At 36.9% G+C, this 58,131-nt stretch overlaps 2 protein-coding genes across 3 annotated transcripts; one reads left to right on the forward strand and one right to left on the reverse strand.

Annotated features, from left to right (window-relative positions):
- Positions 1–346: 346 nt before the first annotated feature.
- Positions 347–52,302, reverse strand: plekhm1 (pleckstrin homology domain containing, family M (with RUN domain) member 1). 2 transcript variants are annotated; one of them, XM_079845416.1, is made up of 12 exons: positions 52,113–52,302; positions 48,671–48,759; positions 29,750–29,994; positions 25,737–26,369; positions 23,864–24,377; positions 22,512–22,680; positions 17,031–17,954; positions 13,326–13,471; positions 10,785–10,978; positions 10,179–10,242; positions 6,493–6,650; positions 347–1,810 (listed from the first exon to the last, which is right to left on the reverse strand). In XM_079845416.1, the coding sequence occupies exons 2-12, from the start codon at positions 48,722–48,724 to the stop codon at positions 1,702–1,704; spliced, it is 3,210 nt and encodes a 1,069-aa protein (XP_079701542.1). In that variant the 5' UTR covers positions 48,725–48,759; positions 52,113–52,302; the 3' UTR covers positions 347–1,701. The 2 variants fall into 2 exon arrangements, with proteins under 2 accessions (XP_079701542.1, XP_079701543.1); XM_079845417.1 differs by lacking the exon at positions 52,113–52,302 and adding an exon at positions 50,227–50,317.
- Positions 52,303–55,313: 3,011 nt separating this feature from the next.
- ifnphi4 (interferon phi 4) lies at positions 55,314–57,910 on the forward strand (the record flags this gene model as incomplete). Its single annotated transcript, XM_079846323.1, has 5 exons — positions 55,314–55,568; positions 57,262–57,339; positions 57,426–57,569; positions 57,660–57,737; positions 57,824–57,910. The coding sequence occupies 5 exons, from the start codon at positions 55,314–55,316 to the stop codon at positions 57,908–57,910; spliced, it is 642 nt and encodes a 213-aa protein (XP_079702449.1).
- Positions 57,911–58,131: the final 221 nt, after the last annotated feature.

The raw sequence follows: 58,131 nt of genomic DNA on the forward strand, positions 1-58,131 counted from the left end.
CTTTGTTCTGCTGAACACAAAATAAGATATTTTGAAGAATGTTTGTAACCAAGCAGATAGAGCAACCATTGACTACCATAGTAGGAGAAAAAATACTATGGTAGTCAATGGTTGCTCTATCTGCTTTGTAACAAACATTCTTCAAAATATCTTCTTTTGTGTTCAGCAGAACAAAGAAACTCATACAGGTTTGGGACAACTTGAGGGTGAGTAAATGACAGAATTTTCATTTTTGGTGAACTATCCCTTTAAAATGTGCCCAAGCACAGAACATTTCCAGGCAGTTTACATGTGTCCTGTAAATATTGTTAACTTTTATAAATACTTCAGGTAAAAGCGTCTGCTAAAGTACTAACTGCACATTTTTATGAGGATAAAAAACATTTAATTAAAACATTATGAGGATTTAAAACATTTAAGAATTATTATAAATAAAAGAAAAGAATGTAACATCATATTTAGATCAAAACAAAAGCTTCAGTATTCATGACTGTAAAAGGAGGAATCCATGTTGAGACTTTTGCTTAGGTGACACTGCCCCTAGTGGCAAAACACAGGATAAGAAAGACAGAAAGTCATCTGGGAGTTTTTCCATTGACAGGTGATGTAATGAACTTGTCATAAAAATATCAGGAAAACAGCATTGTTAAAAAAAGAAGTACAAAAAAAGAAAAGAAAATGTAATCTCTCTCATTCAGTTTCCAATATAAAACAAGTGCTAATGAAGCAGCAGGCAAACGTTCATATGCAAATCGACCAGAAATGATTAAGAATGGACATTCATTGACCCAAGAATCGAATATATAAAAGAGTTGATCCTTTTTATCATCGTCTGATTTTGTGGCATACATTAATCATTCACAATGGCTTATAATAGTTACATTTTCAAAAGAAATAAAACCATTTTGGTGATAATGAATGCTACAATGAACTTTAGGCACAGTATAGTACAAAATGACCCGTTAAAAGAGGTTGTAAGTGTTAGTACGTTTCATAATTTCATTAACCACCTTTCTTTAATAGGTGTGTACAATTCCTGCATATACAAGAATATGCTTATTAATGCACACAATGTTTTGTAAACTCGTAATGCTTCATATAAAACTTGGCACGTGACATTCAGATGTAAAACAACAGTACAAAAAAACCCCAAGATTTAAAAAAGAAAAAGTGTTATAAGATCCTTGGCATTTAATTTTATTAAGATTCATAAATAAGACTTCATTGGCTGGACAAAATCAATAATCACTACGCAAAAAAAACACTACGACTTATGATTCCAAACGCAAACCTGCAGAACAACAAGTGAAGGCCAGAGAATTGATTAACCGTTGAAAGTTGGTGCGTTTATAAAGTTGAAAAGCAAAAATCATAGCTTTAATAACAGTTCCTCCACCATTGTTTGTTTGGCATTGTTGACATTTCAGGAATGAACATACACGGGTGTTCTGATGTGAGTAAATATGTACATATGAATGTGTAAATAAGTGCACTTAAGGTTGAGTCCAATAAAACGCTTAGTGTGAAATACCCATCAAACACTTCCAGTTGGTCAGCAACCAAGTAAAATGAGATGACTTTTAGATGAAGTATTACGATAATATGGTACTAACCCTGTATTTTGAGCTCTGTAGATACGACAGCGACAGAGAACTTGGCACATGACCGTTTTCTTAGAAATGTTTGTAACTAACAGCTAAATCAATCCTCCAAGTCCCTCTCCAAATACTTCTGTATTCGAACGCAGCGTGGACAGACGGGACACTTGGCCTTACAGGAGGAATGAAACACCGTCTTGCAGACTTTACACCTGAGAGACAGAAAACACACAGTCATTCTCAAGATTTTTAACACATTACTGTGCTGCATGTTTTTCCCAGCACTTTAGCATTCACATGACTCCACTAGGGAGGAACGTGTCAGCACAGCAATCTGAAACAAATAGAGTAAAAGTGAAAGTAGATATGTGATGTTTTATATTCAGTGTTGCCAGGGCTGTGGTTTTCTAGCGCATTTGGGCTATTCTGAAAATTACAGAGCCCTAAAGGGCAAAAATAAATAAATACAGACTTTTTTTTCTCCAGATTTCTTTGCGTGCTCATGCGTTACAATTTCCGTTTTATGTCCACTGTCTATAACATATTTCCTTTGTGCGTCACTGCCAAGGGTATGGATGAGTATGAATTAACAAAGATCTATTTGCTCTAAATTTGGCTTTCGTTAGGGCAGTATATCTCTAATATCACAGCCTTATGTCCGCTTTAACACATTCTGTGACGGCCGAGAAACTGCGCTGTGAAATGGGCTGATGGCGCAATACGGCTGTGTGCATTTGCAAAGTTCAAGGGTCCATAAAGCCAAGTTCAAGGGTCCAGTATATCCAAAGACATATATATTGAAAATGTTCAAATTTTATGCACATTATATGCAACAGCAGTATTTGCACCGTAAACATTTTTTATTAATGCACAGTATATGCAACAACAGTATTTGCACTGTAAACCTTTTTTATTTATATAAAGTGTGGGTGAACTTAAACTGTATGGCATATGCTGTGGTTCCAGTCGGCTTTGCGTGCGTGTGTGTGTGTGTGTGTGTGTGTGGGGGGTGTTATTGGGGGGGCCTCCATGTCCATTTTGCTTGGGGCCCCCAAATTCCTTCAAACGGCCCTGCTTGCATGCCTGAGAGGCATTTCAAAAATGGCAGCCGAGTGAAATGACTTGTCCTAAAGGGACTTTAGTATACCTCTAATATCATGGTCTTATGTCCCCTTTAACACATCCTCTGTGACGGCTGAGAAACTGCGCCATGAAATGGGCTGATGGCGCAATACGACTGTGCATTATCATATTTGCCAAATTCAAATTCAAAAAAATGCTGATACAGTAAATCTTTTTTTGTTAGGGCAAGCCGTCATATTTCAAGGCCTTGTGTCCACTAACAAATGTAACTGTGGCGGCCGAGAAACCGTGCAGCGAAACGGGCTCAGTGTGCATTGTCATATGCCAAGTTTAATGGTTCATGAAAAAACATTGGTACAGTAAAAAATTATAATAAATTTGGATTTCATTAGGGCAGTATATTCATATTGTCTCATATAAAAATGATTGGAACAGTAAAATGTACTAAAATGTTGTATTACACAAGATCGAAACCCCCTTTATTAACCCACTTTGTTGGATTTAACCATAGACTGTAAAATAATATGGACGTAGTGTCCGTGACGTCACCCATAGGATTCTGAAGAGCAGTTTTGAAGCATAAAGTAGGGTCGAGCTGGCCATTGCCATCGCGCGTCACTCCCAGATAACAGAAAATGGGCAAAGAGGCGGGACGTGGGCGGAGCTGAAGTGACGCGATGACTAACAGACAGCAGATAAACGGCTATCCACCTGTCACTCAAAGTGACCACGCCCTTAATTATGCAGAACTTTAATGCTTTATATAATGTAAACGAATGAGATATAAAAAAATTCACCCCCCTCACAGTTGTCATGAAGCGCAAAATTAGCCGTATAGACCAAAACTACAATTTGTACCAGACTGTAAACATTAGGGCTGGGTATTGACTAGTGGTGTCAACAATAATCGATTCGGCAATGCATCGCAATGCGGGGCATGCACGATTCAGCATCGATGCGGCTAAGTGCCATAATCGATTATGTCATCGTTTATTTTCTGGCCTTGAGTTGGACAATAAAGTTGTGAAGTTTCAATTACTTCTGGGGTCATAACAACAACAATCAAGATGGCTGAGGCGGAGGGAGATTACTGATTAATTAAAACACTTATGTACACTGCTGGAAAAAGTTGGCTGTTATTATTGCTCTATTTAATTTCAAATGGTTCTAAAGCAGAGAAGAGAAAAATTTCTCATTCAAAGCACTGAAAGCAGTGATTTACGTTTTCTTTTTCAGGTTTGAAAATGCCATATCCAATACCCTGTACCATTCAATTACATTTTATTTAATGACATTTATGTCAAAGATACAGGAGAGTGATAATACACAAATAGCAGCCAATAAAATCTGTTGTTCAATATCTGCTTGTTTTGCCTCATGACTGATTAAAAATTTGCCTTGTTGTGTGCAGTAGAATTTTGATGCATCGCAATGCATCGTAGAATCGAATCGAATCGAATTGTGAGGGCAGTGCCAATGCACACCCCTAGTATTGACACAACTTTCACTCTTCGATTCGATTTCGATTCACAAGCTTTCGATTCGATTCAATTCAATATCGATTATTTTAGATATATATATCAGGGACAATCCATGGCCAATTTTCTCAAGGAAAACAAATCTCTGAACTAATGCTGTAAACTATGGGAGTCAGTTGGTACTACATCAGCCTACTAATATTGAAGGTAAAAAATTACTGATTTGTATACATACACTTCAATTACACTAAATTATTTTTTTTAATAATAATATTAACTTTACAATTACATAATCATATTTCTACTCCAATTCGTTTTTTAAAATATAAACAATTGGCTGTCATAAAAACTTATTCATAGGCTACATATGCATTAAATATTGAAGAACATTAAAAATGACAATAGCCTATGTAATGCGTATAATTAGCAAAATGCTCCTCTGTAGAGTTAATTTTTCTAGCTGAATAAAGCTGACTAACGTGTTTATGGACACTGGATATGGTTTTTCTGAGCTAAATGTGACGTTACATGACATTGTTTACAAGCCATTTTACTGACGTCTTTCTGTGGTTGAAACACTTGAGCTATTCTATGTGACATGATACGGATTTCAGTAAGTTGTCCTGTATCTTTTAACACACTTTCAGATGCTTATTATTCATGTTTATTTTGCGCTGTAACTGGTATAAAGGCCGAAGAGAAGATCCGTTCATATTTGCTCCGCGCTGCCGCTTCTCTTGAGCTGCGCCAGAGCGATTTCGCGCCACGGTATTTATGCTTTTGAATTTCGTAAAAAAAAAATAGACATAATTTGAAATTTGATATCAATAGTAATAAAGCACAAACATTATTGCGATTTATTGGATGGAAGGTGCGCTACAACTTTTTATTTCATTCATAAACTGAAAACAGGATGACTAATCGATTCATGGGATTTAAGAATCGATATTGTTTTGTAAAAGTGAGAATAGATTAATACCGAGAAATCTATATTTTTTACCCAGCCCTAGTAAACATGTTTTATTCTGCTGAAAAGTTTGGCATTTTAACATTGGGCTCAATAAGATTCTGTCTCTAGTGGCCAGTCAGTGAATTACAGTTAAAGTCACTTCCGTATTGTCTTCAAGAGAAACTGCGGGAGGTTGCCGCTTGGATTTAACACACTCTTACAGTTACTTTGGATTCAACAAGCACTCTTTATGCTTATTTTCTTCTTTCAATTCTAACTGCGCTCATTGCAAGCAGAGCTAGACATGAAGGATTTTAGATATAAAGGGAGGATCATGCTTCAAAAAAATAAAGCTGGATTCATCCATGTTACTAGATGAACTGCTCTAACGAAATCCACCACTGAGGGTGCGTTAAAGTGGACATACGCCTGTGATACTAGAGGCATACCGAACCCTTGAAAATAGCCCAATGCACACAGCCATATTGCGCCATCAGCCCATTTAAATGGCATGGTTTCTCGGCCATCACAAAGGATGCATTAAAGCGGACATAAAGCTGTGATATTAGAGATAGCCTATACTGAATTGAATGTACCAAAATACATATATAGAAAAGTATAACTTAAGAGGTACAACATACTGATTGAATAATCACATATATATAGGCCATGTACACACTGCAGCTAAATTCGGTTGTCAATTCACTTTTTAGTGCTTAATCCCTTTCTGTACACACACAGTTCAGTAATTTACAGGAGTGAGAACCGCATTCTACAATAAATGAACTCCTAGCATGTACAAACATTGTACAGTGTACAGATCCAAACTGACCAACTAGTAGTTAATGACGTTTTTAAACGCACATCAGATGCGTCTCTCTTCTGAATGTGAGTGATGCAAGAAATCACAGGGAAAGGGGCAGCCAACAAGCCTCGACTCATTCATGTTGCCAGATCTTACTAGAACAACAGCAAACAAGAAGAAACCAAAATAAATCCAACTGCTTTATGCTAAAAATAAGACCAAATATTGCGCCCTGCAACTGCCCACTTTAATAACTCCATGAGTTTGATCGGTTTATGAGTGAAGCTTAAACACAAAGCCCAAAAACGCTTATAATAAGTGGACATGGCAACACTGCAATCATCAGTTTCAGGGAGATTCACTCCCATATTTAAATGCGGTTATGACTCCTGAAAATGTATTGTATGCACATGGCCATAAACTACTCCAGCTAAAACCATCCAAATAAAAACTGATTGGATGAAGAAAAATTGGGCTAGTTTTCATTTATTTAGGGCACGTTTTGAGTCGGTTGGCCTGGACATTTTTCTGGGACCCCATTTATATATTTTAGGTATAATGTGTGTTATATGACAATACCTGGAGGTGGTGTCAAACTGAAAAGGGAAGATGATGTTGTCAGAGTTGCAGATCTGACATATAAAGCCCCTCTGGGTGCAAAGGTCACAGTTGTGCACATGCCTGGATCCAAACTCAATCAGAGACTGCAGGTAAGATTCGTAGTGCCCGTCTGCTATCTGTGTGCAAAAAACACAAGTCTGATCATTTCAAGTAATAGCACTCCAGTCTTCAAAATGGGTTAGGGGGTTGTTCAAATTAGGGGGTGTGATATTGACAAATATATCTCAATTATTATTGTTGAGTGTGTTTTTGTGCTGGTACCATGGCTGGTTTTAGCCTGTTGTGGACAGCTGACTCCCGAAGCTTTTCATATTCTGTGCTATGAGGCAATATCTGCCCCCTTAAACTGATGTAATTTTTTTCATAAAAATATGAAACTAAAACGTGAATCAGAGTCCTTCATTCAAAAGATTAATTCAGTCACTGAATCATTTCATTAAACTGATTTGTTAAAAACAGATTCGTTCAGTAATGAAGCACTGCTATGTGTTGCTCGGACACAAACAGCAGTTTTTAATGTGGTTTCATCTGGAAATCTTTGTTGACAAAACAGCAAATGGAAAATGATGACTATGACTCAAAATGTTAGCTTATGGTTTATTCAACTGTTCTATAAAATCAATATCACATTCACAATTATCATCATAAATGACTTGTTCCTCAGAGCGCGCAGATGAAACTAGGGATGCACCGATTGATCGGCCAGGGATCGGAATTGGCCGATTTTATGCATGCCATTTGTAAAAATTGTAAGGTTAAAATAAACCGCGGGGAACCACCAGGAAAGCGCACAACACGACAAACCTAATTAGACACTTAAAACTTAAAACATGCCCAGTTTGAAGAAGGTAGTAAAGGTCAAACGGCTAAAGCTGGCCAGAGCTCAGAGCCATCCACAGGTCAGCAGCCTCTCCTATCTTTCCTTGGTATACGCAGCGAAAAGACCAAAGCAATTACAAAGAAATTATGGACTTCATGGCACTGGACCAGCGCTGACCAGCCGAACGCATAAACCGCCACTTCATGAGAATTCATGAGAGTTTAATTTGAGAAAACTGTCATATCATGAACACAGACACTCAAAGGTCTTCACGACAACCCGTCAAAATAAAAGTTCAGTTTGAAAAAATTTTAATTGACAGAATATATTGGGCTACTGTTGTAGACTACAATAGATTTAGAGCCATCTCTATGTAATAATAATACGTCTCTACTAATAATAATAATTATGCCTAGATGGTTGATTATTTTTCACGTGATCTTTTTTTATAAACAATGTTTACTTTTAAACAGTATACAGCCTTTAAATGTTTATGTATTATTTACTTATAATGATTATCATCATAAATAATAAACTTAATACATTTAATAAAAATTTTTTAAAATGTATATAAAAAACATGTAACTGTGGTACCGAAATTAGTACAGAGTACAGTAAAATTGTTATGGTATTGGTACCGACTACTGGAATTTTGGTACCGTGACATCCCTAGCTGGCAACATTTATTACCCAATTATTGAACTATTATTTGGAGGAGTATTGTACACTTCAGGTTTGTTCATCCATAGGATCTTTTGTAACACAAGTAAAAAATGTCAATTTATAATGTTTTGTTTCATAAAGCAACTGATTTTCAGTTATTTGTTATTTCTACTTCTTTCCAGGCACAGAAAACTTATTTTTTGAGAGTTGTTTAAGTGAGAGAAGATCCTGTTGTAATGTTTAATATTTTATTTTATAATAAAAATAAAATTTTGCTTTGAAGAAAAAGTGGGTTTTTGTTTCTATATGCTGTCAATTATAAATCTTAGAAAGAAAATCGGAATTTGCAAAAATCGGTATCGGCCGATCTCATTAACAAAAAATCGTAATCGGCCAAGAAAATTGCAATCGGTGCATCTCTAAACATTATCCACCACAATTGAGCACACAAGTTTTTAATGCACTTGTTTAGAATTGATATGCATTTAGCTGAAGATGGGTCAAGGTGCATATACATTTCAAGCATTTTTTATGAGATATCCCAAAATTTGCATAAAGATTGGTGGATGGAGCCATAGCTAATGTCATTTTGCACAACATTAAAATAATAGATCATTTTAATATTATCATAGACTGTACATATCACACACCCCTAATTCAAATCCATGAAATTTACAGTTCAAAACTAGCAGCTGAAATGTACAGTAACAAATAATGTATTAACATTTTAGGTTTTCCAGATTTAACTTAAATTTACAGTAAAACTATTTCATTGACTCAATGTTAATATACCAACCAATACTAATATCTGTTTTGTACACAGAAAACCACCAAAAACAGGTGGTGGTGGGAAAGTCACATGATGAATCAAAGATCACACACAGCTTTTCCCCAAGTTGAGAAGGTAAATACTAATATATAAAAGCTGCACAGTGTCATTCACACAAATACTAAACACCATCATGGTAACACTCAATGTAATGCAATAGACATTCATTTAACAACATTAGATTAGAATCATGTTTTATTACATTAAAAGCCCCTGCCAGTGATACCAGTATTACCGGTGTATTCACACGTCGATTAACCGGTGGGAACATTTCCTCACGTCACATCCCTAGGAGGCACTGACAGTATCGGTTCGGTCTACTGTGTGGAATAATTTTGGATTTAGTGCTACATATGACGACGACAGTGGAAAAAGTGCTGGATAATGTCCCACATGTAAATGTAGGCACTGACAGTGACAAGAAAGCCTATTCTTTAAATGTTTTTGATCTCAGCTACAACTTAAAGCTACACTGTGTGATATTTTCCACCATCTAGCGGTTAAAAGGTATATGACCATCCAGTGAATATTAGTTTCTCTTCCTCTCAATTCCGATTTCGTTTTAACTCCTACGGTGGCCGATTTAGTCCAAGATTAATATGGCTTCCAGTTCGACCTCGTCCACATTCGACACGTTGCCATCGAGTGTTAAAACGCGAAAGGCGAAGTATTTACGGGTATGTCCCTCTTTGGCTGATGTACTTTCAAGATGGAGGGGCAACATGGCGACCCGCATTCGAACCCCTCACCCGTATGTATTTTCAATGGCATATTATAAACTTCCGAGAATACTTTATTACTTGAAAGAAGTAAATATACATTAATGAGCACATATATTTTTGAAAGAACTAAGTGTTTTTAGCTAAGAATAAACTAAAAAAGTTACACAGTGTAGCTTTAAGGCCAACAGTTGGTCTTACAAATAAATGAAAAGACTGTTGAAATTAACAACATCTTCCCTCTTGCCATATCAGAATCTCACAGATTTAATTTATGATCACAATAATGTGTCTATTACAAAGATCAAGCTGTTTCAGTTTTTTCATTACACGACCTTGAGAATAACTTATTTTTTTAAATACTGTAAATGGTAGATTATAAGGCTATATATGTTATGCTGATATAATGTATTTCTAAAGTGTTAAAAAGGGGGAAAAAAACAAACAATGTATACCGAATAGAAACCGAAAACCGTGACCACACAGCCGTGATACAAACCGAACCGAGGATTTTGTGAACCGTTCCACCGCTACTATCAACCAATTAACAGGTTTTTACTGTCGCATTTTTACAGTCTTTTAAAATCACAAAAAAAATGTGCAGAATAAATACCTGCTGCAAGTCCAATACACTGTATACATCACAGTTATCCAATAAATAAGTCCTCTGCTGAAGTCTGGGGAAAAAAAAAAACTTGTTACCTATGTGTTGCAAACATCTATTAGAGACTTAAAGGAACACGTCGACTTTTTGGCAAAAGTTAGCCTATTTTCAAGCGCTGTATAATATCATTGCGCCGCTGCACCCATGGTATGACACAAAGCTCCTTGATCATTACACAGCAATGAGAGTATAGTTCCTAGCCATATCAGTCTAGAAAATCGCAACTTTTCATTTTCCGTCAGTCTTAGTACACGAAGTAACTATACACATCACAACATGTAAATAGGAAAATGTTGGCGTTATTTTGTCACTTATTGAGCAGTAGGCTAGCTGGAGCCGTTTGTCTCCAGTCTTTGTGCTAAGCTAGCATAGCCGTGGGTTCGTCAGACAGAGTTATGGCACACACAGATATGAGAATGGTATGTATGGACTTACCATTACCAATATCTAACTCTGGGGGATACAGTGAATAAGATAAAGTCCCAAAAAGTCGCTGTGTTCCTTTAATAGTGTGCAAGTTATAAACATGCATCTAAGAAACACACACATACACACCTCGGTTGGACTTTTTTGCTGATCCCGCTGCGGCAGATGAGGATGTAGTCTCCGAGGAAACGAAGTCTCTGCCTCAGGATTTGCACTTTCGCCACAATGTCAGTGTGATCAAACAGGTCAGGATTCAAAACGTCGAGGTTCAGAAGCGGCTCGTGCTCTATTTGAGTCAGCAACTTAAAGGCTTGTCTTGAGACCTGAACATAAAGACATGCACACACAGCTGAAGGACATAAACACTGTAACAAATAAACCGCTTATCCTGATCTCATGTAATCTGATATGTAGTGTGTTATAGCAAGCTAAATAATAATAATAATGTCTTTGAATCAAATCCCAATTAATCATGTATACTGTACACGCTACCGTTCAAAATGTTGGGTTCAGCAAAGATACAGTAATATTGTGAAATATTATTACAATTTAAAATAACTATTTTCTATTTGAATATATTTTGAAATGTAATTTATTCCTGTGATGCAAAGCTGAATTTTCAGCATCATTACTTCAGTCTTCAGTGTCACATGATCCTTCAGAAATCATTCTTATATGATGATTTTCTGCTCAAGAAACATTTTTTCTTATTTTTTTCTGCCTAATATTTTTGTGGAAACTGGGATTTTTCAGGATTCTTTTATGAATAGAAAGTTCAAAAGAACTGCATTTATTTGAAATAGAAATATTTTGTAACATTAAAAATGTCTTTACTCTTACTGTCACTTTTGTATAAAATAAAAGTTAATCAAAAAATCTTACTGACCCCAAACTTATGAATAGGTGTGTATAAATCAGCATATCATGGTAACACTTTAGAATAAGGTTTCATTAGTTAATATGAATTATTAATGAAAATACTTTTAAAGCCTTTATTAATGTTAGCTGATGTTAATTTCAACATTTACTAATACAGTATTAAAATCAGAAGTTGTATTTGTTAATATCATTTAATGGACCTGAGCTGACATGAACTTACAATGAACAGCTGTATTTTTTAACTAATGTTAACAAAGATTAAGGAATACTGTAACAAATGTATTACTCATTGTTAGTTAATGCATGGGTCTTCAATTGGGGGTCCGCCAATTAATGTTTGATCACAAATCATTTTTTGATAAAAAAAATATAACATGGGGAGAAAACATCACAAAGTCAAATTCAAATACAAATACAAGTACCCTGAAATGAAAGCAAAGCACCCTCCGTTGATACTGTAATAGTATTGTAGAAACAGATTTGGCAAATATTGCGTTTGATTTTGCGCTCTAGAGAACGTGAAACATTCCTATTCACAGCGGGTTTTGTAGCATTGAGAAATGTAGCTAATCATAGACACTCGTGAATTCTCTCATTAACAAAGACATGATGTAAATAAGAGATTCATTATTTAGTGTAGACAACTTTACTGATTTTGATGGAATGTTGTGAGATCACGAACTGAGATGAGGATAGCTCTTTCCTGCTTTGAGGATAGCTATAATCCATTGAATACAAGTATTGTTTTTCATGCTACTACGAGGAACGATGGCCAATTACACGCTGCAAAGTTTTGGAAGTGACGTCTACATATAAATGCATGTTTCACTCTCGAAATTGCAATTGACAGTGATAACTAGAATGGGACAAAAATCATGTCAAAATAGATATGCAGTGTAAATGCAGAATCATAGATTAAAAAAAAATATTTGTATCAATATGTATATGTGTATGTATATGTGTGTGTGTGTATATATATATATATTGAAATTTAAATATCGTTTTACTAAACTTGAAACTAAAGTTCAAGTAAAAAATGTTTAATCGTCTATCTGACAGTACAATTAAAATGTGAATTTTTAATAAACTTGTAGCTAAGGTTCAGGTAAATGTTTAATTGTCCATCTGATTAGTAAAATAAATGTATGACTCTGCAAATCAATTAAAATAATTTACAACAACTGCAAACAACTAATGAATTGTTATTTTTAATCGCAGCATGTTGTTTATTATAAAGCATGAATCTCAATTTTAACAATGGCAAATATACAGACTTTGTATACTGTATATAAATATACTGTAATATACAGACAGAACAACAATGTGCATAGTTCTGATCTACGGTCTTAACATAATATATCTTATTCTTAATCATAATATAGTTAGTTTCTATTAATATCGAAGGCTACATGCTTAATATGTAGGTTAATATGTAGCTCTGTTTAACACATTTGGTACTGGGGGTCCCTGCTCCATGTCTCTATTTTCTAAGGGGTCCTTGCGCTGAGAAACGTTGAAAACCCAATGCATTAACTAATGGTACCTTATTGTAAAGTGTTACCCTTATCATGTAATGAATTTTATCAAATGACATCCCTAAGGCTTAAAAAAAAGAATGCTTTATTGATTTGAAATATTCATTTAATATCTGTAAAATGTATAGCTCTTGAATTAAAAACTGTATTAACAACAGGAAGTAAAATGGGAAGTGAATGTTAAAAAAATATTTTAAAATCAAAAAATCCATAAATAAAGTAAATAATAAGAATAAATGAAGTCATTCGTGCTCACCTCACGTGTTGTTAGGTCCCAATTGTGCACAATGCGTGAGGGGATGATGGTTGTGTCTCCTTGGTGACAGGAATCGCAGTAGTACTGGCCTGAGAACTCACAGAGTCTGGCTTTCCCCAGAGACACTCCGATCTGCTGAGGGCAACCTGGAAACACATTTACAACCGCTTTTACTTAGTGCCAGAGAGCACAGGTACAGTGAAAAACACTTCCATATCGACATTAGAGCACATCATTTCCTCAGTCTCACAAACGCAAGCGTGCGAAGGAAAGAAACATGTGGCTAATGGCTCGTTTCTGGAGCGAAGAAAAGCAAAGACTACACAAATCCAGTGCATGTGTATGGCTCTAATGTAATATTTATAATACAGTTAAATAAAAAAAATGATTCAGACACCAGATATAATGTTTTACTAGTGTGTGCAGGACACTATAGTTCATTTATGTAAGTGAGGATAGCAAAATAAAGTAAACTGTGACATATTATACCCAAAAATTCTTCATACAGTGACTGTATTGGTAAAAATTTGAGAGCAAAATTATTCAGACACTTTGACCTGACGGTGTTTTGCTGAAGTGTTTTTTCATTAATTGCTAATGCAACCTTTTACACCACAGACTGAACACAATGAAGCATTGCTTGGTCATTGGTTGACCTAAACTGGTATTATCTAATTGTGTACTTAACTTTAACAGCTGACAGCTGATTGGTTGATTAATCCATTACATACCTTTCTATCAAAGTTATCTGACATTATCAAGATGATTTTGTTCTGACAGTTTAACTCTTGAGTTCTTGTCATATTTTACTACCATTTTCTAAACTATTGCGAATAAACTGTGATAATGTGAGAACATGTTGAAGGTGTCTGGATTAGACCTGTCACGATTATAAAAATAATCGTTTGATCGCGATTAATTGGTCTAATCGCGGTCATTACAGGTGATCGTTATTATTGCCCACTATTAGAAGACGCAAGGGGGCCCTGTAGTTAGTAGCGGGAAGTTCGGATCATTTTACAGACTCGGATCTTTGAATCTCGTTCAGCAAAATGAAAAAAAAAAAAAAATTTGAGTCATTTCAGCATAACAGGAAGAACGAAAGACTCGGACCCCGCGGAATGCGAACCTCGAAAGATGAACTAATAATTTCTCTTTCCGGTTCTGACAGCATAGTCTACTATAGGACTGACAGGAAGAACGAAAGACTCAACCCGAACTCGAGGGATGAACTAACATTTTCTGTTTCATGTACAGAACCTATGGGATTTTGCGCACACGCGCGGCCAACAAAATGAACGGATCACTCTCTGAGACAACTCGGTAGTCCCGAGTCATATTAAGAATCATTCGTTCATGAACGACGTACCTGCAGCACTCTACTTCTACCGGTCTCCCTCTGAATTCATTACGCTGAGCATTACGTTCAAATTATATTGCCCTGTTGATTTCTCCATCCTGAGTTAGAGCAGCCCAGTTATTCAACAAAGATGGATTTAGTTTCAAAGCCGAAAACGACAACGCCAATCAACATGACATCATGGCTTTGCTTAACTTTCTAAAGCCAAATGGCGTGTTATCTGTACGCATTTTGAGCTATCCGCGTGTATGTCTACGCTGTGTGATTCCGCGTGTATGTGTACGCCGAAACAAACCATAATCTCCACGTGTATGTCTACGCAGTGTGATTCCGCGTGTATGTGTACGCCGAAACAAACCATAATCTCCACGTGTATGTCTACGCAGTGTGATTCCGCGTGTATGTGTACGCCGAAACAAACCATAATCTCCACGTGTATGTCTACGCAGTGTGATTCCGCTTGTATGTGTACGCCGAAACGAACCATCATCTCCGCGTGTATGTCTACGCCGTGTGATTCCGCTTGTATGTGTACGCCGAAACGAACCATCATCTCCGCGTGTATGTCTACGCAGTGTGATTCCGCTTGTATGTGTACGCCGAAACGAACCATCATCTCCGCGTGTATGTCTACGCCGTGTGATTCCGCGTGAATGTAAATGGATTTATAAACATACTAAATTATGTTTTTTTTTTGAAAATGTAAAAGTGCAGAATGTTTCTTGTGATGGGTAGGTTTAGGGGCTTAGGTTTAAGTGTGTGTGTGTGTGTGTGTGTGTGTGTGTGTGTGTGTGTGTGTGTGTGTGTGTGATGGGTAGGGGCAGTGTAGGGGGATAGAATGAAACGGCGTTGATAAACACGTTAAAAAGCGATTATGCGTCTTGATAGCACTCCAAAATGGCATAGCGAATTGGCGTGTCATACATAGGTTTCCTTTAATTTCCAAGTTGGCGAGAAAGTAGCCTACATGTGCATATGTGCAACAAGTACTGCTTCTGAAAGAATGTTCAGTACAGCTGGCAACATTGTCACCCCAGTTAGATGCTGTCTTAAGCCAGAAAAAGTCAACATGCTAGTGTTTCTTTCCCGTAATCTACCAAGCCATTAAGGAGCATGATTGTTTTTATTTCATAATTTGATTTTTATGGCCTGTTCTGTTATGGTCATAGTTTATATTTGTGATTCATTGTTTCTGTTATTTACAGAATTTTCAAAGTTGTAAAATATATTTATATTTTACTTTAGTTTGGAATGAGATATTGACAGTCCTTTATGTGTTATGGTAAATTTATGGTGATTGTTTCTATTATTTATACTTTCATATACATTTTGTTTCTTTAAATGTACACATTTCTGAAAGATACATATTTTTCATTGATTAAATTACTTTAATATTTAAAGGCTTTAAGTGTATTAATGTGTTATTGCAAGTGACAACTTACAAGGGATTCAATTAAATAATCACAACAATTTGTATGACAATTAATCGACAAAGCCCTAAAACAGGCAATTAATCGCCAAAGCCCTAAAACAGACAATTAATCGTCATAATCGCAATTATTTATTGGACAATTAATCGTCAGCCAAATTTCATAATCGTGACAGCCCTAGTCTGGATACATTTTGGTTTGACTGTATATTACATTTCTGTCAAATGTATAGCATGTAAAAATGGTTTGATTTAAAGAATGTCAAGTAAAAATACAGTTTTGCCTATACATTTTAACTTTTCAAACAATGATTAAAATAAATATTTTAAAATCATGAATTAGGTCTCTATGAATGCTATATTTGAAATGTAAAAACATGAAGTAACCTTGCCATATCATAAAAGATTGAAATATCCGATATTAATATATACACTACTGGTAAGATTAAATAAATTAATACTTTTATTCAGCAAGGACACATTAAATTGGTCAAAAGTGACAATAAAAGACATTTATAATGTTACCAAGGATTTTTATTTCAAGTAAATGCTGAATAGCGATGCTGAAAATTCAGCTTTGATCACAGGATTAAATTACATTTTAAAATATATTTGAATATATTCCTGTATAATTATAATTTCCTGTTTAATGGTTTTCTTGTCACATGACAACAAAGTGGCTTCCTGCATGTTACACCACACTAAATTGATAAATATAATTAAATATTATATAAATATTTTTTCAAATATAACTGCTTTTCAAGAAATAATAATAATAATACTTTTATAAATAAAATAATAAAGATTATACCTTTATTTAATAAAGCCGAACAGTTACATTAAAGTCATTGTCTGTATGAATTTCATTTGATTATACAGATCACTTAAAAAAAATCATCATGCCAACCTCTCATACCTGCACATTTGTAATTTTGCGCGTCTAGTCCTCTCTCCTTAGGGACCTCAGACAAGTGAGACAGCAACGCCCCGTCTCCCTTCAGTCTGTGTTGAACCAGTTTGTGGACGCTCCCTCCATGGCCGCCGGGCGATGAGACACCCTGAACCGCTCCATCATCCTCCGTCTCCAGATACGAGTCGAGTGCTCCTCTGATCAGGCTCCTCCATCCTCGGGCTTCCTCACCGCTCTCTGCCCTCAGTGTCATTGTGTCCCGCGCAGTCAGAACCTTAAAAAACGCAGGACTACCTAGAGAAACATCTGGAACCACATCCCTGATGGCCCCAATGGAGTATGAGAAGAGAGGCGTCTTGGAGTCATCTTGGACCCGGAAACCTCTGAGGGTCTCCAGGGAGAGTGAGAGCACAAGAGACCGCCAACCCTTCTCCTCTAAGTTCTGATAGACCACCGCTTCCTTTATGGCATCTAGCTCTGGGTCCTTATGACGGGTCCAATCTAACTGAGGGGGATCTGGAAGCTCTGAGATGGTGCGTTCGGGGCTTGAGGGTACCGGCGAGGGGACTTCCTGATCACTTGCCGTTTGCAGGACCTCCCAATGTTCGTCTCTCATCATGGGACGTAGTTTGCTGATGGCCTCCATGATGCGATCGACCCAGTCTTCAGCCTCCCCTGGAGACGGTGCACGCAGGTAGATTCGTTTGCTTAGGAAGGAGAGACGAAAACGGCCTTCGGAGCCGGAGGAAAGGCGGACGTCTTCACAGCGCAGCAGGGACAGGTTTTCGTAGCAGATGCGCTCCTCTGCATTGATGTAAAGCCGCAACTCAAACGGAGAGAGCTCGCAGTAGTAATCCCACCACATGCCCACCGCACTGCGGCGCTCCAGCTGACCCAGCTTCAGCAAACCCCTGAACGGGTTAGGAAGACCTGAGAGAGAGACCGAGAGATGGTGATATACACACATCCACTATTTCTACAACATGAAATAATAAACACCTGTTTGCATTTCTTTCTTCTGTGGAACATTGAAGATATTTTGAAAATTGTCAATGGGGGCCCAATGATGTGTTGTTTTGGACCCCATTGACTTGTAATAATTCTTCAAAATAGCTTTTGTGTTCCACAGAAGAAGAAAATCATACGGGTTTGGAGAGTAAATTATGACAGAATTAACATTTTTGAACTATCCCCCCTTTTTTTAAAAGAAAGCAAACATTGCACTTTGCAGGTTTAAAAGCAGAAATGTGAAAATTATATTTTTTGTACAACTATGAGTATTACGGTAAGGTCCTTGATTTTTCATGTAAAAAGTCCTTCCCTTTTACCTTTGTGTGTATCATGCCAAAATTACAGACCTTTTCTCCAACAAACGACAGAGTGGAAGTCATTCATTGTCAATGGAGAGGAGAAAGGGAGTTACATGTTCCAATCACGTGCAGAATTTTCAGATCCAATTTGAACCTCTCGGATAGACCACATGCGATTGGCTGACCGGTATTCGCAAAACTATGAGCACGAGGTGAGAAGTATATATTATTTTTACTGAAACAGTATTCTTTAAGCAGTATTTCTTTAAAATGGGTGATTATGAATAATATTTAGCGATTTGAAATATTTATTTCAGACATTATTTACTCGTTACCCTTAGAAAAGTGAAAATCATACTCAAAAGAATATATTATTTGGCCATGACAGGAATGATTGGATATAATTTGGCACAAACAAGGTCAATAAGTGATCTTATCACACTAGAGTGTACTCTGCTCTGATCGGTCACATGGCTCAGTCTGTTGTGATTGGTCTACCATTTATAGTGTGTCACGGAAACGAAACGCTCCAGAGGCTTCCTCGGCTCTTGATACGCAGTGATACGAACAGTAACGATGGCGTTGGCTTTTCCGTATCAATTCCAGTCTTTATCCTTTTGAAATGCATGCAAAGCGCCTTCTCGACATGTCGACAACACAAACCAAACTCTTCCAGTCTTCTTCGGGTCAAAGTAGATGTTGTTTGCGGGCAGCCAATGAAGACCATAGGCTGGCATTATGCAAATGTGTTGCATTGTTACATAGGTATGTAACAGGAATTGAGAATGGAATTACTGACGACTCCGCGATTTCAGCAGTTCAGAATCGATTCTTTCTTTTAGGAGACAATAACTTTATTTGTCCTGCACTTTGATTTTTAAAACTTTGCAGAGCTTTTACATTCACAAACCGCTATATTACACAACTTCTGATTCTGATTTGAAAGGTAATATATTCGAAAAAGCATAATAGGGGAACTTTAACACTTATTTTATTGCCTTACTATTTTAACCAAGGGACATGTCAAATTTATTTGTCAAATGCCACAGATGCCGTCGATAGAGATTAGGTTGTATTGAACCCAGAACATTCAGTTAATAAGTGCGAAGGCATGAAAAGGCAGTGAAACAGTAAATATGTGACATATGTGAGGGTACTTTGTAAAGAAGCTGAGGGGGACCTAGATACGGACTACCGGCACATCTGGGAACTTAACTGTCGATTCCGTCAACGGCCCTTTTTAGAAACTTCCCATAGACTTCAATACAAAATAGCGGCACAAAACAATGTCCGTACACAGCCGGCAGCCGTGAATAACTTAAGAAATCACTAAGATTAAACATGTCAAGTAATTATATGTCCAGCCTGCCTGCCATGGAGCGTGAAAGATACATCCAAACACTTAATTTGGTCTATGTATAAAACACGTCCCTTCATTCTCCCAGCGTCAAATTGGTGTAACAACCCCACCCAGTGTCTTACCCGGACATTTACTCGTACCTCATCGAGTCACCAGGTAAGCCAGTGAATGATTTTACTTTGTTTTTGAATCATGAAGTACGGATGATGCTATCGGAAGCTAATTCAAGCTAGTTGTATGGCTGGACAGAAAAGTGCACTCAGTACTCTAAATATAAAGACATTATGGGCCCTATTTTAACGATCTGAAACGCAACTGTCAAAGCGCGAAGCGCAAGTAACTTTGTGGGCGGGTCTCGGCGCTGTTGCTATTTTCCCGGCGGGATAAATGGCTCTTGCGCCCGGCGCAAATCTAAAATGGGTTGGTCTGAAGTAGCTTCATTATTCATAGGTGTGGTTTGGGCGTAACGTGAATAAACCAATCCGAGCGTCATCCAACATTCCCTTTAAAAGCAGGTGCGCAAGTTCCATTATGGATTTCTATTATTATGGCGTATTTACCAGGCGCACGCCAGGAGCGGTTCACAGCCGAGGAGACTGATGTTCTTGTAAGAGCAGTGAAAGACAGATAAGTGAAGTTGTAATGTTGTACATTATGGTAAAGGTGATTACACAGTCTTTTTTTTTTTCAGTCTTTCAGTTTTTCAGTCGATTTTTTTTCCTGGTTCTTGACGGACAAACCAATTTGTCCGATGTCCTTATATACATAGCCTATATGTCTTGCCACTATTGGGCAAACAGGTCTTATCCTTAATTATTACAATTAGCCTGAATCATTTGTAAGCTAGATTTATGCCTATTTTTTCACATCTTCGTGGCACACCACAATGATTTCCGTCATCTCATGTGTTAATATTTTTTTAGTGTAACAATGTATGATTTGCAAAAAAAACTGTTGCATCTGTGTAGATTACATGAGCAAAGTGTATGCGCGTTGTGCACGCTATACATTATGGTCAAGCATGCGCCCTTAAAATAGCATAATGAACAACGCGCAACGCGCCACTGACTTTAGACTAGGTTTTTTCTGCTCAGTGGCGCAATTGTTTAATGGAACAGCAAAATAGCACCAGGGATTGTTTGCGCCGGAACACGCCTCCTTTTTTGCGCTGAACCGCCCAGGGAGCGCAAGTTCATTCACTAGTTTAGCGACGTGCTTCTGTGGAGGGAAAAGCACGCTTTGCGCGGGTGCAAAATAGGAATGACACATGCGTCGGTGTACAAAGTCAATTGCGCTGGGTGCAAGATAGGGCCCAATATATATACATTTAAAGATGTTTACTTACAAAAACGAAGTGAAATCATTCACTTGTTCAACCAATTTGACGGTGGGAGAATGAAGGGACATTTTTTTTTCAAGTGTGTGGATGTATCTTTCACGCTCTATGGCAGGCAGACTAGACATATAATTACTTGATATTTTTTATCTTTAAAGGGGGCGGTGATGAAATTGACAGTTAAAGACGGCATGAAATAAAATTTTACAATTGATATTTTTATATGTAATATTGTAGTGTTTACTATAACTGATTTATCTGTGCACTTCATTAATTTTTTACAATTAATTTACCCTTATAATCTTTAATCAAATACATTGACTAGCCCTCCCCCATCGAAACGACTTCTCTTCTCCCCCGGTCATGTGCTATGGTGCGAGGGCGGGGTTATCGCCCCCTGTCTCGTTTCTGCACCGCCTCTCAGAAACCTGTCACTGATCGTAGCAATTTGGTGGTTCGGTACATTTTTCTCGGTGTACACAATACCTTCTTCAGGAAGGACTTGAGGCAAAAAGAGAGAAATATATGGGAAATAAAAGGTTTTTTTTATGTAAAAATTACTCAATATAGTCGGATGAACAGCTTGTCGTGACGGCTCGCACTTAGGAATGCAGCGTGTGTACGCCCCCTTTATAAGGGAGAGTTGAGAAAAAAAGTTTGACAGAAATAAAGCCATAAAAGGCTTAAAATAAGTGAAATCTGTAGCATAAACCAGTGAAAAGTGAGGAAATATGCTCAGTAACATATGTAGAAAGGATTTAGAGAGAAAATAAATTTATTTAAGAGATAGATCGAGTTTTTCTCCACAACTGAGTGCAAACTGGCATTCAAATCTGCCTCCATTTTGTTAGCAACGCCCAACTTCCAACGATCCAATCAATTCCCGAAAAACGAAATCTAGCCTCGCCCTACATTTTTTCTAATTTCAGAAGCCGTTTCACTCGGATATATACGTCGCAATAAGGAGAAAAAGACGATCTCAACTTCCGTTTCACGCCGACTTTAAGTTCCCGATGTGCCGGTAGTCCGTATGGTAAAGCTGTCATCTTATAAACATTTGCTGTCTACAGGTTTCTAACTTGTAATATGGCAGATGATTTGCATTCAAAGCAACCCAGAGTACACGTATTACTAGTGCAGCCATTTGGATCGCCTGGAGCCTTCCTCGTACATTTAAATCTCTGATTTAATTCAAAATCATAACTGGAGTCAAACCTCAAACCTAAAGTTCAGTGCATGAACCAACACATTTCAAACACTGGATGAAAATGAAATCTAGCACTTATCTATATGAAACCAAGCAAAGGGAAGTGTAAATATGTCTGCACGTTTTTTACGGTCATTATTCTGAAAGAAGGAAGTAGTTAAAAATACAAGAAAATGTAAGCACAGATAACACATCAGAGGCAACAACTTTTTTCCCCAGTAGTTACTTATCAAGAATTTGGCATAAGCAAATTCCTGTCTTTTATCCATCTTACCGTTCTGTCTCCGGTGCACTACGCTCGGTGGTGACTGGAGGCTTTCTGGTTCAGAGGTAGGCGTCACCTGCCCGTTCATTTGCGTGACATCAATGACGGCACATGCATCAGAACTGCCCGTTTCTTCTGGCTTGTAGAAGTCGTCCTCTGATATCCAAGATGTAGATTTCTGAGAGACAAACAGCCTACTTTACATCTGCTATTAGCCTCTATCCTCAGGGTCAAATAGGGCTGGGTATTGACATATTGATTTCACGACTCAATTCTGATTTCACAAGCTTTTGATTTGATTCTGATTAAATATCGTTTCATTTGTATATACATCAGATACAGTACAAATCAATTATAAGGAAAACAATCTCTCAATTAATGCTGTAATTATACAGAATCCATGTCAGTCGTTATATTAAAGGGTTAGTTCACCCAAAAATTCTGTCATTAATTCCTCACCCTCATGTCGTTCCAAACTCGTAAGACTTTCGTTCATCTTCGGAACACAAATTAAGATATTTTGATGAAATCCGAGAGCCCTCTGACCCCTCCATAGACAGCAATTTAATTAAAATATCTTACAGGTTTGGAATGTTTTACGGGAGCGACATGAGGGTGAGGAATTAATGACAGAATTGTAATTTTTGGGTGAACGAACCCTTAAACATTAATATAATATTAACCCTCTGGGGTTCTTCGGGTCCAAAATGACCCGAAGCGTTTTATAAATTTTATTTAAAAATCGTAGCTTCAACGGAATGGTCCGAAACTTGGTGACTTTATTGGTACTTGGTATATAAAACCCCCAAAAATTGGGAACAGGATTTGAAAAGTCTAAGTGGTCCTGAGTGTGACTATTTTTTTTTACGACCACTTAGACTTTTCAAATCCTGTCCCCAATTTTTTTGGGTGTTCATATACCAAGTTCCAATAAAGTCAACAGCTTTAATAAAATAAATAAATAAATAAATAAAATAATAAAATAATAAAAAAAAAAAAAAAATAATAAAAAAAAATATATATTATATATATATATATATATATATATATATATATATATATATATATATATATATATATATATACACATATACATATACATATACATTTTTTATTATATTCAATGGGAAAAAATATATATATATATATAAAATATATATATATATATATATATATATACACATATACATATACATTTTTTATTATATTCAATGGGAAAAAATGGGTCATAATTATTGGATAAATATTAATTAAAAATCATAAAATGATCTCAACATTTTTCATTTTTGACCCGAAGGTCCTGAGAGTGACCCATAAATGAAGAGGGTTAAAGAATTCTTTGATTCTTTGAAAATACTCACACAGGAGGAATACAGAGAATCTGAGGAGATTTTCCGGCTGACAGTACTTGCGGTACGTCTGTATGCAGTATGTCGGGGTTGTTCCACTGAACTCGGGGCAGAAGAGGTCTCTGGAAGAAGAGTGTCAGGGTCTTTAAGGAGGTCAGAGGTCTTCTCAACAGTAGAAACTGAAGGGAACTCAACAGATGAGTCTCTGTTCTCTTTCTTCCGCTCCCTTTCTGGAGTCTCAGTGACTGCATGTTTAACTTTTAGTCTTGTGCTTTTAAATATAATCTTGGATTCTTTCATTGTTCCTTCCTCTGTCTCCTGTAACGCTTCAGCTGATATCTTTTCTGTACACGCATTAGATCCCTCTGTGGTGTGTGCATCGGATTGATGCGTGTCCGTATCGGTCATGTGCGTTTTTCCGTCAACAGCATGTTTGGCAGAGTCACTCTGGAGCTGAATGTCTGGGGCTGGCATGAACACATCAATGTCTTCCTTCTTCAAATCCTGACTAGAGGTGCTGTTCTCTCTGCAAACAAACAAGTATGACTTTAGACTACACAACTTCTACTTTCAAATATGAATTTATCAAATCATTTCTCTGGCATTTCCTTTATCCTAACGAGAAGCTTTGCAATAACTTTCAAAACATGGAGGCAAGTTTTCTGAGCTCATTGCCAGTGAAATGCTGCATGATGTGACAAAATCACAGCCAATCAGTACATATGTGATTCTTAATATACAGCTAAGGAAACGATTTTGGATGGTTCATGATGCTGTTGATGCTTTAAGGTGGTTGGGCTGGTCAACTAGTTGACCTACACCCAACAGGTCAATTAGAGAAGTTGACTATTTAGTTTTAACATAAATATTTTTAGTCATGGAGCTTTTTAAAAGGAATGAATTTAAGAGCAACAAAGCAGGTTTTGGTGTATTGGTAGATATGACCCTGAATCATTGTTATTATATGGTCAAATAGTTGATTGGTCATTCAGGCCAAATATTATTATAATTAAGCTACCCAACTTGCTGATTTTTTTTAAATATATGGTTCTGTAGAACTCAAGTCTTCATAAAATCAAACTTGAAAATTCTTGTTTTTTCATAGAATACTGCTAGCCTGACGTCGTCGGCAACCATGTCTGCATGCACGCTGGAAAAAGTAGCCTAACGTTAGAAGAAAAAGATGAGTGTAAACGATCTTTGCCGGTGTTGTAAAAAAAAGAATTTAAGGATACACAGAGTACTTACCAACACGATCATCATTTCTGAGAGAAATAGTAAAGGTGAATGCATATACGAACAAGTTCTCGGTTTAGGATTAGAACAAATTCAACCCAAGCGCCTTTGATGACGTGCATGATTACGTTACTGTTTATCATCTGTCCATCATCGTCTAAAGCCCGCCCTGACAATTTCATTGGTCCGAAAAGTTTCTGTTCGGGCATAATTACTTCTCTACTGATCAAGTCCAGACCGAACTGCCCGAGTAAAAGTTCGGCTGGCATCCAGGCTAGAATACTGCAGTATTGATTATAAAATGATTTATCCACGCACATCATGTTTTTAAATTCACATGACTCGTAATCTTTTAAATTCAATAAAATAGCTTCCCCTCCCTCTTGCAGTGACATCGCTTCTCTGATGATGTGTACCAATAGTAACCACAACCATCCAAATCAATCCCCCATGGACAAAATCACGTCCCAATCTACATTTTTTTCTTGTTCGAGAAGTCGTTTCACTCGGATACACATCATGACCGGGTTTCTATCACAACTTTCGTTTTATGCAGACATTAAAACAAAGTGATTTATCACTAGACACTTTATTGCGCTTGGTTGAACCGTCGTAAGACTTAACAGCATAGACTTTAACTTTTACTCACTCTGTAACAGTGTTCTGTTGTGCTTTGTGGCTGATGTCCATGTCTAAACTCCAGCGTTCCTTTTCTGGACTCCTGGGCTCCTGACCCTGAAGCAGACTATCAGAGCTCAGGCTGGAGGACAGCTGTGACGATCCTGACGTATTCAGACTAAGGTTGGATGAGGTAAGCGGAGTGCTCGTTTCACAGCCCTCGTTTTGCTCTTTCCTCGACTCCCTCTGAATCGCTTCCTGAGCCCAATCGGAGCTTCCGGACCCTCCGGATGACTGTGAGACCGTATCCCAAGACTCCTTGCGCTTGGGGCCCAGAAGATGCTCGTCGGCAGGCGTGGCGGGGCAAAGGCCTGCGAGAACCAGTGGTGTGTTGGTCCACTCATTCAGCACAGCTGATTTATAGGAGAGCTGGAAGGTCATTGAGGCCAAACCCTGCAGCAGGGTGAGAAGAACCTCACGATCCTCCGGGTCCAGCAGAAGAGCCCCGGGTTGGTAGTAGGAGCCCAATTTGGACCCCTCGCGAAGCAGCGAGGTCAGGTAACACTCCATAAGTCCATCGTTTAGAGCCAGGCGAACCCATGCTCTGCAGCGACCAATGTCTGAGTTTATGAAGCTTAGACGTTCCAGTTCTTGAACTACATCCCTATAGAATCAAAAGAGTTGCATGTGATCATTCAAAGGTTAGTTCATCCAAAATTGAAAAGTCACGGTAAACAGAAGCTCAAACGTGCTTGCTTGAGGCTTGAGAACCAATAAAGTTTTTTCTTGTATGTAAAGCAAGAATGTTTAATCTTCCGTTCACCATGTTTGATGTGCATTGATCAATGTTTGTAAATGAATAAAAGTCTAAATTAAATCTGTTATAAAGACTTGGATTAAACCGCTTGATTCACATGGATTACTTTCATGTCTTTATTAACTTTTTAAAGCATCAGTGTTGGAATGGATAGACAGAAATCTCTCAGGATTTATCCTGATCTTCATTTGTGTTCAAAGTTTGGAATGACATACGGATTATATTTTTGGATTAACTAAAACTAAAGGTAATAGTATAATGTAATCCTTTTTCTCACAATACAGGCATTTCTCTATTCAGTCACGTCTAGACGGTGAAGAGAAATGATCCACACAATTTAGATCATGCATGTAAAATTACATATTGTGATGTGCATAGTGTTGCGACATACTGTGATTTCCACACTAGACATTTTGTAAGTACTGTGTCTTCCTCCTCTTTCACTCAGCACTCAATGCAAAGACTGAAAACTGTCCTACTGAGTTTAACTACCCAAGAAACCCTCAAACATAATTCAAAAGTGCCTCAGAGTACCGAGTGAGTAAGTGTCACTTGACTATTGCCCATAGGCTCTGGAGCCAATTACTAAACCACATGATTCAACTAATCCTACAGGCTCGTCACAATCCTCACAGAGTCACCATGACATGCCTATTTCTGTTTCCAAACGGGTGTCAGGTTGCTCACTTGGAAAGACTTGGTTAAAATTATTTTGAAGCATGAACCAACATCAATCGACTTGGTTAGTAACAAAACCAAAGGCGTAGGAATGGTTTTGGAAAGAGTAGGCTATACTTAGATCCAGTAAGGCTCATTAAATGACATTTAGTTCCCTCTTGCATCCAAGATTCAAAGGAGTCATGCATAGGCCATGGAAGCCAATGAGCCTTCAAATAAAACAAAACAAAAAAAGTTTTATGTGACAACGTGAAAGGTGGAAATTGGTTTTTGGGTGCACTACCACTCAAAAGTTTGGGGTCAGAAAGAGTTTTTAATGTTTTAATCTAATATGCTCGGATTTGCTGCTCAAGGAACATTTCCGAGGGTCATTGCTGAAAACAGCTGTGCTGCTTAATATTTTGGTGGAAACCTCACACATTTTTTCAGGATTCTTGGATGAATAGAACGTTCCAAAGAACAGCATTTATTTGAAATATAAATCTTTTGTAACATTAAAGGGTAACTTCAGTGATTTAGCATTAGGCTTTGTATCAGTAGAAACCCGGTAGTATATTCAAATTATGGTACTTTCCCCCCTCATATCCCCCTGAGACGAGAGAATTATGCATTTTATTTCTGGAAAAAATCCTCAGATGACGCAAATATCGTCATTTTGCGTCATCTGAGGATTTTTTGGCCAGAGGCTAAAGACTACAGCCACTAGATGGAGCTGTTCCGCATGTTATCAACCCGCCCACAGGGGAGAGATCTCACGCACAGAATATAAGACACAGTCGGCCGCACGGACATTCATAACGGGGCGAACTTTTCAATTAATTCCTGAGATAGTTTAGCTTCCATATGCGATCTGAAAACGTGCCAGACTGGCGATTAACGTTACCTCAGCTCTGCTCAGCTCTTCGCGATGAATGAAATCTGACACTGCTGCGTCTGTGACGTGACTTTCGTTCGGCTCACTCACACTTTATTGAAAAGACACGTTCAGTTTTTAATTGTAGTGTTTATTCTCTAACTGAATAAAATTATTGTATTACTATGACGATCAAAACGACGGTGTACGGAGTGGCCTCGTAGGGCAGCGAAGCAAGTGCATTCTGGGAGTTGTTGTCTTTCATCCACATGAGACAAGAATACATTTTCTGTCTTTTCTCAGTCTAGAAGGCACCAAATTCAAAAATAATTTCACATTTCTACTGCATAAATGACCCAGTTTAAATACAAAGTTTAATGCTAAATCACTGAAGTTACCCTTTAAACATGTATTTACTGTCCATTTTGATCAATTGAATGCATCCTTGCTGAATAAAGGTCCTACTTTTCAAAAGAAAAAAATCTTACTGACCCTAAACATTTGATCAGTAGTGAATATATTTTAAGATTGTGTCTTAAAAACACTTTAAAAGTGTTTATAATTGTTGCTACACCACTCAAAATCACAATGAAATGGAAGTGTATTGTGATGTACATCAGAGTGTAACATTTTCGAAACATGTATTGGATATTGAGATGTGGGCTTAGCACTCAAAAGTGGAGGCAGTTGAACATGAGTTTGTAGTGGCGTGCTTTAAAGGTTGGATAGACAATTTTGGAGAGTCTTGCAATAGCAATCTAGCTTTTCAATGCGCTCTCCAAAGCCCCATCTCCTCCATAGAAGGGCAGAAATCTGAGTCTGTACAGCTCAGAGTAGAATGTCAAAGGTTGCAGTAATTACGACATGGCATGAACACAGCATAAGCTAGTCGTTTTTGTCCAGGAGGAACTGTAAAAGGCGACTGCTGTTTGTTTGTGGCGCTCGTTGGCTGTCTTCCTACAACTCTGTATAGCCTCACGGTGTGCACTGGTGATGTGTGATGTCTGTGTGGCGGTATGCAAATACATATGTTGACAGGAAGGTAGGATATCAGACCGAATGCAATGATTGGCCGAAAATGTTTGGTCCTGAGACTTCCACAGAAGATATATGTACATGTTTTAAAATTGAAACTACTTTTATTATTGATTGCTATCAGGATGTGATGCGAGTTTCAACCAGTATAACAAAAAGTGTTTATATAAAATTCTTAAAGGAGTCTAAATGATTGGAGAAGTCCAGCATACGCCACCAGAATAAAGTCTGGTGTGCATATGCACAAACATATGCACAAACGAATTGTTCACATTTCACAATAAGATCTTAAACATGCATTAAAGGGATAGTTCACCCAAAAAGGAAACCTGTATGAAGTTCTTTCTTCTGCTGAACACAAAAAGATATTTTGAATATTATGGTTAACCAAACAGTTGATGGACCCCATTGACTTCCATAGTAGGAAAAACAAAAATACTATGGAAGTGTCCAACTGTTTGGTTTCCAACATTCTTCAAAATATTTTGTGTTCAGCAGAAGAAAGAAATTCAAACGGGTTTGGAACAACTTGAGGATGAATAAATGATGACACAATTTGCATTTTTGGGTGAACTATCCCTTTAAGAAAATAGATAGGATGAAGTTTTATTTCATGCAGACTTTATTGAAGCAAATTTAGATATTCTAACCCATGACCCACCTGTGTGTGACGGTCTTCAACAGGCTCCAGAAGACCGGTTGAGGAAGTGCTCCTCGTGATCCTCCTTTGCGCGAATTACCTCCATCAAATTTGATGAACTTGCTCTTGATTCCATGTATGAAAACTGCCTCCAAAGCACAACACAGCAGGTTCGCCTCCAAGTCCTCGCTGGTGACCGCCGTGTCTGTGGTGATGTAACGCTTCTGCAGGGCTTTTAGCGTCCGTGCGATCTTTTCCTTGATCCACTGAGGAGAACAGAGGGGTTAACATAGCTCTGTTTAATATTCAGTCAATTTGACTACACTGACATAACTGAACTTGAATTGAGCTGAACAATGACACTATTGTCTTCTGCAGAGCTGCGTATAGCTGAATTGAACTTGTTTCATAATTGATGAACTTTACATTGTTATTGAACTGAACTAAATCAACACTGAGTTGAATTGAGATGACACTTTTGCCACTTTTTAGTTCCGCTTTATTCCGTATTTGATGAAGTTTGCATCACTGAATCTGTTATTTTCCTGTTTATTTCTGTGTAGCTGTTTTGAAACAATCTGTATTGTATAAATTAGACAGTCCTTCCAGAATAATGCGGCTTTTTTTTGCGATTGTTGCGGGCAAAAAAACTTGATTATGCGGCACGTTTTTTTTAAAAAATGCGACGGAAAATGCGGGATATTTATGCAATTTTATGCAATGAAATTGCGGGAACTTGCAAAAACTGCGGTTTGATGAAAAAGAGAAAAAAAGCACTACATCACAGAAAGTGCTGGGAATATTTAAGTTCTCATCTTGTTTCATTGAAGACCTTAATAAACACATGGCCCAAATTTACAAAACATTTAGTCAAACAAGTTCTGTAGCTTTACAAAAGGAATATGCTACAACTTCTGAAAAAATGAATAAATAACTTCCTGTTTTACAGAGGTAGCTTTACAAAACAGACATTTGAGTGCTTCCAATGCACAAAGGGCAATCTCTTTAAGGGTTAGTTCACCCAAAAATGAAAATTCTGTCATTAATGACTTCCCCTCATGTAGGGATGAAACGGTATGGAAATTTAACATCACGATTATAGTGACCCAAATTATCACGGTTATCAATATTATCACGGTTTTGTTCAAACGAGATGAAAGTATTCAAAAAGAACAGATGCACACACTTAAAACATTTCAACAAGTTTTATATTTGAAATTCAACAAACAACAAATAACTAAAGCAGCTCTATGCACTTTTTTAAGCTTGATTCTGTGGGATTTCCTTCCTTAATGGCCTCAATAGCAACGCATAATGCATAAATAATAATAATTTATCGTAAATATAATCTCTAATATTATCTCTGTAAATATATTCTCAAGCAATATTCTCATCAGTGTTCAGCAGTGATGCATTTAAATCTAGCATGTTTTGTGTTAGAGCCCAAACAGTATCCTAGTGAAATAATGCATATCCATATTTCCATATGATTTGACAGTTTAATTATTAAATATCAAAATGTGTGCATCATACCTGAAACCTAAATGATCACTTTACAGTCAGTTTTATGACTGTCATTATCTTCAAATGCTATTGAAGTTTGAAACGTGTATAACGTTACCAATGTTGTGTTGAACTTTAGAGATGGTCCCTAAATTCGCCAGCGTTATGCCAGTCATATCAGATGCGCTGTGGATCTGCTGTGTGTTTTAAAACAATTTTCGCTGCTGAAATAGAACAAAAACAGTCCAACACTGTATGATGAGTGAATCTCCTGCGTACATCGCACTTTTATCTCTGCTTTGAGTGCAGATTTCAGGGAGTGAGCGCGGCGCGCGCTCTGATTATGAGACATTGCATTCATAAACTCAATATAAACACGTGTGAGTGGTTATAATGCGCAACGCGATTATAACAGACGGCGTTTGAGAAGACTATAATAAGTTCAACAGCCAGAGTGACTAGTGTGCAGCTGAAATAACGTTAACTTATACCCGCAAATGGCGGTTGTTAATGTCAAGCCCTGAATATTATCCCTTAAATGTCACTAGGGTGACCACCATCAAACAAACCAAATGTGGGACGATTACTAAGTTTGCGTGGGACAATGTGGGACATGTTACCAACACTAAAACATAACCTGAAACTGTTGTATAATCTTAAATTCAACATCACTGAGCCCAAAGGCAGCAGGCATCATGCAGATAACTACTTTGGAAACAGTTCTGACCAAGTGCAACAAAAATCCAACTAAATAAATAATGAAACAAATAAAACAACATTAAATTAGTTAATATTATATATTAATTGATTAATATAAAAATTATATATATATATATATATATATATATATTTATATACAGATGGAACGAATCACAGCTCCACATTTTGATTGACAGCCGTCACAACCTACTAGTGACCGTGTTTACTCCTTTCTTTTCAACCATTGGATATGGTTTAAAAAACGGCTTTTGTATTTGTGTAAGGCGGGATGTTACTTCTGACGAAGCGCTGTTAAATATAGATGAAAAACGATGCCGCAAAAATAATAAATAAAATGCTTTCTTAAAAAGGCAAAAGAACGCATGCATGTTTTCTCAATATGATCATTAAAATTCAACAGACTAGTGAAAATGCGGGACATTTTCTCAATATGTGACATGCGGGACAAGGGGTGAAAATGCTGTGCGGTACAACGCAAAGCGGGACAGGTGGTCACCCTAAATGTCACCCTAGTCTTGTCTGAATTCGTTCACTTCATATTATTTGCCAGACATAGTTTTGGTATTGAGGTCAAAGTCCACTTGCCTTGCGTTCGTAGTTTTGAAGTGTTCCCCCTATTACAGCGACTTTCTTCTGGCATGTTCTGCAGACAGGGTGACCATCTTAGATTAAGTTTCCCTCAGGACTTTTGTAAAAGGCAAAATATGACCACGCCTCAGATTTGGTCCTTTTAGAAGGCTGAAAAATCTCCCAGCGCTGTCACTGCTTTCTGCCATTTCTTCTCATTCAAAAACAGCCGTGCGCTGCGCCAGACTGACGCTGACTGGACAAGATTTACCGCGAGTTTTCACAATCGTGATAATCACACGTGGTTTTAATGATAATTAAATTTTCTACGATATTACTAACCGTCACTAAATTTTATCGTGGTTTATCGTGAAACCGGTAATCGTTTCATCCCTACCCTCATGTCGTTGGACACCCGTAAGACCTCTGTTCATCTTCGGAACACAAATGAAGATATTTTAGTTGAAATCCGATAGCTCAGAAAGGCCTCCATTGGCACAATGCACTTTACACTCTCAAGACCCATAAAAGGTACTAAAGACGTTGTTACAAAGTCCATCTCACTACAGTGGTTCTACAATAACTTTATGAAGTGACGAGAATAGTTTTTGTGCGCAAAAAAACCCCTAAATAACAACTATATAGTGATGACCGATTTCAAAACATGAAGCTTCGAAGCGTTATGAATCAGCGAGTCGATTCATGATTCGGATCGCGTGTCAAACTGCTGAAATACGTGACTTTGGCGATCCAAACCGCTGAATCGACTCACTGATTCATAACGCTTCGAAGCTTCATGATGCTGTGTTTTGAAATCGGTCAACACACCGGGAAACTGCTTTGCGCGGTCTTTTGCTGTTATTTTTGTTGGCAAATGGGAATTTCCGTGCTTCATCATGGTTTCAGCGACATCTATGGTTTCACCACAGGGTTTGCAGCTTTTCGATGACGTTCACGTCGGGTAATTACGTAATTTCAAAACGTTCCCATGGCAATAGGGGGAAATGGCGGCTCTTGTGTGAAGTAAACGAACATTTTTCAACTTTTTGCAAATATATATGACTTTTTTGCTACAAAAATGCGGGGATTATGAAATCATGCTAACCCCGCATATTTTGCAGGCGGAAATAGGCAATTTACGTGGCGAAAGTGCGGCGCATTTGAAAAAATGCGGCCCCCGCATAAATATGCGGGCTGATTATGCATTAGAATAATGCGATCGCATAATCACGTTTTTCTGGAGGGACTGATTAGGGATAATCCATGGTTAGCTGTGCATTAAATGATTTTAATGCACGGCATGGAGGCAAAGAACCACACAATGCATTCATTTGAAAGTGTGAAAGTGACGTGAAGGTCAAATATGGAAACCCATACTTAGGAATTGTCCTCTGCACTTAACCCATCCAAGTTAGTGCACACACATTAGGAGTAGTGAGTAGTGAACACACTGCACACCGTGGACACACACACCCGCAGCCATTTTGCTGCGATTGCGGGTTTGGTGCCTTGCTCAATGACCTTAGTAATTTCCTGCCGATATAGAGAATCAAACCCGCAACCTTCAGTAGGCGCAATTATATTACGCAGCGCCTGAAAATAGGCTAACTTCCGTCAACATAACCAACGTGACAACCTGGACAGGGAGTGTGCTGGGGACTATTTTCAGGCGCTGTGTAATATCATTGGGCCGGTGCACCCATGGTATGGCAGCAAAGTTCCTTGATTAGTACACAGGAATGAGAGTATAGTTCCTAGCCATATCGGCCTAGAAAAGCGCAACTTTTCATTTTCCATCGGTCTTAGTACACAAAGTAACTACAGAAGAGTCAAGTTTTAAATAGGAAAAATACCAAAACTCTTTGGTAATTTTTTGAGCGAGATGCTAACGGTCTAATCAGATTAAATGATCTATGCTAAGCTATGCTAAAGGAGCTACCGCCAGACCCGGAGATCGGCTGAATGGATTCGAAAATGGTAAAACTCAACTGTTTAACTCTAGGGGAGATGGAAAATTAGCCTTTTTTCAAAAAAAGTGGAGTGTTCCTTTAAATCCGACAGAGATTTATACATTTATTTGAACTAATAGCATTTATTAATTATAATAATTTGAGAATTAATTATCAAGCAAGATGTGTGTGTGAATTACCTATGCAGCGTCTCTTTCTATTAACAACAAAGTTGTGAGTTTAAATACTTCAAAACCAGCAATGTTACGCCCTCGTTGCTGAGAAATATAATGTAGCGATTCAGTAGCAAAGCCGTTTTATTAATAGCAGCGTTGATAAGCTCCTGATTGTTTGTGTGTGCGCAGCATGATATCCGAGTGACGTATGCGTGTGTGCTTCAATGAAAACAGCGCATTATTATAGAACAGTGATTAAACTGACTTGGAACTACCTGTATATTAAACGGTTTTAAATGTACACCTTCCAGCCAATTCACTCTTCAGAGATCTAACCAACCATAATACGCCATTTTCCGAATCTGCCATTTTGAGTTAGTAGATCAACCCTTTAACTTATGTATCCTGGGGGATACAAACATTTGAGAGGCTGTGGGGAGAAGCAGGGAAAGTGTAGGGCTCATTTCTAGGTTTCATGTTGAAAGGGTGTTTGTTGTGAATATTTAGATATTTATATTGACTGTATTCATACATTCTTTTTTAGCTCACGGGCAGCATTTAAAAACAACATAACCTGTAGTGGAAAAACTACTCTCCTTCAGATAAAAGTCGATATATTTCACATATTCACAATATTTGGAGGGGACTTAAATGTTTAAAAAGTTGTTGCGTGAGCGTATTACGTGAAATTTTATGAATGACATTTTTCCATTTTTCATAATCTACTGAAAATGTTTGTATCCCCCAGAATATGTTGCTACTTTGGGGGTATAAATTCATTAAAAAAATTATTATTTTTTTTGGCAATGCGTATTACAACATTTTAAATAATTTAAAAACATTTTATTCTCTAGCAACATACAATAAACATTATTTGTAAAGTTCTGTTGCACAATAAGTATAATGCCTACCCTAGTAGGAGGGGATGTTCTCACGACCTTGTGCAACGCTCTCTAAAAGTTCTCTAAAGGTGACGAAAATCCAGAATCTTTATAGAACATTAAGGACGTTCCTAAAACGTCCTCTTTTGGTCACATATCAACGTTACAAAGAAGACATTTGGGACGCAAACAGAACATTCCCACATGGTCCTCTGTAGGTCATATAAAAAATGTTCCCAAATTTAGGAGAACGTTCCATTTTGGTTATTCTATGGTCACATAATGTTACAAAGAAGATATTTGGGACATTAACAGAACGTTCTCATATGGTTCCCTGTTAGTCAGATGGGGACGTTTCATTTGGGACTGCGCTGCAACATCTTGTTCAGTGCAGTGGTCTCTCTACACTACATTCCCATAACGTTTGAAGGACCTTTAGGGGACCAACCTAGAATGTTATTTTTTTGGTCCTATTTAGGTCATTCCATCACATTTACTGAATGTTTTCAGAACATGTTCAGAAAATATTAGGAAAATAGGAGGAAAATACCAGGAAACACATGAAATCAATAGTCATTGATTTAGTGATCCAGCAAAAACTCTCCTTTTTGACTCAGTCAAAATCAATAACAAAGTTCAAGGGCCTGCAATTTGCATTGATTGTAATGCATCGTTGGTGTGTGATCAGGTCACTGGAATCATCGTGACATCTAGGTCAGCAGACCGAATCAAGAAAAGCTCTTGCAACGACAAAAACGACTTTACACAATGCTTTGCAAGCATTGTGCTGCCTCTTGAGGATCTAAGAGAAGAAGGCAGAACGGAGAAGTCATCATATTTGCCATGTGAATGTGAGCAATACCTAGAGACAGACTGTCACCTGATGTCAGCTGACTGACTGAATGAGCCAAAGCGCTGCCACTCAAAGATGTGGAACTGGAAATTCAACATGGCAACTTTAAAGAAGTCAAATAGCATGCAAATAGCATGGGAAGAATGAAGCCAAGATGACTAGAAAAACACTGAGTTTGCCTTTAAGGGTTGACCACGATAAGCACCTAGTGTATGATGAATGAGGAAATGGGCACAGATTGCATGTGTGTAAACAGCAAAAACATCTATTTAAAATATTTTTTTGAAAACATGATATCTGACCTACCTCTTTAAAAAGATTGGTTATTTATATATTTATATATATATATATATATATATATATATATCAATCAATATTAAGATACAAAGACAACTATGTCATATTTTGTGTTGTTCGTGTTAAAAGCTTGTAAAATGATCCTTTGAGACATGATTAAGTGTACAAATGTAGGCTTTTCCTGTGAAATAAATGTTCTGTTCAGAAGAGGAGGAAGACATTATGCATTTATTTTGATATTGGCCTTTTGTTGTTGTCTTTTGGTCAAATATAGCAAAATGGTTAGCTACACTTATTACATTAAATTACCATTGAATTCATATACAGTAATTTGGGATGATCATATACACACACAGAGAAAAAAACTTTATTAAACATAAGTATTATTTTAGTTGGAAAGGTATATATTCTTAAATGTATTTAAAATATATTTGAAACATTACTTGATAGAAAAATGAGTTTGAATGGGTAAGAAATTATCACAATTAGTGCGTTTCTTTGAAGATGAAATACATTTTGTTTTTACTGAAGTAAATAATTGATATTTTTCAGCCTAAAAGCACAATTTTGGGGTAATTTTGAGCTTCAACTTTTTTATTAGATTCTTTTGCTTTATTTTATTTAAATGTATTTATTTGATTAATTTTGAAAGATAAAAAATGTGTGTGTGTGTGTGTGCATGTGTGTGTATATTTTATATGATGAATTAGGGGTGGGCGATATCTCGACATTCAAAATATATCGAGATATTTTTTAAACACGATATGGATTTTGACATATCGTATATATCGATATATTGTTTATATTTAATTCTGATCCCGCCACTTTGCTTGTTTGCCTTCTCTGTGCTGTGCTCGCCCCCGCCTCCTTGCTTTTGTTCCCCCTCCCCTCGCGTGTTGTCATGGCGGCGTCCGCAACCAGCTCGGAGGCAACAAAACTCGTCTTAAAAACAACTGGCTCCATTATTTGGAGATACCTCGGTTAAGGCGTCGGACGAACAGCAGACAGATGTCTACTGCCATGAATGCCGACAGTTGGATCTCAAACACTTGATCCAAGATACAGTTTACCTAGGCGGCATTACTTTGCGAGACAAGAACTCCCGCGACTGTACACTACAGAGAGAGCGGCTTGCTTGCTGGAGAAGGTTACTTACTATGCCCTTGATATGAGTTGTTTTATTTTTAAATGAGAATTCATTATTTGCATGCGTTTTAAAGCCTTGCGCGTAGGGCACCATGCGCTTTCCCGAGCGCGCGCACTAAAAGCCTGTCAAACAAGTGATTACTGGACTAAATCTTACTGCGCTAATACTGTCAAATACACACAAGGTTAACATAAACACAGTCGGTTATGTCTAAAGTTAAAGTAAAATCGGCGTGTGTCTGTATTAGATGCGTGAAAGTCTTAAATTGACAGCAGGGCAGCCTAGTGAACACGCTGCCACTTGTCCTTAAAGGCACAGTTCACTCTAAAATGATGTCATTATTTACTCACTCTAATGTTGTTCCAAACCTGTATTAATTTCTTCTGTTGAACACAGACAGCTGATAGTAGCGATTGACATCCATATTATTATTTCCTACAATGGGGACCAGCAACTGTTTGGTTTCCAATATGCTTCAAAATATATGTTATGTCCAACAGAAGAAATAACTTTATTCAGGTTTAAAACAACTTGAGCGCGAGTAATCAATGACAGAATTTTCTTTTTTGAGTGAACTATTCCTTTAGTGGTTAATAAAATAACAAAAGACAAAGACAAAATCATTCACGGCTCTTGACTGAAAAACTAATACAGTAGCTTTAATAAGAATCAATGTATATTTTATAGGGAAGTCTATGTAGTGTTTTATTTTTACATTTATTAATTCAATTTCATACTAATATGCTGCTGTACAGCTCTGAGCTGCCAGTGTAAATCTTTATAAATATATATTTATTTTATATTATACAGTACACTAGGAATGTGTACAAGGTTTTTTAAAAGTAAAGTTTTAAGTTTAAGTAAGGTTTTTCAAGTCTAGTAAGTAAAATAAAGAAAGAGTATTGCAATTAAAAAAATAGTATTTTTTTCCTCCTTAAGCTCTTGCTGTTCGGCTAAGAATAGAATAGCAAAAATCTGATGCGACTAGCCATCAGAACCGAACCGAAAACCGTGGTAAAAAAAAACGAGGTATGTATTGAACCGTGGACTAACTGTATTGTTGCATCCCTACTTTGTTCCTACATGAACTGCCTACCTCTTTGCACTTCAATAAAAAAAAAGACTTTGTGGTATTTGGCATATTTGTTTTTGCAGTAGTTTTTGGGGGTTATTTTTCCTGTAAAGATATTGAGATATATATCGTATATCGAGATATAGCAAAATATATCGAGATATATTTTTTGCTCCATATCGCCCAGCCCTATGATGAATAGTCCAAGAATGTATGTATGCATGTTATATATGTTTGTATATATATATATATATATTTTTTTTGTATGTTTTGTTGTTGTTGTTGTATGTTTCATTATCGTAACAGTTTATTAAAAAGAAATAGTAGGAACTAAAGAGCCAACTAAACAGCTGCCTAAGTGAATGTGAGCAGACAGCACAAAATATTAATTTATATTAATATACTAAATATTACTGTAAATGGAGCGGTTGAATCAGAACAGCTTTGTACACGTTTTCCTCGTCTTGCTTTAGTTATTCCTGTATGTGAAATCTTTTGAATATAAAGTGCTCCAGAACTACAGCTAATAGCAAAAGTCTTAAGCAAATAAAGAGGAAATGGCCTGGCAGAAAACCTTATCTGTTGTGCAGTCACTTCTCTCATAAGGTCAAATACTTGTCTAGTTTCCATTCTATGTGTGCGGTCTGACATCTACAAGACAACACGCAAACTGTGGCTTCTTTATAAACTTGTTTTATGTATTAACCCCTTCAGCCCTGAAGGTATTTATAGAGTTTTTTTGTCTGAGTGACATACACAACTTTAAAGACTCATAACTCCAAAACTATAGCAAGGAGAGTCAAACGGTAGGTATCATTTGTTCGCAAACTTTTTATATTTTTAGAAAATATATTATTTATATTATTTATTATATTATATTATATTATATGAGATATATATATATATATATATAATATTTTACAAATCTTTCTTATTTAACATTCAATAACTCAGGAAGGAAATAGGGCAGCAGGAAAATAGTTTTTTGGTGATGTTCCCCTAAATGTGGTCTGGATCAAATTTTCTGGTGATAGCTAAAGTAATCAAAAGTTACAGCCCTTAGAACAAAGGTAGCCTTTTTGCTCAATCCTTGACAACTTTAAAGACTCATAACTCCAAAACTATAGCATGGAGAGTCAAATGGTAGGTATCATTTGTTAGAACACTTGTTATATCTTTAGAAAATATAGATTTTTATTACATTTGGACAATCTAATGCTGAGAAACTGCTGATAAAAGACATTATATTACGATATTATTTATATTATATATATATCAATATTAAGATACAAGGACAACTGTCATATTCTGTGTTGTTCGTGTTAAAAGCTTGTGTAAAAGCTTTCAATACAAAATATTTTCATCAGTGGCGTAACTTTGCTTTGAAAAGTGGTGGGGACACCGGGACACCACACAACTCATTTTGCTATGTGTTTATTTAATACGGAGACGAATTTCTGCCACATACATATTATTTTTCCACTCAATTATGTAGTAATAACGATATCTTATGTCATAAAAACGACATAATTTTCTCGTAATAACGAGATTGTATGTTGTTAAAACGACATATTTTTCTCCTAATAAGGACATGTGTTGTATAGTGATGTGTGTATTTATATGTCTGTATCCATATTAGAGAATTTATTTAGCCCATGCCTTTGTCACACTTGTTTGAAAAGCAGAAGCAAGTTCAGCGTAAAATATCTCATCCGCTGCCTGTATCGGTGGCAATGCCCATAGCACGAAATTGTTGTAGCCTAATTTATTGATGTAGCCTATAGTTCTTAACAGAGCAGGTGGCCATGGACCGCTCATGTGGCGTAACTTTAACCTTTTAATGACGGACCCCGGTGCAGCCACAAATATCATAACTATCTGTAAGGCCTACTGTAATTAAGACATTCTAGAAATGTATTAAAAAGAAAGACGCTTTCAGCCTTACTCAACGGCCGCGGAAACAGGTTCAATGCATTCCCGGCGTTCTTATTTTGCTTCCGATGTATTAAATATACAGGCAATTAGTTTATGAAACCTTGATCAAAATTAAAATACAATTCACTTTTTATCATCAAAATATAAAAATTAAAACAATAATATAATTAGGCTAATATTTAAACATAACTATGAATCTAAATAGGCTACGTTTTGCATGTAGCCTACTCCACTCCAAACGCTTAAAAAATGTATTTTGTTTATTAAACAAAAAGTTTTTAATTTCAAATTTAATTTCCCTAAATTCAGTTCATATTTCCAGCAAATGAAATTCCGAGCCAAAATAACAAAGTGGTAAAAAAAAATGCAACAATGAAAAATATTAAAGAATTCGCGGGTGCTTTTGTCGGCATGGAGTGGGGTCAGACATGATTTCTATTGTGTTGTTTTGCAGAAATCATTTCTTTAAAGTGAATTTCGTTTTCTATAAATTGTATTTTAATTTTGATCAAGGTTTCATAAATGAATGGCCTGTATATTTAATACATAAGAAGCAAAATAAGAACGGGATTGACGTGCGTAACGATCCCACTGGCCTGTTTCCGCGGCCTTTGAGTAAGGCTGAAAGCGTCTTTCTTTTTAATACATTTCTAGAATATATGTAGCTATTACAGTATAGCATACAATATATTACTGTAGGCTAGGCATGTGCCGGTATCAAATTTTCATGTTGCGATTAATTGCTGAAGCATTTATCACGGTATACGGTATTATCACGATATTGAAATAAGTTGCAAAAAAAGTGTTGTCATACTATAACAGGTTAAATCACTTTCTTATAACAAAAAACCAAACATTTAAATACAATAAAGCAATACACAAAAATGTATAAAGTAAACAAATATTTAAAACAGATTAAAGTGCAAAAGAATTATAAAGAACAATAGGTATGCTGAAATGTACATTTAACTAAGATTAATACATGCTTTAGAAGTATTTTTCATTGTCAGCTTGTTAATGAAGGAACTAATGTTAAATACTGGAGCCTTGTAAAGTGTGTGATTGAACAACAGTCAGAACATATTCAAACAATATCTAGGGCATGTAATTTAGTCCAGATTAAAATATAAAATGCAAGTTTGAAAATGAATAGCCTTAAGTCTTTAAGTATTATGTATTAGCTTATGTGATTACTGGGGAAACGGCTGCATTTCTGCTGTTCCGTCAGCGCCCTCTGCTGTCGAAGAGTGAATGTGCACTTCAGCGTCTCCTCATTCCGCCATGTGCTCGGCTCATGCACGGTCTATTTACATCAGTGCGCGTTCCTCTTTGACGTGTTTTTCATTTTAAACGGTTGATGGGTAAAGTATTCTTAAAATTAATTCTAAAAATCTGAATAATTCGTAATAAATAATTATTCACTGTATTTTGAAGTGCCCACGATAACAATATTGTGCTTGTTCATTATTGCGGTATATCGTATTACCGTTTACCGGCACATGTCTACTGTAGGCCTATTATAGAGTTATGATATTTGTGCACCGGTTATGCCACTGATGCTAACATGAGCGGTCCATGGCACCTGTTACCCGTAACGAAGTGGTAAAACTTCGAGTTACCACCATGCAATTTCAAACATTTTGCTCGTCTCTGTATGTGGCAGGCTGGCAGCAATGCGTCACAATAACCTGGCGTAAAAGTTGATCATTCTTTACAGATGGTGCGGTATGTTTGGAAAGAAGACGAGTTCTTTATTAAACTCATAAAAAAAACAATAGAATATAAAATGCCACAATTTATCAAGACCTTGAAGCAGATAAGAGAGAGAAACAGCTCGTATGTGCCGCTCAAGTATAAGGGGCTGTCCTTGCCATCAGTGCTTGAATAACACACGCGTCTCCTTCCAGTAAAAATAATGGAGTGCGGTGGCTGGGATATACATAAACCTAAAAACATACGTGGCATAATTTTTGGAATGACTTATCACGTGAGGAAAAAAAATGTTTTAGTCGCATAACATCAGTTAATGGAAACGCTGTCATTTCGCAATATTGTTTTTATCGACTATTAGGAAATATGACCAAAGTTTTGCAAAAATCTGTAATGGAAAAAAAAGCTTCTGACCGGCGGAAAAATTTGTTAAATGAATGTATTACGATTTGTAGATCGTGCTTTTGCTTTAAAGGTCCTGTTCTTCGTGATCCCATTTTTCAAACTTTAGTTAGTGTGTAATGTTGCTGTTAGAGCATTTATAATACCTGTAAAATTATAAAGCTCAAAGTTCAATGCCAAGCGAGATATTTTATTTAACAGAAGTTCCCTTTCAAAGCCTACAGCGAATGGCTGGTTAGGACTACATCCTGGTATTTCCTGCTTTAATTACGTCAGTAGAGCAGTATGTCGACTAACCTCCGCCCACAAGAACGCGCGAAAAAGGGGGCGTGGTCTTGTTGCTCCCGCGTGGAGAATAGGAATGTTGCGTTCGGTTGCGTTCGTATAGTTTGTTGCCATGTCGTCGAGACGCTGTTATTTTCATCCCGGAGTCAAGTCACCTTTGTTTCCCAGGGACGCTGTACTTAGAGATCATTGAGCGCATGCATCCCCGTTATGGTGATAGGCGTGACCTTTCCGGTAACGTGCGCTCTGCGTGCGCTAAGCTGCTGTCGAATCACAACACGGGAACCGCTGGCACAATCAGAACTCGTTATGTATTTTTGAAGGAGGGACTTCATAGAACGAGGAAATCTTTCAAGCCGTTTTGAGGACAGTGAAAACAGCAGTATACAGATAAGTAAATTGTGTGAAAAATACTGTGTTTTTTTTACACGCGAAACATGAACACATGTTATATTGCACACTGTAAACACAATCAAAGCTTCAAAAAAACACGAAAAACGGGACCTTTAATACACACCTTCCGCAATCTATTTTTCAATTACTTTTAAAAAGTGGTGGGGACATGTCCCACCCGTAAATTACGCCTATGATTTTCATTATAAAACTTTTCTTTATAAAATACAAGATTTATGGCCCTATTTTAACGATCTGAGCGCATGGTCTAAAGCGCATGGCGCAGGTGCACTAAGGGCGTGTCAGAATCCACTTTTGTTAGTTTAACGACGGGAAAAACGGTCAGCATGCTAGGCGCATGGTCCAAAAGGGTTATACCTAGTCTCTTAAACCTCTTGAGTCGGCGGTCGAGTCGGCGCGATCAGCTCTATTTTTTTCTTATCAGTGCTGAAGAGACTCAAATAACTCTGTCATTTATTATCGTTCAGGCAAGTGTTATACATCATTATAATCTGTTAAGTTTCAATTTGTTTTGTGTACAGTCACAATAAAAACAAATTGTTGTGCTTTTTGCAAATTAAAGAAAACACACATGATGCGCGATCTGCAGCCTCCTTGTAAATGATGTTAGACATCTGATTCTCTTCAGAAAATGACCTGTAGCTTAGTGAAAACTTAATCACACAGACATGAGACATATGTCTAAAGAAACGTTGAAATGTCAGGTTTTAAATCATGTAGATCAAAACGAAAACAAATATTCTGTGTTTATGTAATCTGTGTGAAAAGTGGGAGATGTCAGTCGACATTATCTGACTCATTATCCGCTAATGCGGCTACGCCCACGGAGCACGCGCTCTTTGAGATTCAAATACAGGCGATCCACATCAACGCCCACACATCAACTCATACAAACAGATCAAGTGAAGCTATGGTTCAGATACATCGCTTTGAGAATCGTTGAGGAACAATCCTGGAATAATTCTCCTCATGGAAAGCTGATTCAGGGCTCATTGTACGGTAGGCTAAATTTATTCTGTTAGCATCTGTGAATATTAAACGCAAAAAGACTGTTTAAATATAAACCCTGATGCAACATGACGCAAGACTGTTTAGACAAGATTTATTTGGCCTGTTTTCGTTTTGTATAAATTGTATCTTAATTTTAATCAATGTTTTTAATATAGTTGCTTCTTATTTTATAAGAAGTCAATATAACAGACAATAGCCTTAGCGCTGCATTGCACGCGTGTCTTAAATGAACTGTTGATGTTTAAATATTATACCCTATGTAATTTTTTTATTTAATATCAAAGTTTTTCAGAAATTATTCTGGAGTTTTGTTTTGTAGAAAGTGTTTTTTTGTTTTAGAAAGTTAATTGCTTTCTTTAAACTGAATTTCGTTTTGTATAAATTGTATCTTAATTTTAATCAATGTTTTTAATTTATTTGATATAATATAACAGACTGGTATAATAAATATATTGGCATATTTGATACCAATATAGCAGACAAAAGCCTTAGCACTGGCTCATGCATTTCACGTGTTTCTGACTGAAGCTCGAAATCATATTTGAGTATTGTGAGTATGATAGTTTACAAAATCAAATGACAGGGAAAAAGTGTCCCAATCAAACTAAAGTCACACTATACTATTTTAAATCATAATTGCATGGCATTATGTTGTTCTAAATCCCAAATATTTTACTTACATCATTACCAATTATTCAGTTATTTGTATTTATTGAATATTGAATTGGGTTCAGTGTCACAATATTAGTTTTTTTAGCTCTTCTTTCAAAAAAAATTCTGATAGAAATCTTGTTTCTTTTTTTGGCAGATAATTTAGCTTTCTTTAAGTAAAAAACATTTTACAGAAAACTACTTTTTTACTGTTACTGTACTTATCTAGTAAACCTAAAATCTAGTAGGCCTACCTAAAGCTCATTTATTATGCAGCTCATTATTATGCAGGTCTTTTGTTTCTCATGAGTGATTACATTATTATTCATGGCTCATTCACGCCTACTCGCATAAGGCCTGAGTAAAGAAAAAGTGTTTTACAAAATGTAAATGAATATTGTTTTATGTAAATGAGTAGGCTCAATGATTCTCACATCAAAAAATCTAGGCAAATACACACATTATTCAAAGGGCTTGTGAACACATATCTATTGTGTGTTTTGAAGCCTTAATTTAAAAAAAATGTTTTTTTTTTAATCATACATAAGCTTTATTCTCTCAAAAATACAAGCATGTACATACATGTTGCTCAGATATTATGGTAGCCCAGTTTGTGCCGAATACAGTGTAATTACACTTTTGCCATTAATATGTTTATAAGCAACTGAAAATAGCATCAATGTCAGAGCATGTCAAAACTTCTAAAGGGTTAATGAGTCATGGGTGTGTTTTGGGCGTATCGTGCAATAAACCAATCAGAGTCTCATCGCCCATTCACTTTAAAAGCCAGTTGTGCTCGCACTATGGCGGATTCGCTATTTACATGGAGGGATATAGACACCCTCAACCTGACGAGTCAGTTTAAATATATGTGTTTAATATGTGTAGCCACGATTGGTTAAATAAGTAGCCAATTTCATTCGTCTTTACTGCAAATAGGTAATTCTGATGCATGAAATGATTATCCATTATGACAGGCATTTTTATCTACACAATATTAATCTTTTACAGTGTAATCCTTTTATTTTTTATATTTGGCATGTTTGTGTGCTGCTGCACATCCCTGTGTGTAATAAGCTGAGCATATTACTAACGCGTTCTTTAAATAACACAAAAAATACTGCGCTATTGACTTTAGACCAGGTTTTTGTTGGTCAATGGCACAGTCGTTTTAAGTTCCTCAAAATAGCAACGTGCCAACAATGCGCCTGAACACACCTGGTTTTCAGACCAGCACGCCCATGGGCGGACAGATGTGCGCGAGTGCATTTGCTATTTAAACAACGTGGGTCTGGACGTGAAAATGATAACTGTGTCAGGCTGAAACTAGCAAAAAACACTTGCGTTGTGCCTGGCGTCGCATTGCACCGGGTGCATGATAGGGCCCAAGGTCTTCAAAAAGCCTTTTTCCAAAATGTACACCTTGAAAAAGGGGGGGTCGTCTTATAATCTGAACAATACGGTATTGTGATATAAAAAACATTTCACCAGATGATTTGAATAGCTCTATTTGGAAAGAATTAATCATTCTAGAAAGATTGGGGTGATTTTGTAGGGGTATGCATTTGCATAGAAAATAATAAACAAATTTCAAGCATAGGTAAATACAATAGAACAAAATAGAAATGAAATAAACTGTGCCCTATGTTTTCGGGCAAGTCTAACAGTATTCAGGTACAGAAATCGAATAATCAAATGTAAAATAACTAGTGCTGGGAATCGATTAAATAAATTAACTAATTAATCGCATTTTTTCTGTAATTAATCGCGATTAATCACAAGTTTTTAATATATTAAAAGTTTTTAATATTTTGATATTATAATTTCAGTTACTCTCCAAATTAATGTAGAAACAATTTAAAGACAATTTATTTTAAATATGTGTTGTAATGGCATCTTTTTATGAATGAAGGCCAGTATCACTGATACTAATGGCTCTATGAAACATTAATGATGTTACATTACAGTATAACTGAAAGCTCCCAATTTCAACATTTATTAGGCTTTAAAAAAAACAAATTTTAATTTAAGTGAACTTAAAAACAATCTTTACATAAACCCATTATAATAAATGTTATTTTTACCCATGGCCTTCCCTGTTAGACATATACAGAAATGTAATAGTTATCAAACACCTTTCTTAACTGCATAAATAATTAATGAAATATAGATTAATCATCATTAAAGCTACAATTTTCTCTGTTCCCTTTGTTCTTTGATGAACATTAATGACAGACATCATCAGTGCTCCTGTCACTTTAAGAACAGCCACAGCCGAACATGACGCGGATCTCACGCGCTGTCCCGCGCATCTCATTTCCTCACAACTCTTTAAGTTCATTTAAGACGTTATTTGACTAATTTAAGACTCCTAAAATGAGAATACTCAAAATTCTCTGTGTTGTTATTGCTTTTTCAAGAGCAAAAGTGAACTCGGTGTGAGCATCCATCTCACACGTCGAGTGTGTGTGTGTGTGTGTGTGTGTGTGTGTGTCAGAGTGTCCCTCGATTAGCTGACATAAGACGCAGCCACACAGACAGGACACTGACACACACACACACACAAACACACATAGCGCGTTCTCTTGTGTCTTGTCGCGCTTGGAAGCATTTACATGAATAAGAGCGTGATCATATAATGTAACGCTAGGCAAAAATGGATATAAAAACGGAGGCTGCGTTATTTGCGTTATATATTTTTAATGTGTTAAGCTGAAAAAATGTAATCGCCCGCGTTAACGCGTTAATTTGCCCAGCCCTAAAAATAACACGTGTGTGATGCTGACGCTGGAGCTGGCCAATGGTGAGCCGCCGTTCTGAAATTAAACTCAGACGCGCTGCACTGTATTTACAACTTTAACAGTGTAGGAGACTGACACAGACGAGAAGAAATTGTGGAATAAAGTTGTTATTTGGGGGGGGGTTTGTGCACAAGAAGTATTCTCGTCGCTTCATAAAATTAAGGTTGAACCACTGGAGACACATGGACTATTTTAACAATGTCTTTCCTACCTTTCTGGACCTTAAAAGTGTTAATTATATTGCTGTCTATAGAGGGGTCAGAGAGCTCTCAGATTTCATCAAAAATATCTTCATTTGTGTTCTGAAGAATAACGAAGGTCGTACAGGTTTGGAACGACATGAGGGTGAGGAATTAATGACAGAATTTTAATTTTCAACCCTTTAACAATCATCAAACAACACACATCATCTTTGATTTAACACAAGTTTACAAGAACGAATCCAGGTTCCCGCTAAATAAATTTCCTCCTAGCACTTGCTCAACAAGATGTTTGAAAGCATTCCTATCATTGACCTTGTAATGTCCACAATCCAACCAATCTATAAAAAGATGAGGAAGTTACAAACCTGTTTGACATCTTTTGCCTCTGGGCCGCTCTCTGGTGTTTGGGTGGCCAGCATGGCTCCTCTAGCTTCAATTAGTCACACTTTACACACTGCAAAACAGACAAACGAAAATTTTGTAACAGTCCCAGATTCATTACTATCTCCATTATGTGTTCGCCTCAAATTAAAGTTTAAAAATCTACAACTTATCGGAGTAAATCTGAATATCTGAGTAAATTAATGGTAAAAACTAGCCTGACGTCGTCATACTCAATACTAGTGAGAATATGAGTCTGATTCTGCTCCGTTGGGCTGTGATTATGGGGCGTGTTTCAACCAAACCAGGAAAAACCTCAATTGGATAGACCTACAACCAATCAGAGCAACGGAGCGACGCATAACGTTAGTTGTCAAATGTCAACAGAACTCAACTGACAGTGTTGCCAAGTCCACGGGTTGAAGCGACCCCAATTATGTGATATACAGACCCAGGAATGCGAATTTTAGCAGGCAGCCCTGCCAAAATAACACATATTTTACCCCCTAAATGCCTTTTTTACCCCGGAGAACGCCCGCCGGAAAGCTATTGGGCTTGTTTTTGGCTAGTTTTGAGTAACATTAGCAATTGGGCGGGTTTTGTTGTAAAAACTTGGCAACCCTGTCTGCACGCACGCTGGAATAAGTAAGATGAGTGTAAACGATCTTTGCCGGTGTTGTAAAAAAAGAATTTAAGGAAACACAGAGTACTTACCAACACGATCATCATTTCTGAGAGAAATAGTAAAGGTGAATGCATATACGAACAAGTTCTCCGTTTAGGATTAGAACAAATTCAACCCAAGCGCTCTTTGGTGACGTGCATGATTACGTTACTGTTTATCATCTGTCCATCATCGTCTAAAGCCCGCCCTGACAATTTCATTAGTCCGAACAGTGTCTGTTCGGGCATAATTACTTCTCTACCGATCAAGTCCAGACCGAACTGCCCAAGTAAAAATGTTGTGGTCGGGGCTTTTTTGTCCTCAACATTTTGTCCTCAAAGTTGATGTGTTAGAAGCAGGAAAAATGGGCAAGCGTAAGGATTTGAACGAATTTGACAAGGGCCAAATTGTGATGGCTAGACGACTGGGTCAGAGCATCTCCTAAACTGCAGCTCTTGTGGGGTGTTCCCGCTGGTCTGCAGTGGTCAGTCTATCAAAAGTGCTCCAAGGAAGGAACAGTGGTGAACCCAGTGGTGAGCCCAGGCTCATTGATGCACGTGGGGACTGGGGAGCGAAGGCTGGCCCGTGTGGTCCGATCAAACAGACGAGCTACTGTAGCTCAAATTGCTCAAGAAGTTAATGCTGGTTCTGATAGAAAGGTGTCAGAATACACAGTGCATCTCAGTTTGTTGCGTATGGGGCGGCATAGCCGCAGACCAGTCAGGGAGCCCATGCTGACCCCTGTCCACCGCCGAAAGTGCCAATAGTGGGTCCATCAAAACTGGACCACGGAGCAATGGAAGAAGGTGGCCTGATCTGATGAATCACGTTTTCTTTTACATCACGTGGATGGCCGGGTGTGTGTGCATCGCTTACCTGGGGAACACTTGGCACCAGGTGCACTATGGGAAGAAGGCAAGCCGGCGGAGGCAGTGATGCTTTGGGCAATGTTCTGCTGGGAAACCTTGGGTCCATCCATGTGGATGTTACTTTGACAGGTACCAGCTACCTAAGCATTGTTGCAGACCATGTGCACCTAAGGTATTCTCTGGTGGCTGTGGCCTCTTTCAGCAGATAATGCGCCTGACACAAAGCAAAAATGGTTCAGGGATAGTTTGAGGAGCACAAAAACGAGTTTAAGGTGTTGACTTGGCCTCCAAATTCCCCAGATCTCAATCCAATCGAGCATCTGCGGGATGTGCTGAACAAACAAGTCCGATCCATGGAGGCTCCACCTCGCAAATTACAGGACTTAAAGGATCTGCTGCTAACATATTGGTGCCAGATACCACAGCACACCTTTAGGGGTCTAGTGGAGTCGACGGGTCAGGGCTGTTTTAGCAGCAAAAGGGGACCAACCCAATATTAGGTCATAATGTTACATGAGATGAGAATCTTTATTTGATACCAATTCAATTCTCTTAGCTGATTTCATCTGTAGAGCTTTTCTAGGTTGTTAAACTGATGGTGTTAGAACTCGTGTTATACTTCCCTACACGTTCAAATAAAAAAGGAGATTAGATAGTAGCTAACAAAAACACAATGAGCTTTTACTGGCAGTCTTTGTTTAGTTAGCGAATAGTGGAACTGATACACACAACCCTGCAAGTTTCCTCTTAACACAGATTCTCAGCCGCACGTCAATGAAGTACATGCATATGTCGACATGTTCATTTACATCAAATTTACTGCAAACTGAATCCATGTAGACAAGTCACGCTTGTGAAAAAGAAGTACAATTAATGTACACATGTACACAAATCATAAAACAAGTATATTTTTGGGGGAAAACTGTACTTGCAGATAAAATAATATTAATGAAATACAAGGTCACTGAAGTGTACTTAGTACACTTTAACAACTATGTTTCCATACACACTCAAGCAAGTGCACTTTGTAATAATGTCAAATTAAATGAGTGCATTTTAAATCATTATGTTTTAAATAGTTTTAACTGTAGTGTGTTATTCAAGATTACATTTAAACTAAATTTCAACTTCATCATGCCTAACCCTATTATTTTAAGGTGTCCTTATTACAGTATGATACATTTAAGTACTGAGTAATATTAATTATTAACTACATGTATTTACTATAGGGTTAGGATTAGGTTTGGTTTAGGGTTAGTTGCATGTAATTATGCATAGTTTACTACATTAACTACAAAGATGTAGCAGGGACTCTGTAAAGTAAAGTGTTACCGAAATTACATTCAGAATTTATTTTAGTTTACCATTAAATGCTTGCATGTACATTCAACAGTACACTTCATCCACATTTCAAAGACAACAATGATGAAATTACATACAAGATGTGCCTAAGTAGGTCAAAAGCACTATTAAGTTAAACTATTTTTGATTTAAGTTATAATACATTTTCATTAAATTGCAATAAACATGCAGTTAAGTATCCAGAAACGTTACATTCTCTTGGCACATTAATATTGTTATTATTAAGTGTATTATTTTAGTAATAAGCGTTAAAGTATGCCCAAGTGTACTTGTTTTGCACGTCATTTGCACTAGACACTCACAAAATTCACGAAAGTTCACTCACTGAATAAGGCAGAAAAACACGACAACCCTTCCAGAAGCATTGTTTATATGGTCAAAACTGTAACGTTACATGCTAAAATCACGAACAGATACAGACTTTCTTATCCCTCACGAGTATGTCTAAAAGGATCAGATAATAAGACAACAAACAATTCTGCTAAGATTATTATTGCTAATACAGGCAGCACAAGAAGCTCGCACACTCACCATGTTTGTTCTGCGTTTATCAGTCGCGGTGGCGATTCAACATTGCACGGTCATGGCTGATGTGTTTTCTCTCCTCTTACCGAATCGACGTGAGCACTAGTGTGAAACCTGTCACTCGCGTTCACTGATACAGGAAAACAGAAGCGCACACAGGCGATGTTGATCAGCTGACGCGAAAGGCAGGATGGGAAATGAACGCAGGGTTCATCGTGTTCCTGTTGACGGCTGGAGCTATTGCGCAACTCTTGCGCAGCATTGAGTGTGTTGAAGACTCCAGCGAGGTGAACTGTGTAAAATAAATAAACAGACGGCGAAAGTCAGTTATTATTGTCTTAATGCTGGATTTATGTCTGATGGAAATGAATGAAACGCCACACTGTTACAACCAACAATCAGCAAAGTTTAATAAAACAGAAAAGTAATTTAAAGAGAATCAAATATAGCAAGAAATATAAATAATGTTGTAAAAAGCTGACAGTAAAAATGATTAATTAATGAAAATAAAGCATAAGAAAAAAATATGTTTGTTCTACAACCCTTTTGTACGTTTCCACCACAACATAAAAAAAGGTTATTGCAACTTTTTATCTCTCAATTCACTTTTCCCCTTGCAATCACGGGCGCATATCTCGCAATTCTGACTTTCTTTCCCTCAGAATTGCGTGATATAAAGTCAGAATTGCGTAAGTCGCAATTGCTTGTTATAAAGCCGGAATTTCGATACAAAGTGACAATTGCATGTTATATAAGTCAGAATTGTGAGATATAAATTCTGAGAAAAAAAAAAGTCAGTCTTTTTTCCCCCTTTGAGATAAAACGTCGCAATTACGGAATTGTATTCCTAGAACAACTTCCATAGTAGGCTATGTAGGCATGTGTAGGTAAAGTGGCTATTTAAACTATTGTGCTCAATAGACATTATTTCTTTCAATTATAAAATCGTTTTGGATAATGCAGTATGACACTGGATGAGGGCTCCCTCTCAAGGTGAAAGAAAACTTTTTGACATTAGATTTTCATTTCTAATAAGGTTGCTCACTAAATTAACGTGTTACATGCGAACTAATTTCAGTAGTTATACCCTAATTCGTTAAATAAATTGACATTCACTGGTTATTTTATAGTCTACTCGACAGGTATAATTTTTATAAAATGTATAATATGGACACAATTAAAGGTCCTTTAGAGGGGAAAAAGCCATTTTTGTTAGCTGTCTTGTTGCATATGTTATAGTGACATTTTAATATGTTGTAGAGTTCATTTCTGAACATTCTGATATTCAGATTCATCAAATTTAATGTCAACAACATGTTCTATCAAATTTTACACATGAGTAAACTGATGAATTTTACTCAGCATATACTAGCCCAGTGGTTCTCAAACTTTTTATGCCAAGTCAAATATTTGGCTCTCCAAGTACAACCATAATAACCAACATTAAAATATACTATTCAGCTACAGCTCTACACAGTTCACAAACGAGGCAGTTTATTCCTAATGGGAATATGTATTGTTGTCAGCCACTTTAACATTGTAAATACACTGTGCTTGTAAATAAAATAATAAAATAATGATTAAATTAAAAATGTGTTGTAAAGTTAAATTAAAACTGTACTGTACTTAAATGTAAAAAAAAAAAAAACAACTTTACTCAAATAAAGATTAAATTACAATGTATTGTGTTTTAACATTAATTTATTTACAATCTAAAAAATGCTGGGTTAAAAACAAACCAAGTTGGGTTGAATATGGACAAACCAAGCAATTGGGTTGTTTTAACCCAGCGCTTGGGTTGTTTTAACCCAACAATTGGGTTGTTTTAACCCAGCGGTTGGGTTGAATGTTTGCTTAAAACAACCCTATTGCTGGGTTTGTCCATATTGTCCATATTCAACCCAACTTGGGTTGTTTTTAACCCAGCATTTTTAAGTGATAAGTGATTCCTCTGAGTACCACTAGAGGCAGCCTGAGCACTAGTGGTACTACTCGAACCACTAGGCTATATGTTTTTGGGGTTTGTTAAATATATTGTTGAATATGTTGGTTTGATAATATGTGTTAATAAATCATGTGTTTTTAATTAAGATACAGGATCATTTTTGATAAATCAGGGATGGCCATCTGGCCAACTTTACCTGAAATGTTTTTTTTGCCTGGAGTGCATGATCTAAAAATGTTTTATACCTTGCAAATAACACATTATATGAAGTGTATTCAAAGTGTATTTAAATATTATAGCTGGACCTTATTCATAAAGAAAAGGGGAATAAAACATATATAGGCTATCTAAATTACACATTTAACAAAAAGTGCACTTTACCTGCATTCACCCTATGTATTTATTTAAAGCAGATTTAATTTTTCTTCTTCTTCTATTAATATTATTATTATTATTATTATTATTATTATTATCTGTCCTGTGTTTTAGACGTCATCAACATATGCGGGCAGCATTCGAAACTGACAATAGGCTATAATTTCCCCTATAGGCCTAATTGATTTTGCCCATCGAATTAGTCTTTTCGCTGAATAATATTATTGTATTTGTAATATAATGATTCCTGAGCATTCAATGATGACTTAAAATATGAAATAGCCTATAGGCCTATGTCGTCACGATCACGACGTCACTCGCTTTCGATTTCACTTTCTCTCAGGTAGGCTATAGGCTATGCAACATTCATTCTACAGTATAATAAACCTGCCCTTTCTTCTTCAGACCACACAACAAACAGACAGACAGACAGACAGACAGACAGACAGACAGACAGACAGACAGACAGACAGACAGACAGACAGATAGATAGATAGATAGATAGATAGATAGATAGATAGATAGATAGATAGATAAAAGAAACACGACAGTATTGTTTGTTTATTTTGCTGTTATGTTAGTTATATCTACAAGGCAACACGTTTCGTCTGAGTCCATTCACTCTGCCTTTTCACTATATTGTTCAGTTCATTACCAATCGGTCTTCTGAGGTTTATTTTGTATTTATTCAATTGTAATGTGTTTGCGCTTGTTATTTTTGTACACAATGAGAGAACTCTGTAGGAATTCTGATGAAACGCGCAACTTTCCCACGCGCATTACGCAATGTGGTTACCTGTCTCTGAGGTGTGCGATGTTTACATCTGGAAAGCGAAATGCTAATTGTCTTCGCTTCATGAGATACGGACATATAAAAGGAGGACAGAATGGAGGAGAAGTTACAAGATCATCCAATATCAGCCAAGAACAACCGGAGTACTTTAACAGCAGCAGCGGCTCATCAAGCGGATCAACCTGTGGAATCGACCAGCCCTCAAGACGACAGAATGACTGTTCGTGTGTGTCTCCAGCTCTGCCTCCTCCTGTCAGTGTGTGGGATCAGCTCTGTGCTCAGCTGCAGGTGGATACAACACAAGTTTAAGCACCAGCACGGAATCTCTCTGGATATGATCAGAACGATGGTGAGTGCTTTTTTATACTTAAAGTGGATCTTCCGATTTAAATAAAATAGTTATATATATATTGTTTGGCTATAAATTGAGAGACTATGGAATATTTGTGTTTTTTAATGAAATATAAATATAGGCTATAATTAATATAAACATTTGTTATGAAGGACTGTTCAAGTGGAAAAAAAAATATCTAAAAGTGTATTTAGCCCTATAAAACCTACAGCAAAATTTGGCTGAAAATGTTGCACAATCTTCACATTCTGTCGTCTGATTGATAGTCAAACAAGTTTTAGTAAAAGGACTTTTAGTACAACTGTAGAATGAACGAGTGATACACGTGTAAAACAAGTAAGAATAATAGAATAAGAATAAAGAATAATGTTTATATGTAATATTTCAAGATGAACACACTGTAAGCCCTAACACTCATAATAATGAACGGGTTTGAGTAGAACCAACTCAAATTAAACAAATTAGTTCAATCAAATGAACTTTTATGAGTATTTAGAAGTTGTTGTTTTTTTGAGTTCTCAAAACGGACACATTTGAAGTAATCTGAATTATTTCATTGTTATGAGTTTTGAGAACTTGTTTCTTTTAATTTAGACAAACTTAAATTGACCTGAAACAGGGCATTTCTATGTCCCAGCATGCTTTGCCATGACACTCAAAAGGGACAGAAAATGCCAAAATGATGTGTTATATAATGTTTTTTTGTGCAAGATCAGCGGTGTCAAAAGTATTCACATTCATTACTCAGGTAGAAGTGTAAGGTTTCAAAAGACTTCCGTAGAAGCTTTTTACTCAAGTGAAAGTGTAAAGTACTGGTTTCAAAACTACTTAAAGTATAAAAGTAAAAGTAATGCAAGGGAAAAAATGCCATTAAAGACAAAAGCTCAGGCCGTGCCACAGGGGCCTATAGTGCACTAGCCCACCTCCTCAAAAAAATTTTTTTCTGAAGGCCATAATGACTATAATGTTATATTAAAATGTTCATGTTGAAAACAAGCACTATAGGCTACCTGTTTCAACCGCATATGCCCATTGAAAATGAACGCATTTTAGTACAATGCAAATACATTAAAGAACCATATATGTTTTATATTGCTCATTTAGCAAGTGCTATGCTAATGCTATCAAAGCATTGTGTTACCAATTAGCAAGGTTGCATTTATTGAATTAGCTAAAGCTAGTTAAAGCTAGTCAGGTTTCCACTACTAATTGAGATAACATTACATTTTTATGTTAAATGTACACTCTAAATGCTGGGTTAAAAACAACCCAAGTTGGGTTGAAAATGGACTAACACAGCAATTGTGTTGTTTTAACCCAGCGATTGGGTTGTTTTATGCAAACATTTAACCCAACCGCTGGGTTAAAACGACCCATTCACTGGGTTAAAACAACCCAATTGCTGGGTTAGTCCATTTTCAACCCAACTTGGGTTGTTTTTAACCCAGCATTTTTTAGAGTGTATGAAAGTTAAATGTATGAGTTAGCTTACTCAAATATTTCAAGTTCAGAGCAAATGTATGATTACAAAATAAAAATCTACAAGTTCTGCATGCTTACTTAAACTTTACAAATGAAAAAAATGACAAGTAGTAGACAACCGATTGCCTCAATCAAAAATCGGCTTAGAAAAGAATCTGTTCATTCTGTTATAGTCTCATCATTAAATCTGTTTCTGTGTGTGTTGTAGGGTGAGAAAATCCATAATGACCATAATGGCATCAACCCTATCCCATATGAGCTGATCAATAACCACAGAACAGCAGAGGTTAGTAAAAAACATTTTTCATAAAAGACCCTGATTTGTGCTGTTGATTATGAATCTATTGACATATATCTGTTTATTCTCCTCAGCCCGACAAGCAGATCCTGTTCGTCATTCAGGCTCTGGTGGAGATCACTGGCCTCTTTGACGATGCCGTCGTGCCCTGGGATGCTAAAAAAATGGAGGAGTTCTTAAACATCGTCCATACGGAGATTGATGGACTGCGCTCATGTGTGAGTACAGTATATATTTATATTTACACATATCCATAAGGTCACCATCTGTCAAGCCAGAGGAACTCATTCATTTCTTTGTGAATGCAGGGTGATTACAGAATGAAGAGGAACAAAAAGCTGCATCTCTATTTTGAAAGACTGCGACGAATGACAGAGCTGAACAAGGTGAGATTCTGCTTCTAATATAGAAAGATTAACCCTCAGCTATAAATGTGGAAACTCATCCTAATGTTGTATTCCTCTTGCAGGAGGACGGAGGTAAAAGCTGGGAGATCGTCAGGAAACGGGTCATAAGTCTCATGAACCAGCTGTTTTTCCCCTTCTACACTCAGGTGTAATGACTGGACCTTCACTCCACGAACAGAAGAACACACACACACATCTCAGTGTTATTCATCAGTGTTTACACTCCTCTTTTATAATGTTGTCTTGCAGTAGAGTCATTGTTATACATTTGAAAAAGAGTTATTTTTGTTTATCTAGATTATTACTGTACAGTGTTTTAAATTATTTAGAATTATTATTTATTTTAATGTAATATTTATGCTATTTAAATATA

This window comes from Gobio gobio (genome assembly GCF_949357685.1).
Source record: "Gobio gobio genome assembly, chromosome: 20".
In the NCBI taxonomy this organism is placed as follows: domain Eukaryota; kingdom Metazoa; phylum Chordata; class Actinopteri; order Cypriniformes; family Gobionidae; genus Gobio; species Gobio gobio.

Bases quoted from the DNA above. Each gene is read 5' to 3' on its own strand.
- plekhm1 (XM_079845416.1), bottom strand. From the start codon at position 48,724: ATGCTGGCCACCCAAACACCAGAGAGCGGCCCAGAGGCAAAAGATGTC. The intron at 29,995-48,670 runs GTTTGTAACTTC...TGTTCTCCTCAG, and splicing joins AGGCAAAAGATGTCAAACAG to TGGATCAAGGAAAAGATCGC. The intron at 6,651-10,178 runs GTATTTATTCTG...TTTTGCACACAG, and splicing joins GTGTATTGGACTTGCAGCAG to ATAGCAGACGGGCACTACGA.